Source organism: Papaver somniferum, chromosome 7 (assembly GCF_003573695.1).
Source record: "Papaver somniferum cultivar HN1 chromosome 7, ASM357369v1, whole genome shotgun sequence".
NCBI classification, from domain to species: Eukaryota; Viridiplantae; Streptophyta; class Magnoliopsida; order Ranunculales; family Papaveraceae; genus Papaver; species Papaver somniferum.
Genome location: NC_039364.1, coordinates 81,839,661 through 81,911,749, shown reverse-complemented (window position 1 = coordinate 81,911,749; position 72,089 = coordinate 81,839,661). Strand labels below are relative to the sequence as shown.

Below are 72,089 nucleotides of genomic sequence, written 5' to 3'. Positions count from 1 at the left end.
CTTTTCTGGAGAATAACCAGTTTATTAGAACTCTTTCTACGATTGGTTTTTAATCCTGGTGAAGCGTTTCTAGAGACTTTTCTGTCCATAGAGTCAGATCGCTACAAACATAGACTTGTAAGGTCTTAAACGTGTTTTCCTGCTCTGATACCAATTGAAAAAGCGGAGGTCTAACAACAACACCCAATATTTTGCTTAGCAATCTGTATGGACAAACTCCAATATACTTTTATGAGAATCAACTAGACAGTTAGACTCAATCAATGAAAAGTATATCAAAGAGTTTATATCTCAATCTTTCAATTTGATCTTTACTCAAGCAAATAGAAATCTGCGAGTCTTTATCAAAGAGAGATAACTTGGATGGTACCAAAGACCAATATCCAAGTGTCAATCAATTTAAATCAACAACCAAAAGGTCGAATATTCTAATTGATTAAACTTAACTCACAACCTGTATTATTTCAATTATAAAGATAAAACAATATAATGCGGAAAATGAAATAACACAGACACCAGAAATTTTGTTAACAAGGAAACCGCAAATGTAGTTTAACCCCGAGACCTAGTCCAGATTGAACACACATTGTATTAAGCCGCTACAAACACTAGCCTACTCCAAATTAACTTCGGTCTGGACTGTAGTTGAACCCAAACCAATCTCATACTGATCCAAGGTACAATTATGCTCCCACGCCTCTGATCCCAACAGGATGTTGCGCACTTGATTCCCTTAGCTGATCTCACCCACAACTAAGAGTTTTTACGACCCAAAGTCTAAGACTTTAATAAACAAATCTGTATCATACTGAAAAGTCTACGGTAATAGATAAATCCGTCTCCCACGAATATACCTATGAGTTTTATTCCGTCTTTTGGTAAATCAAGGTGAACAGGAACCAATCAATAATACCATACTTATATTCTCGAAGAACAACTTAGTATTATTAATCACCTCACAATAATCTTAATCGACACAGCGAAAAAAGATATTGTGGAATCACAAACGATGAGACGAAGATGTTTGTGACTTCTTTTCTATCTTGCCTATCAGAGATTTAAAATCTCGAGCCAATTATTACAATCGTACTCATAACCATAGAAACAACAAGATCATATCACACAACTACAAGAAAAGTAGTATCGGTCTGGCTTCATAATCCCAGTGAAGTCTTTAAGTCGTTAACCTGGTTTAGAAGAAGAAACCAAAGGTTAAAGGAGAATCGACTCTAGATTAGCACAACTAGTATCACACAGAATGTGTGGGGATTAGGTTTCCCAGTTGCTAGAGTTCTCCCTTATATACACTTTCAAATCAGGGTTTGCAATCAATGTAGCTTAGTAACAAAGCATTCAATATTCACCGTTAGATGAAAACCTGATTAGATTCAAGCTAATATTTATCAACCGTTAGATCAAAAACTTAGCTTGTCACACACAAATGAAATGTCCAATTTTGGGTTTATGAACCGTACCAATTCTTCAAAAAGTCAACCAACTGGTTAGCCATATGATTACTTTCATATCAACCATATTTTTCTTTACCATAACTAGTTCAAATGACTCAAATGAACTAGTTAGAGAGTTGTTCAATTGCTTAGATCTTATGTAATTACACAAGACACAATCGAAGCAAAAACGGTTTGATTCACTCGGATCGGTTCAATGACTTTATAGCCACGGTTTGCAAAAGCATTCCTTAGTTTAAATAAATATGAGTTCAAGAACAACCGGTTTTAGATATAACCTACTCAAGTTCGCGGACTGGGTTCGCGGACTTAAGCTCATGGAAGGAGTTCACAAACTCCAACAGAAATTCTCAGGTCGAGAACTTCCGCCAGTTCGCGGACTTAGTTCGCGGACTTGGCTCACGCCACTTCCAGTTCGCGGACTTAGTTCGCAAACTTTGGTTCAAGAAATAAGGACTTATACATATATATGTTTCCACAACAATGCTTATATCCTACCAATGGTTATGTAATCTAAACTCTCATTTCAATCATTGAAACATTCTCATAGGACGAATATAGCCGTTATTCACAGACCATTTTTCGTCAGAGCAATTTTCAAAGTGATTGAAACATAACATGACTTTCGTCACTAGGTAAAGATGAATTCGGCTAAAGCGAAAGCTTACCAACACATATTTCTATAAATAGATAGGCGAGATAAACTCGGCTCGAAATAGCAAATGTGTATAATGAAAGTCTATATATCAAAACGACTTTTGTATCTAAAGTAGGAGATATAATAGATAGACTTTTGAGTGACAGATAAGTTCAAGTCTCCACATACCTTTTAGTCGATGAAGATCCACCAGTTCCTTGAGTAGTCCTTCGTCTTGTATGATGATTTCCATGGAGTTCTTGAGCTCAACTACACTTTATATCCTAGTCAGAGACCTTTAGCTATGTAGGCTATAAATCAAGACTTATAGTTTTGATCACTAACATTGACAAACATGCTTGATATAGCAACGCATGCGAGTTCGACCGAGCAATGCTCTAACACTATTTATATCTGAATTCTCTAATCTCAAGTCGGTGAAGATAAGGATTGCTTTTCGTGCCGTGCGGAGCAATTCTCCCGTCTCTTCAGGAATAGGGATAAACTAGGTTGAGTTTATCTCATTATTCCACCGCCTTTACTCTCTTCTGCGGTGAGAAATAAGCTGGGTATTCCTCACATCTGTCGTAGACCGCCAGATCAAAACCCTAATTGATATCCCTCCATTTGTGTGAAGCTGAGTCAGCCTTTGTGATGATGTGTTGAGAGGGAAATATTCTCTTTTTCCGAGTTAGCCAAGATAGAGAGATATTCTCTGATTTGTGAGAATGACTAGGATGAGTCACGTGAAAAGGCATGGAATTCCTCAGGAATCGTGTGCAGAGTGTGAGAGGAGCTGAAAAATAGGCTTGAGCACTAGGTAAGGCGTGTGCCTATCATGTGAATCTCTCCGAGATTTTTGAGGAGAGATTTGAATCTCTCCGAGATTTTCCAGACGGAACAAAATCTCTCCGTGATTTTTCTCTCTCCGACATTTTGCAGAGAGATTGAATCTCTTCGAGATTTTGCGAAAGATTTGAATCTCTTTGAGATTTTGCAGACGGATCAAATTCTCTCCGAAGATTTTCTTAACGGATCAAAATATCTCTATGGTCAGCTGGGACTCGTTCCGAGAGAGAAAAGGGCTTTGTACGCCCAATTAATGCCTCTGCGAGACTTTGGATCACTTGTCTTTGACCAACGTATCTTGAAGAGATGTGATAGGAATCAACTGTGTGTCCATATGATGGGCCAACAAGACCAGTGTATCCGGAAAGGATGTTCTAGGAGTCTGTCGAAAGGGCCCGGAGGCAGAATAACCAGCGTATATCGCGGGGATGTCCTAGGAGTTATTCACAAACCTCAGTAAGTCGATTCAGAGCCTAGAGAATACATGACCAGTGTATCTCGCGATGATGTACTAGGAATCAGTCCTTGATCTCAAATAGGGTGAGTCGTTCTTACAAGAGATATGCAAATCTCCGCTCTGGGTCATAAGTCCGTGGGGTACGTCTTTACGCATCTACAGAGCCTACATGACCATCAGTATCTCGTCGAGGATGTATAATAGGAATTATGGCATCACAATCAGCTGCGTCTCGCGAAGACATGCTGGAATTGTGGCTGTTCTGGTTCATAAGTCTGCCGGGGACGTTTTACGCTCTACAGAACCTACGTGACCAGCAGTATCTCGTCGAGGATGTGCGCTAGGAGTCACGACATCATGACCAACAGTGTCTCGCGGGGACGTATACTAAAAATCGTGGCTAAGGATGCCTTGAGGGCCAAGGGATTGAATCTCTCCCGTGAGAGTTGAATTTTGTCTATGGTCTTGAAATGCCACTTTTCCCCTTATCCAAATTTCACCATCTACAGTTACCTTCGAATATGATCTGAAGATTATCCCAAGCTTCCTTTGAAGTTTTGCATGTTGATACATGATGTTGTAGATCACGGCTTACAACATTTATAATAGCATTCAAACCATCTGAATTCTGCTTTGCAAAAACCTTTTCTTCGCTTATATAATCCACTAAGCGTTTAAACTCAGTTTCCAAATTTTCTACTTTCGGGCGATTATAACCATCGACGACTAATATCCAAGTACTAAAGTCTCGTGATTGAAGAAAATATCTCATAGCAGATTTCCACCATAGATAGTTTGTTCCGTCAAATCTTGGCAGTACGTTAACTGAAATTGATTCATGTGAAATCGAGTTCATTTCTTATAGGTTGGATCGCACCAAACACAGATTGTTAGATCTCTTCATGTTTGCCTGCTCTGATACCAATTGAAAAGACGAGGGTACCCAAATACACCACAATCTTTAAATTATCCACCCTGTAAGTCCTCTTACCGAAAGTGATTGTTTATGGACAAAGTCGAGATAATACGACAAATCGGTATTCACACTTTGTGTGATCGTCTATGGATACGAGATCGAGACAATACAACAATCAAAGTGTGATTACACTATAGGATCACTATCAAGTAAAGCGGAGTTAACGTTTGTGTATTTTACTTCTAATTATAATAAACAATTATAATTGCGGAAATAGAAAAGTAAAAGACACAACAATATTTTGCTAACGAGGAAACCGCAAATGCAAAAAAAAAGGGACCTAGTCCAGAATTGAATACTCTCAGAATTAAGCCGACATACAAAATCTAAACCAACTTGGTATAGTTGAGACCAAGCAATTAACCCTAGTTCACTTAGTTTCTTAAGAATCCCTGCGCTTCCGACATTCAATAAGTGCACACACTAGAACAATTCCTTTGGGTCATATTCCAAACAGTAAAGGAACAACAAATCTGTTTGATAACAACTCTATTGATTCTTTCCAGTTAAAGATATCTCAAGTCATATGCAAAGGCTCTTCCGTCTAATAAATTCCTTTGCCTGGTTAGATCAATCCAATCTCTATTACCTAAGTAATAAGATTCGGATTTGTAACAATCAAAATAGATCTCAAGAGAACTATTCGGTGTGACCGATCTCACACAACTAATCAATCGAATAATTGATAGGTACCTAAAATATATGTTTTGAGTATCAATATCTTATGCTTTTCTTAGTTATTTCTCTTGTATTTTTGTATATTACGCTTCGTTTGCGTTTTGTAGGTACTTTGGAGTCATGCAACGTGAAAGAAAGCAAACATGCGCTTAATTCATTGCTCGTAGACAATGAGCATTGGCTGAACTAAAGCATTGAAGCATTGTATAAAAGTCTCAAAAACAACAAATTACTGGAGCACCAGGCTACAGCTCGTTAAAAACCACCAGCTTTTCTTTATACCTATCAAACAAAGAACTAGGTCGAGTCCAGCGTTCAGTTTTATCCCAAATCCTAGTTGAACAAGATGACGATGTTGCTCCACCACGCTGGCAAGACTAGGCTCGATGGCTAGTCACCAAGGTAAAAAGCTCCAACTGAAATAGAAAAGGAGGACGAGTGGAGTAAGTCTGTTGTGTTCCTGAGTTAGATTTTGGTTACATTTCAGTCGAAAAACAACACCTGCTGCTACTGTCGGTGATTTAATGCCTATGACTGAGGATTAAATGAAGTTTTAGAAGCCAGTATGGAAGCAGAAACTTGGGTCTGTGATACATTCAAGCTTACAACAGATTTAAGAGAGATTTGGGTTGAGTTTCGAACCCCAGAAATCAGTAAAAAAAGGTGTTCCTGCCATTGATCTTTATGGCTGAATGGGTGTGATTAATAGATGTTTCTGAGTCTATGTGATTGAATGTGATAGTCTTATTCGAAGTTGCAGGGAAGGAGTTGATTTGTGGTTCTCAAAATGCAACCAGTCCATAACCATCATCAGCTCGTAAGACGCCTATAAACTGTTTGAGAAAATCCCTGAACCGCAGGTCATGTCTCCCTTGCTGTGTGCCACAGCAATCCAGGTTCTCGTGGCTGATTGCAAGAACTAAGAGAGGTATTTTAAGTCAAGAAGGAACTGAAGATTGGATAAGCGTGTTTATGCCTGAAATTCAGCCGGAAAATAGTTATTGCTGGACAGACTTCATATGGGTTTAGAAGCTAGTACAATTACGGTTCTCTGGTGCTAATTTGTGGACAGTGTGGGATGTTTTCCAAGGGTTAAACAAGTTGAGGTAAGTTAGGATACAATAAATCTGTCCGAAAATTCAAATTCTGCCTTGGGCTTGTGTAATGCGAGCCATGGTTCAAATACTTTGAATGAGAAGTCAACTTGTGATGAAGACCGTAAGGATTATGATGACTTACTTGGAGCAGATTTTGATTCTGATGACAAAGATTTGGAAGTTATAGAAGAAACTGATGAAGAATGGATCATAAAGAGTTTGAATGAGAATTGTGATACTTGTGATGTAGGAGAATCAATGGACTTTTTCAGAAATGTCGAGGATCGCGTAATGCGTGAAATTATGCGAGGTTTGTCTATCCCTTTACATAAATCTTTACCTAACGATGATCCTCCCAAACTAGAAGTAGTTTCTCATAGAGTTGGTAATCCATCTTTTAGGAAAATACCTCATTTGGGGCTGGAATTATGTGCTTCTAAAGTTCTTTTCGAATTTCTTGCTTCCAAGTATCCACCATATGTGTTTGAGTCTAACACCATGCAGGTTTGCCGAGAGGAACGAATGGAAGTGCCTTCCACTTATGTTTTGTATACACTTCCGGGTGTAGAAAAGACTAAGTGTGGGGGTGACTCTCGTGGGATGATAATTCTATTTTACCCATAATATGCTAACATTCTTGTGAAGCTTTTGCTATATATGCAGATTTTTCTGTGGGTGGATCCCCAAATTTTCAGATTGTTGATATATGGGGAGTCTATTTTGAATGTTTCTCGTATGCGTCAATCAGGTGAACAATTCCAATTCTTACTTCCTTGTCTTTTTCAAGTATTCCTCTTATTCTTTTTGCAATGGTTTGAAACATTGAGGAGAATGTTTGATTTAAGTGTGGGGGTAGGGTATAATAAGAAAAAAATTGACGTAGACACAAAACTCTAACTTTTAGAGATTTTTGAACAATTTAGATTAAACACTAGCCTTTCTAAGTAGATGGAATTTTTTCTTGACGATGAGGTATATATTAGCTGAGTCGGGATTAAATGCCAACTAAATAGCTAGTTTAGTGTTTATCCTCTATTGTTCAGAAATAACTATGAGTTGGAGTATCAGTTTACGTAATTTGTAGAGTTTGAAACCTTTAGTAAAAAAAAAATAGAAAAACAAAAAAAAATTGCATGATAAACTTCAAAATCTAGAAACGTGTGCCTTCAGGATGACATTAAACAATATACGTGGATGGAATCATCTTGATTGCAGGAGTTGAGGAACCCATTAACTAAAAGGACAGAGCTCAGGTGTTAGAAATTATATGATAGTTGTTACCATATCTCGGAATCGTTCACCTTATCATTTTCTGTTTTTATTTTTGCAAACTTTTTGTTTCTCTAAGTGATTTGGTGGGTCACTAACATCGAATTGTTATTACTGCTAGGATGAAATAGAGTGATTGAGTTACTAAAAAAAAAAAGTGACCAGACCAATTAGACCAACCGGAATATATAAAAAAAAAGAATACAAAAAAAAAAAAAAAAAAAAGATTGACACTTGGATAGCAATATGTGTGTGTTCTCCCTGTCTCCGTCGCCTAAACAAGCGTGGAACGCAGGATCCACGAGAATTACCATGTAATCTGCTGACAAGAAACATGCACTTGGATCCAAAAGATCTAATCATGTTGTCAATTCGGAAAAAAAAAAAGAAAAAAAAAAGAAAAAAAAAAGGGAAAAAAAGTTATTATTATTATTGTTCAATTAATAAATCGACCACTGGTTCCCTTGTATATGCCAGCTGAGTTGATCTAGAATTAGGAATATCGACCACTGGTTCCCTTGTATGTGCCAGCAGAGTTGATATTAGAATTCAGATCAGTATCTCATCCATTAGGATTCATAGGTTCATCTTGGCAATGACCTTCAAACAGATATGGGAAACACCGTTCGCTCTAGTCAACATCGCAACCATCTATCTCTATATCCATCTTCTTAATCTATTCATGTGTGATTGTGGTTAGTTAGATTCCGAGTATTGTGGTTTGTTCAACTTTCTGAGTAGAGCTTTGTTTACTTATATATGAATTGGATTTGCATCAGGGTACCTCCTTCATGTAGTCATTGTGGATTCGTTCATAGATTCTACACAGGTAGTTGGGATTTGAAGTAAAAAGTTTTGTAGGTACACCTCTTGTAAACCTTCACGAGACTATAACTCGTCCACTAGGGACACCTAGGGGTTGAAAGGCTTGTTATTTATGCTAAAAGTGACCGTAATCTCGACGAGAAGGAGTTGTTGTATTTTAGTTTTGTTTTATTTTCTCGAGGACTAGCAAAGATTAAGTGTCGCGGAATTTGATAGGTGCCTAAAATATATGTTTTGAGTATCAATATCTTATGTTTTTCTTAGTTATTTCTCTTATATTTTTATATATTACGCTTCGTTTGCGTTTTGTAGGTACTTTGGAGTCATGCAACGTGAAAGAAAGCAAACATACGCTTAATTCATTGCCCGTGGACAATGAGCATTGGCTGAACTGAAGAATGGAAGCATTGTGTCCTCAAAGTCTCAAAAACAACAAATTACTGGAGCACCAGGCTACAGCTCGTTAAAGGCCACCAGCTTTTCTTTATACCTAGCAAACAGAGAACTAGGTCGAGTCCAGCGTTCAGTTTTATCCCAAATCCTAGCTGAACGAGATGACGATGTTGCTCCACCACGCTGGCAAGACTAGGCTCGATGGCTAATCACCAAGGTAAAAAGCTCCAATTGAAATAGAAAAGGAGGACGAGTGGAGTAAGTCTGTTGTGTTCCTGAGTTAGATTTTGGTTACATTTCAGTCAAAAAACAACACCTGCTGCTACTGTCGGTGATTTAATGCCTATGACTGAGGATTAAATGAAGTTTTAGAAGCCAGTATGGAAGCAGAAACTTGGGTCTGTGATACATTCAAGCTTACAACAGATTTAAGAGAGATTTGGGTTGAGTTTCGAACCCCAGAAATCAGTAAAGAAAGGTGTTCCTGCCATTGGTCTTTATGGCTAAAATGGGTGTGATTAATAGATGTTTCTGAGTCTATGTGATTGAATGTGATAGTCTTATTCGAAGTTGCAGGGAAGGAGTTGATTTGTGGTTCTCAAAATGCAACCAGTCCATAACCATCATCAGCTCGTAAGACGCCTAAGAACTGTTTGAGAAAATCACTGAACCGCAGGTCATGTCTCCCTTGCTGTGTGCCACAGCAATCCAGGTTCTCGTGGCTGATTGCAAGAACTAAGAGAGGTATTTTAAGTCAAGAAGGAACTGAAGATTGGATAAGCGTGTTTATGCCTGAAATTCAGCCGGAAAAGAGTTATTGCTGGACAGACTTCATATGGGTTTAGAAGCTAGTACAATTACGGTTCTCTGGTGCTAATTTGTGGACAGTGTGGGATGTTTGCCAAGGGTTAAACAAGTTGAGGTAAGTTAGGATACAAGAAATCTGTCCGAAAATTCAAATTCTGCCTTGGGCTTGTGTAATTGCGAGCCATGGTTCAAATACTGTGTACGAGAAGGGCAGTTGGCAATGGCTAGGACTTACTTTGGAGTTGAGATAGGCATGAAAACAGTGGCCGACAAGATAGGAAAGTTAGGTCCTTGCCTAATGCGATTTTGCAGGATCTGGAAGAAGAAATTGGAGCTATAAAAAGAAGACTTATAAGCTACAGGCAGAGCTAATCCCATACCCTCTACAACAGCTGTCGCAACCCTAGTTTCAGCGAGCTTTTGCTCGCTGAACAACCATCACCATCTGCATAATCATCTTCATCCCCACCTGCATACCACCACCAGCTCATACATATAAAGCAGCTGCAGTTCACCTTCCATCCACCAGTTTGCATTCATCATCAATTCCACCTGCATCTCACAGCATACCCACCTGCATACACCACTAACCCTAGCTGCTGTTCATACCACCAGTTCCATCTGCATCTCACCTCTTCACATCAAGGTAGCAGACTAGAAGGCAACTACACAGCAGCAGTTCGAGTCACCACTACCACTCCGTTTACCATCCTGTTGGCGATTTCCCACCACTGCCGGTTCTTCTTTGAGCAACGGCAGTCCATCTTCGCATCCACCACTTCACCTGTTGTTTGATTTGCTTATTTTAGTTTTGTTTCTCTTATTTCACCATGAACTTCAGTAGCTAAGCATCCTGATTAGGGACGATTTCAATGTCCGAAACATGAACTCCAATTGATATTTAAAGTGCCTGTTTTCTCGCAATCTATTTTGTTATTTTTTATTCTCCACCGTGCTAATAGTGATTATATGAATTATTTCTCAATCATTTAAGTTGCAAATTGAATGGTTGTTTGATATTTTTATTGCTAGTTAAGACCTCTTCGACCCGTAATTGTCTAGAGAGTCTTAATACAAGTAGTAATATGTGGTTATTGACGATGGGTTTTTTTTTTAAGTAATCATATGTATTGAATGACACTAGTAGATGAATCGAGCCTTTGTATTTGTCACTAGGAATAACCTATCTCAAAGAACTTAAAGCATTTGTTTAAGTCACACCTAGAGAGCGTACTTCTAGGAAACTTGGCAAGTAGAATCCGGTAGTCGAGCGCTTCCGTGTCCGGTGAACTTAGGAGATATAACGGAATAGTTGAGCGTACTAATTATTCTAGGGTTATTAGTAATGAGTATTTTGCAGAAACATAGCTATATTGATAAGATTCAAGTTTCGTGACTGAGAAAGAGTCCTTGATCATTCTCATACTCATATTTGCATTAATATTCAGAAATTGAATTGACAACTTTAAACTCAATTCTCCCTTAGGAACGAACCTACTTATCCATATACTACTAGTTAGTTTAAAGAGAAGTAAGGAATTTATTTTTGCGAGTTCGACACCTCGTCAATAATCTGATTCTAGTTGGATCCCATCTGATCAAGGTTTGTGCTACACAAAGATATGAGAAACCAATAAGAAATCTTCTTCGTCTTCAAATATTTTTTAATCTTCAATTAAACCTGCACAACACCACTTGAATCTCTTGTGATCAATCACGCGCAGAACGGAGTCTGTTAACAATGGATTATCACAAGATGTCTTTAGATCTATAAACAGTTCTAAAGATCACGTCGACACTTCGATCTAGTTTGAGTGAATCTTATATCAGAAGAGAAGATTCTCAAGAATAAACAAACTAGGTGCAATCAAATTTCAACAACCGTTAGTCAATCAAATCATTCAAAAACTAATAAACTGCAATTATCTAGTTTCCCACCAACGGTACTCGTAGAGCTTCTTGATCCCACAGAAGTCTTTAAACGAGCGGTCGTAAGAGATTTGCCTAATTAGGGTGCTTTCCTCTCCGGATAGACGACTCCACCAGAAACAACAAAAAGATGAAGTTTTCCTGGCTCTTAGGATAGTTTGATAGAAATGCAAACTTAGGTATTTATAGACCAAGGGTGTTTGGACACCAAGGAATTTCCAAAACCGAAAGTATTCTCAAGATATGCAATAAATGCCCATTCGGTTCTCATAATTCCAGGAAATGCTTTGTCCAATATTTTCCGAAATCTCTCAATAGAAAATCTCCAATTAGTAAATGCATATTACTAATTTTTATTCTCTAGAGATACGCATTTAATTGTTGGTAGTTAAAGCATATAAAACTAACAACCTTAATTAAAAGATTCTTAATTTATTTCGGACTGATATCTCCTTGAGTAATTAAGGAATATCCTTGAACAATAAAATATCAGAGTTATTGTTCGTGTTCAAAGTATGTTGACATCTCTTCTTTGTAAATCCTCTTTCATATTTACAATCTTGGAATCGATTGTACCACACTTCCAAACAAGATTAGAATTGGTTCATCTGTATTCCAAGACAACTATGTGATTGATCAAATATCAAATCACATTCATGGGTTCAATTGGTTCTACCAATCACTAGGATCGGTTATACCTTAATCTGGAGCACTTGTGATCGGTCACACAAGTTACCAGGACCGGTTACATCAGTTACCAGGATCAGTTACTTCAATTACAAGGACCGGTTACCATGTACTCATGGTATTGCTTGTGATCGGTCACACCAGTCACTAGGATCGGTTACACCAATTACCAGGATCGGTTACACCAATTACTAGGACCGGTTACACCAATTACACAACTCTTTCATGATCGGTCACACCAATTACAAATATCGATCATACCATCTCAGGTGATTACTTAGGATCGGTTACACTAATTAATCAAAACTAGTCATACCAAATCATAAGTCAGGCATTGTGATTAGTTATACCAAGATGCATAACAAGTTATGATCGGTTCTACCATCTCACACATATTGGTAATCCAAAGATTTGCAATGAATAACAATACCAATAAGCCTAGCGATTTCCCTTTCGATTCATAAAACAAGTTCATGAATGTACTTTCTTTAAACAAATGTAAAACATTGTTTCCTAGGATGAAATCTTCACCTTTACCCATCCACATAATCACAATAGCATTTATAAGATTATGTCGATGTCATATCTACGAAGTTCAAAAGATAACCGTTATACTTCGTAGTTTAATTCCTTAATACTATGATCATATGATCATGTCTCACTACTAGAGTAAAATATTCATTCACAGCTTCGCAGTTATGTTTTCAATATAACCTGACTTGAAAGATACGTTAGGAATGAAATAGTTCAAGTCAATATTACTAACCTCAAGAGGAAGGATGATGATGTCGTTGTAGCTCGTTACTTCTTCACGTTCTTCAGGTCTTCGATTAATACTTGTATGCCTCATATTCCTATACTTTCTAGTCTAACCTATACAAAGTTGTTTTTAGTACATAGTCAAGCAAATCTTAGATGAGTTTTGATTCACTAAAATATGACAACCAAACTTTTCATACCAACGCTTTGTGGGTTCAACCGAGCTATGCTCTAACATACCAACTTAATGATCCTTGAACAATATGTATATACAGTTTATCTTTCTTGTACAATTAGTAGTTTAGATCAAATATCCGTGAACCTTATTGTATACAAGAACTCTTGGATGATCTCAAAAATCAATATCCAAGAACAACCTAGTATGTATCGGAACAGTACACGAACTGAATACAGTTTTAAAAACCGCCTAGGTTAAATATCGAATCACTTGTTGTTACTTTAATTATATCAACATAAATATAATGCGGAAGTAAAAAGTAAAAGCTAGACACAAAGAAATTTTGTTAACAAGGAAATCGCGATAGCATAAAAACCCCGGGACCTTGTCCATATTTGAACACAAGTTGTTACACCAAACTCCTAGCATAACACTATTAGAGCATTGCTTGGTCGAACTCACAAGTGTTGCTATCTCAAGCTTGTTTTCAAATTTAGTTGATCAAAACTATATCTTGATTTCTAGTCTACTTAAATCAAGTTTCAGATTTAGGATTAGAAGTCTGTAGTTGAGTATCAGAAACCACCGAACACCCTTGAAGATTGAAGATTGGAGATCAAACGAAGACATCAACGAGGAATTCATCAACAAAGGTATGTAGTTACTGATTTTCTTTGGATTCTTGTTCAATTCTACCTTTCTAATCTATTGAAACAAATGCTCACTCTATGGAACAATTCCTATGATGGTAAATGTGCATTTATGTATATATACTCGATGTTATTTGAGACATGACTTTAGTGATAATAACCTTTATCCATGGAAAGTTTCTTATGTTGCAGCGAATGATATTACGAATTCAACGAGCCAAGAATCACTCAATTCCGAGTTATAACAAAGAAGTCATGAGTGATTTATTAAAGAAACAATTATAAGTGTTGTTGTTACTATGGCAGTCGTGACTACAAGTCTATCTTAGTCAAGTTTTTGATGTTTCCTCATCTAGGAAAGATGGCTATTCGTTCGAACACAATTGATTACCATATTAAAGTGTTTGCGATGTTTTAGAATTCCTTCCTAAGTTAAATTGTAATTTATTTGCCAAAATACAATTTATGATAAAGTAATTATTTATCTAATTATTTATGCAAGAGTTGTAACTTAGGAAAGACTCTCAAATAAGGGGAGTCTTGAAAAGGGAAAATAGCTCAAACTTGCTTTGGATTCAAGCTACCTTGTTCACTATAAATAAAAGGTTCGTGAATGCTACACTTTTCATCTCTTGGAAAATTTGTGTAAGCTTCGTAAGGTTGTTTTCCACATCTTCTGTTCTTCGTGAACAAGAGTGAGATAAATAAAGCTTTGCTTTGGGGATCACAAAGCCGAGTTGGTAATAATCGTCGTGATAGTTGCGCAACTTGTAATCTAGGTTATTTATAACTCTCATCTATTCTAAGGTTCTTCTTTTCTGATATAAAATCATTCAAGAGTTGTTGATCATAAACTCTAGGTTTTGATAGATTTCAGTTCGCGATCATATACTGACACTTGTTAGTCGAAATCAGAACTAGAAAGAAAACTTCGATTAAGGTATCTCATAAAATCCTTAATAAGTTTTAACAAGATATCTCTAGATTTATTCAAGTTGTTCTTGTTGTAGAATTTAGGTTTCTCTTCCAGTTTTGAGGATTATAATAATCCCTAATCTATAAGTTTTGATATCTCTACTTTTATAATCACAGTTTTGATATCTCTACTTTTATCTGGTAGTTGTTCGAAACAAACACAAGATTGCCAAAACCTTAGTTCACACCTAAAGGGAAATCAAAACCGGTGTTTTGTGGATTCAAAACCCAAAAAGTCTTCACTAGGTTGAAACAACTCTTAGGCTTTAAAGGACGTCAGCTTTGGGAATCAAGTACGTAGAAACTTGCGAGCTTCAAGAGACGTAAGGAGCGTGGTTGTAGCTGGATCACTATGACGATAGGTTCGGTATCAACTACATTCCAGTCCGAAGTTATTGGTAGTAGGCTAGTGTCTGTAGCGGCTTAATACAGAGCGGTGTTCAAATTGGACTAGGTCCGGGGTTTTTCTGCAGGTGCAGTTTTCCTCGTTAACAAAATTTCTTTGTATCTTTTTTTACTTTTATTTTCCACATTATTTTTTGTTTGATATAATTAAAATAAACTCAAGTAATTGGATAATCAACCTCAAGAGTTTTTAGTTAAAACTGTAGTGAAGCTACAAGACTCGTTCATAGAGTTCGTATCTTGAAATATAGACTACAAGATTTGCTTTTGTTGGAATTCGGTTCACGTACTGTTACGGTACTAGGTTATCTTGGATATTGATTTTTTGAGATCGTCCAAGAGTTCTTGTACACAATCAGGTTCACGTATCTTTTTGATTGTACAAGAATAGTAAACCGTATACACATATTGTCGAAGGATCATTAAGTTGGTTTACTTCCAATTGTTTAGATTTTTGTCTCATAGGTCTGAACGAAAAATTTGGTGGTGTATTTTGGTACCCCCTGCGTTTTCAAACACCAATTCTCTTTAGGAATTCCTCTTGTAAATCTTCTAGCAGAACACCAATTCTCTTTAGAAGCTACTCTCGAAAATCTTCTAGCAGAACACCAATTCTATTCAGAAGCTACACTCGGAAATCTTCTAGCAGAATACCAATTCTCTTTAGAAGCTATACTTGAAAAAAAATCCTCTAGCAGAACGTTAGTTCTCTTTAGAAGATGCAAAAACACCGTTAATACTTTTTGATATTTTGCTTTCACAAAACACCGGTTTGATTTCCCTTTAGATGTGAATCGAGGTTTTGGAAATCTTGTGTTTGTCTTGAATAATTACCAGGTAAGTAATATAAAAACAAACTTGTAGATTGGTGATTATTATACTCTTCAAAACTGGAAGAGAAACCTAATTATTCTACAACAAGAACAACTAGAATAAATCTAGAGATATCTTGTTAAAACTTCTTAAGGAATTTGTGAGACACTTTAATTGAAGTTTTCTTTCTAGTCCAGATTTCGACCAACTAGTGTCGGTATACGATCGTGAACTGAAATCTGTCAAACATATGGCTTATGATCAACAATCCTTAAATGGTCTTATATCAGAACAGAAGGACCTTAAAATAGATAAGAATTATTGATTAACCTAGATTACAATTTGCGTAACTATCAAAGAGATTATTACCAACTTGACTTTGGGATCCCCAAGGAAAAGACCTTTTTGTCTCACTCTTGTTCACGAAGAACAGAAGTAGTGGAAAACAACCTTATGAAGTTTACACCAATTTTCCAAGGGATGAATTGTGTAGCTTACATGAACCCTTTATTTATGGTGAACAGTTGCTTGAAATCTAAACAAGTTCGTGAGTTATTTTCTTTTACAAAGACTCCTTTTATTTTGAAAGTCTTTCCTAAGTTAGAACTCTTGCATAAATAAATAATTAAATAAATACTTACTTTAGCATAAATTATATTTTTGTAAAATAAATTACAACTTACCTTGGGAAGGAGTTTAAAACATCACACACACTTTAAGATTGAGTCTGACTGTCTAGTTGATTCTCTTAAAAGTATATTGGAGTTAGTCCATACAGATTGCTAAGCGAAATATTGGGTGTGGTTGTTAGACCCCCGCTTTTTCAATTGGTATCAGAGCAGGCAAACACGTTTTAAGACCTCAAAAGTATGTGTTTGTAGAAATCTGACCCTGTGGATAATATTGATGTCTCTGATAACGCAAAACCAGTTCAGAAATGTTCTGATTCGGCTCAAAGTATTGAGACTTCCGAGAAATCTCTCACACCTTTCCCTCTGTCAGAGATAAATGTCAACTGGGAAAAACTCCTAGATGAACAACTGGATGATCTTTCAGATGAAAGTGATTCAGATGAGGGACCAAGTGTTGATGAGGAAGTCTCACAATATAACATACTCTTTGACGATGTCATAAAGAACAAAGGGTCAACAACTTGTTTGGCTGAATATCTAACTCCTCTTTGTCATGAAAAAAAGAAACTGAAAAATCTCTTTAAAGGATATGATTGTGTCTATACACTTTTACAATCCATCCTTAAAGATCGTGATGAATAAGTGCATTCAAAAGATACTGAATGTGAAAATCTTCAAAAGAATTTCTGTGTATTGAAGGAAAAACTTGCAGAATCTGAGGCAAGGTATGACTCTCAACAGAAATGCTTTAATGACAGAGAAAGTCTTTTTCTTTCCAAAGAAAAACAATTGGAAGATGATCTAGCCACAACTGTAAACAAGGTAAAATCACTGGAAGAGAATCTGAAAATATTCGATGTTAGATCCACAAAATTATCTTCTATGCTAACATCGTGATACACGTGGTCTGGGCTATAAAGGAATAGACGCTCCAAGCACTAGTAAGATCAAGTTTGTCTGTGCTAAAGACAATTCTCTATGTGAAAAATCACATACTGCAGCTGATGTCTCTATGAAGAAAGACTGCCAATCTTCAAAAACAGGTCATAGGAGAGCAGTCAAAAACCCCTCCTTCAATTGTTACTATTGTGGAAACAAAGGTCACGTTGAAAGGAAATGTCGTTTTCGGATGAGAAATGAAAAACTTCATAACATTCTTGTATGGATGTCTAAAGAAGTAATCAAACTTGTTTCTCTCCATGATGAAAACATTCTAGTCTCAAACCGAAAAGAGTACTGTGATAAGTTCTCTCCTGGTTGTATGTATGACATAAATTATGTCTACAATCGTAAAGGGAAGAATGTCATATGGACGACTAATTCTTTTGATGTCCCAATAAAGAGAAAAAAGCATCAAAGGAAGAAGAATGTTTCAAACTCCTTTCCTATTGGCAAAGAAAACACTGGATCCAGGATGTCTGCTCCTGATTATATTCACATCAACAATCAGGCTTCAGACCTAAGAACCAGTATAAATGAACTCAAGCGAAAAATCAAAAAACTAAGGAAGGCAGCATCTTCAGGTACGTTCTGTCCTCTGTGTGATATTTCTCTTGAGACTAATCCTGTTAGCCTTTATGATGATTCTTATAAGAGGAAGAAGGAGAATGTTGATGAGCTATATGCTCAGACTACAACTTGACCATCCTTCTCTGTGCATTCTCTTCGAAACCATGAGGATGCACATAGGTCTCAAGAAGCGGTTCTTCTTGACAAATTGGTTATTTAGTATTTTTTTCAATCCTTATTGAATCTTTCTCCCACTATCTCCTCTTGAGGAAATATGTTTGATCTTTAAAAACTCGTAAGAAAACATGCTTTGTTGTGTAGCTGAAGTGTCAATCTCCAGTTTTTCTTTTGACAATTAAATTGTTGTCCTTCAACAATAATCTTATGTTCTTTTGAATTGAGATTCTTTTTGTCAAGACTGATTCCATTAAAGCTTCCTTATTTTTAAGACTCCATTGCTTTGTTGTTTTTTTTGAACTTGGTTCATAACCCTGAGCGTTTGTACTCCTGGCCCATGACCAATCGTAAATGAGTAACCCTAGGGTTTCCTTATGTGTATCTCATACATATAAATATATATATCATGAAGTTCTTCGTTGATATATACTCGTTCGGTAACGTCAATAGTCTCTGAGAGATAATGGTGCATACTATGGATGGATGCAAAGAGGAAGTCAATAATGAAGAAATCAACATTGTTGAGTTTTATGAGAACCTTGTTCTCATAAATTGCTATCATGCAATTGATCATGAAGACAATCAACCAATTCAGATGTCACAACAGCTGGTTGGAAATCTCCTTCAAGATTTTAGGATTATGCGTGATCAATTTGCAATTGTTGTAAAGAATCTTGAGTTTCTGAAGATCAAACTGAAGGAAGCAAATGAGGAACTTGTCTGTGTTCGATCTCTAATCGCACGTCTTGGCTAATAGTTCTTTTCATTGTGCCTCGGAAATCTTCTTATGCGAATTTTATTCTTGTGTTTTTAGGAAGAATAATTAGAGTTTGGAATAGCCATTATTGTGATTACACGCCATTATTGTGATTACACATAGCTATGTCCAACGTTTTTCATCTTCAATGTTTTTAGATTTATTTGTTTAAATTCTAAAGTTTGTTTGGAAGATGTTTTTTTTTTTTGCAGTATTAATCTTTATGGTTTTATATATTGCAATTTGTTATGGGATATGTATGTTTGTGTCTGTGAACTATGATTGTCCTATACATTGTCAAAAATTATCTTTTTCGTATGTCGATATGCATGTATTGATAAAAGATCGATGAACTTTTGACAAAAAAAATTGAACCTATTATGCCATTATGCAAATAATTGATGGAAGATATGATGAATTTTTGTTTACAAAGATTATGTCACTAGAACACCGTTTCCACGGTGGGGAGGGCCGACCGAAGAAAAACGGAACACCGCTGCATTGGAACTGTTAAGAAAGTGTCATTTGATTTCCGGATATCTCGTACTAATGAATTGGCACGAATCTTTTGGTGTTGGTGGTGCTAGTGGTGGCATAGTAGACAACTTGCACCGTAATGGAATATTATTTCATACTAATTTATTTTTTTGAAGCATGTCATACTAATTAAATTCGAAGTAGTAAAATTATGAATGTGCCTGCATCGGTGATGTAAAATCATCTCAGATAGAATTTTTGGGGGAAAAAATAGTCGAGCAAGTAAAAGAGAAAAAAAAGAAAAAAGAAAAAAAAGAACACAACTGTGCTGGACCTGGGTTTAATTCACGTTATATACTAGTGATACCACCACCGCACACCTAGATATTTGACACAAAACACACACCTTCAATTAACGCGTGTCAAAGCCAAAGGTAGTGGTGGTAATTTTGTTTTCAACTACCAAACATTCACAAACGCAACAAATCGATTCTCATTCTCTAGGTCTCCGCCTCTCGCCGCCTCCTCCCCTCTTCTTCCTTCACCATTGCTCTAGCAACAACAACTGATTGTCTTTATCTATTTTTCTATTTTCTACTAAGAACTTCACAATTCACATGCATCACAACTAAAAACAACATATATGGCTGATGTTTCATTTTGTTAAAAAATAGTTTGTTTATAGTTTAGTGCAGGTTTTGATTTTTGATAATTTAGCTGGTGATTGTAATGAGTTTTTCGAATGGGTCAATTTAATTATATGGAGTTCGTAGTTTAGTAAGTATCACATCTAAGAATTTACATTTTGTGTCTTTGTTTCTGCTTTTTATGTTTATGTTTACAGTGGTGGTGGCGATGGTTGGTGGTGAGAGAATAAATGATTTTGCCGGTGAAGGAATGACAGAGAGAGTGGTGGTGTTGTATTGATGATGCTGAATCAATGGAACAAGTCTATCACAATTGAACCAATCTGGAAAGTAAGCAATTCATTCCACCCAATTTTCAAATTTACAGTTTAGATGATGATGAGATCAACCCAAAACTATGAAATCCAAATTCGAAATGTAGAGAAGGAATAATCTTAATCTGCCATGAAGATGAAGATGAATAAAGAAGAGATTTGGTGGTTTGTTGAATCGAGAATCGGAAGAGATTAAGAACGAAAAAATTGAAACTGAAACTTTTTTTTTTTTTTTTTTTTTTTAATTCATTTTATTCTTGAAGAATCAACAGACTCGTACATAACACCGTTTGATTGTGGGGGGTGGGGGGGGGGGGGTGGAAAATAATTGGGGGGCTGGAAATAATTGGGGCCCCTAGCTACATGAGAAAAATGTCAGAAATAGTAATTGAGGGTTATTTCTTATCCCATTTTTTTAAATGGCTAAACTACTCCAAATCATTAGTGGTAATTGAGTTGATTAGTTGTTAATTAGTTTAGTTAGATTAAAATCAGATTTAGGGATAAAAATTTGATAAAAGAAAAATCGTGTTTTTGTGTTATGGAGAAGAATGAGGTGAGTTTTTGGGGGAAAATTTAGGATTATTTGAAATGAGTGATTCTAGTGGAGGAAGTGATGTTGGTGAAGGTTTAAACAACATACATGATTGTGTTGATGGTGAGATTGTCTCAACTAATCCTATGGATTGGATGTTTGATGAAGAGATGTTAATAGAGGAAGCTTTGATAAATGATGCAAATGAAGATCCTATTGCTCAAAATGAAGGAACCAATCCTCCATATGAAGAACCCGAAGTTCAAAACAATCAGGTAAATTTCCTATACTCTTCAAATTGCATGAATGGTGCTCCAAGTGGTCGATTCATGGACACCATGCAACTACTCAGAGTGAGGGTCGTTAGGTCGAGAGGGTAATAAACCAACGATCCTGATGGGTCGTCAATGATTTGTCACAACAGTTGACGACTCCAACCTGCAACTTTTACAAGTTATGAAAAATCGTCAACCAAGTGTGATAGCATTGACGACTCCAGCTAGTTAGGTCATCTAGAGTCGTTAACTTAATATGTTTAGAACCCGACGACTCTAAAAAAAAAGTTCAAGGTTCGTTGGAAAAAAAAACAAACTAAAACAACCCTTAGAAATAATTGGCGACTCTGATTATTCATTGACGATTCTCAAAGTAAAATTGACAATTCAATTGCTTTCTATTGACGACCCTTACATTTTTGTTGTCAGAGGAGTTGTATATGAAGGCTATTGAGTCGTTAATTTCGTAAATTGGTTGTCAACATAGGATCGTTAACACATTATTAATTAATTGACGACCCTTTCATTTTTTCAAACAGAGAGGTGGTTTAACATAAACACAGAGTCGTTGATGGTTAAAAAGGGTTGTTGAAAGAATTGTTTTCACCTACGCCTAATGGTTAACGACATATCATGAATGAAACATGCAGTTCAAGAATCGTTAAGAAAAAAAACTTCGTAACCAACGACTCAAAACTAGGGCAAAATTATTGGTAGGATCGTTTTCACTTCCACCCTAATGGTTAATGATTTTTCATAAATTCCACATGCAAATCAAAAATCGTTAAGCAACAAAACTTCGATGTGAACGACCTTTTTTTTGAAACTGCAATTATAAATCGGATGCAATAAAAATTTTCTCCACAGTCGTTAATGGATAAAATGGGGACGATAGGGAGAGGGAGGGAGGAGAAGAAGAAGAGTTTTGGGTTGGAATGAAAATTGGGGGCCTATCTTAAGTGTTAATATGATTTTAGGGTTAGTTTTTAGAGAAGGGTAAAATGGTATTTTCACCATCATTTTGGAAGCCCCCTAACTCTTCTGGTGTGGGTATAAATTTGGTGAGGCCCCCAATTATTTTCCAGGACCCCCAATTAAGCGCTGGTACATAACAACTTTAATTGGTACCCTTCTAAATTGAAATAATTTAGGTTTAATGATTTTGTTGAAAATCTTGAAGAACTGATTTGATTATGGAGTCAAGTTTTCTCTGAGGTTTGATTTGGGGACGAAGGAAAAAGTGGTTGGAGTTTCTGTGTGATTTGGGGACGAAGAAGAAAGAAGAAGAAGAACGAATGATCAACGGAAAAATGTGCAGGAGAAAAAAAAGGACGGAGGGGTTACTTAGTCATTTAACCGGAAATGGGAGAAAATTTTAGGACGGGAGAAAATCCAATCTTTTTTATGAAATTTAACCTTTTTTTTAGGTTTCATTTGACAAAAAAGTGGCCAAAAGGGACTTCCTCCCTACGGGCTCGTCGGTCAGTCGGCCCAACTATATGTTGTTATGCAAATAGTGATAAAAATAGAATGAATCTTTGTCTATTCCGCAATATTAATCTTACCTGATCCATATTTTATGTAAATATTGTGTGGCTCCGTAAGTTCTTTATGTGAGCATCTCCAACTAGATTAATCATGAATTATTTTGTGGTTAATTTGGTTGAGTATTCCGATTAAATTAATCATGGGTTTTCTTGTGGTTAGTTTAGTTGAGATTTTTGTATACAAAATCATTTCCTTTGTGATTTTTGGTGTCCAAAGAAATCCTTCTTTTCTCGTAAAAAGTAAGATCGCTCTTGTTGTTATTTCGGGAATGACATTTTATGGGGGAGAGTTCTTTTTGAACTTGCACTTAATTTCCATATCTTTGTGGGGAGTGCGACTTTGGAATATTATAGGGGTTATCTTGTATCTTTATAAACTCCTTGATGAATGCATTTAGCTTCGGATTCATGATTGCATCTAAAGAACAAGTTGATATCTTTGCTTTCTTTTGGTCAAGAAATGTCTCTTTCGGAAATTTCATTAGGATCCCGTTCTTGTCTCTTTCTTTTGGTTTTCATGTTGAGATGAAAGTATTGACTAAGGAGGAGTGATACATATCACCATAGTATTGTTGTCGAAGTTGTGATACAATTGAACTTTGATGCTGTGTGATAATACTATGACACTGTTGTTTGTTGGTGAAAACTGTTTCTGCTGGTTTTGGTAATTTTGGGTGTGTGGATGAGAAACGAATCTAAACCCTAAACAATGCACTGCACGAGAGTACTTTTTGATTCGAGAGATCAATTTGTACAATCCTGGCCTAAACCAAGAAATGGTCGTTCCAGGCTTGCTTCGGTCACAAAGTGAAGGAGAAGGGTTGGTCTTAGGGAGGGAAGCGAAGAGAGTGTCGAGACCAGAATGGTTAATTCTAAAGATGTGGATTGTTTTATGACTTGTATCAGAAAGTGGAACTGGCTTGCAGAGTGAAAAACTACCAGTTCTTGGTGATTTCTGGACACTATGTTGTTGCCGACCAAAACTTGTTGTTTGGTGAAAATAGGTGAAGCCTATTTATACAAGTCATATTGAAATGTACCCTGGTCTCGTAGGAAGTGGAAACGATTGAGTGGTGGAAGGATAGAGTAACGTGTAACCGTCAGTCATTATGCTTCCATGATGAAGGAAGTGAATTCGTTTACACCGTTACTTTTTACCACCACTAATTGTCCTGCTTCATGACACTTTCTTGTAACATGCACATTGCACGCCGCACGCTGTAAACCTCCAGACCAATACCCTGATGAGTATCCCCCAGTTTGTGACATATTTGACGTCTCGAGTGTTTTTGTGGAAAACATGTAGCATTTTTCTATTTGTGGCAAGTTCAAATCAAGAGGTTTGTCGTAGGATAATAACATGCGATGCTATTAAGCTCGTCTTGGCCGGTCACCTAAAACTTGCCACGAGTCTGTTAGTTCGGTGGCGAACTTCGATGGTTGAGATCGCATCTCATGAGGAAGGGTGGTCGTTGATTATGGCTACCTTGCATTGGCGCCTGATAATGGCGCAGTGGTGATTTGGTGTACGCCAGTGGTAATGTGACATGGTTGGCGTGGCTCGTGCATGCCGGTGGCACGGTGGTGTAAGTGGCGCCTGACGTAGCCATGGCCACTATATGTAGGCAGTTTGGTCGCCTGAAGCTTGCCACAAGTCTGTCAGTTCAGTGGCGAACTTGGATGGCTGAGATTGCATCTCATGAGGAAGGATGGCCATTGATCATGGCCGCATCTTGTTATATAGCAAAGTGGCGCTATTAGCATAGTGACGTCTGGCATAGCCATAGCATGGCGGTATGCCAGTGGCGTAGCTGTGGCAGCTGTTTTGGAATATTGGTGTTAGACCCAAATATGGCTCTGGCAACATTGACCATGTTGCTAAGTTAATCTTGAGGTCTCGGGAGAGTCACTAGACCCAGTTGGCATGACATCTTTTAGCTAAATTAGGGTTTGGCGTATCGCAACTCTATTTAGCACGTACGGCATGACTGTGGCATAATGACGTGGCTGGCATAATTATCACATGCCAGTGGCACGAAGTAGCGCCTGACGTATCCATGGCCGCTAGAATTTGGCACATCGGTGTTAGACCCAAATATGGCGTGGCAACATTGGCCCTGTTGCCACATTAATCCCAACGCTCTGGGAAACGTCACTTGGCTTGGTTGGTGTAACAACTTTTCCTAAATTAGGGTTTGGCATGTCGAAACCCTAATTAGTGTGTGTGGCATGCGACCGCGGCATGGCGACACTTTTTGTGCAAACGGTGCCATAGATATGCCAAAGGAACTATGGCAAGGCCGTAGTGTGGAAAAGGCCACAGGAGTAAGGATTGTTGTGGGTGGCTATGATATGACACCATTCCTAAGGCTTCTTGGGCCCACACGGCTCGTGGCATGTTGTGGGTCCTAAGTGACATAATTTGTGTTGCGAAAATTAGGGTTTTGGTTAATGAAGGGTCGTGCTTCTGACTAGAAAACCCTAATTTGAGCTTATCATGGCGTTGGCCCCGAACAGGAGGTAGATTATCACGTAGGGCGCTATTTATGGCGCGTTGGCGCGTTTGGCGTGTTTTGGCAGGTTTGGCATGCCGTTAGCACGTTGACTCGGTAAGTGGCATGTTTGGCACGTGCACTTGGCATGCCTGTTTGGCGTGTGCGATTGGTATATTTGGCATGCCGTTAGCATGTTGGCGCGTTTTTGGGAAGCCAACATGGTATGGCGACATCTTGACACCTCTTTTAGAGATGTGGCACGTTTAGAGCAACCTGATTGGTCGAAAAAGGGAAAGTCGGCCAAACATGGTGGCCACACTTCCCGCGTGAGCGTGGGGATTTAGAGCGACCTGATTGGTCGATGGAAACTGGGGCTGGCAGGTATGGGCCCAGCCACAACTGGTGTGAGCATGGCGGTTTTAGAGTGACCTGATTGGTCAAGGGGAATAAGGGCGGTTTAGGAAGGGGTGTGGCCTATGGCGAGTGGCGCCAGCTGGCCTAAGGCGTGGCCACACCTCCCTTTGATGCTGCGGCTCCCTGTTTCCTGAAGCTGGGCAAGATTTTGCACCTTCTAATCCATGGCGGATTAATTACCTAGTTTTCCTAAGCTTAAATTTCGTAAAGGAAGGTCTGATATACTTCGCAAGGCGCAAAATCCTAAATTTTGCAAATTAGTCAGGGTAATCGATTGAATTCTATGTGTTGACACAGAGTTCTTTTAAGTTCATTGCCAGAGAGAAGCATGCTTTCTGATTGAATACCTTATGCAAAGACCTTACCCTTGATATTTGGAAATTCGTGCTACTTTGCTGCGAGTGAACACAAATTGTCATGCCATACCAACATTAAGGGTTCAGCCGAGGAACATAGCGTAGAAAGCATTCAAAGAAACTTATATTAAGTGAATATAGGCAAGGCGCCGAAATTTACAGAACATTTGGGATGGTTGCTACATGCGCCAGTCTGGATAAATTTTGTGTAAATATATTGAATGGCTCAATAAATATGCCAGTGGAGAGGTTAACACTCATGGCTCTGTTTCCTTGCAGAGTGACGTCACATCAGATGCAAGGTTTTACAATTTAACCCTAAGCTAAAAACCACCATCAACAAATAACACGTGATGTTATTAGGCACGTCTTGGCTGATCGCCTAAAACTTGCCACAAGTCCGTCAGTTCGGTGGCGAACTTGGATGGATGAGATTGCATCTCATGAGAAAGGATGGCCATTGATTATGGCCATATCTTGTTGTATAGTGGCGCCAATGGCATAGTGTCCCCTGGCGTAGCCGTGGCGTGGCGGCATGCCAGTGGCATAACAGTGACAACTGTTGTGGCATATTGGTGTTAGACCCAAATATGACTTCGGTAACATTGGTCATGTTACTAAGTTAATCTTAAGGACTTAGGAGAGTTACTGAACTCAGTTGGCATGGCAACTTTTGGCTAAATTAGGGTTTGGCGTATCACAATCCTATTTAGCACGTATGGCATGATTGGTGGCGTGGATGGCATAGTAAGAACATGCCAGTGGCACGAAGTAGCGTCTGGCGTAGACATGGCCGCTAGTCTTTGGCACATTGGCGTGGCAACATTGGCCCTGTTGCCACATCAATCCCAATGCTCTGGGAAACATTACTTGGCTTGGTTTGCGTAACAACTTTGCTTAAATTATGGTTTGGTGTGCCAAAACCATAATTAGCGCAAACGCGCGTGCGCCATGTGGCATGTGGCCATTGCACATCGATGTTTTGTGCAAATGGTGTCATAGCCACGCCAAAGGAACCATAGCCAGACCATCATGTGGAAATGACCACATGAGCAAGATTCCCACGGGTGGCCATGTCATGGCGCCATTACTAGGGTTTCCTGGGTCCTGTACGGTTCGTGGCATGTTGTGGGGCCCGAAGTGGCATGGTTTGCACCACGACTGGAAATTAGGGTTTTGACCATGTAAGGTCATGTTTCTGGTTAGGTTAACCATATTGAAGTCTGTTATGGCGTTGGCCACGAACAGAAGGTGGGTTGGCATGTTCGTGCACTATTTTAAGTTGCCACGTTCGACATGTTTTTGTGATAAAGTAGCACGTCGGCACGTTCGGTATGCACGTTTTGCATGCCAATTTGGTATTGGCGCGACTTTGCTTCTATTTTTAATACTGTGGCAGGTTTAGAGCAACCTAATTGGTCAAACAAGAGAGGGCCGGACAGACACGAGTGACCACACTTCTGATGTGAGTGTTGCAGGTTTGGAACGACCTGATTGGTCGAAAAGAGAGGGCCGGACAAGTATGGGCGTCGCTACACTTCTAGTGTGAGTGTAGCGGCTTTGGAGCGACCTGATTGGTCAATGGGAAATGGGGCCGGCAAGTATGGGCCCAACCACAACTTATGTGCGTGTGGCGAGTTTAAGGCGACCTGATTGGTCGATGGGGAATAGGGCCGGCAAGCAAGGTGTGGACACACTTCCAGTGCGCTGTGGCGGATTTAAAGCGACCTGATTGGTTGATGGAAAGGGGGGTCGGCAAGCAACATGGGGCCGGCCTCTTTCTAAATGCGTATGACGCATTTAAAGCGACCTGATTGGTCGATGAAAAGGGGGCCGACAAGCAAGGACGTGGCCACACTTCCAGTGCGCCGTGGCGGATTTAATTGCCTAGTTTGGCTAAGCATAGTTTCAACCAACGGGGTCTAATATACTGCGCAGGGCGCGAAACCCTAATTTTTGCAAATCAGGTTAATATTTGAATCTTATGAATTATCACAAAATTGATTGGATTCTGTGTGTTGACACAGAGTTCTTTAAGTTTATTACCAGAGAGTAGTATGCTTTCAGATTGAATAATTTTATGCAAGGACCTTAACCTCGATACTTGGAAATTCGTGTTACTCTGCTGCGAGTGAACATAAATTGTCATGCCATATCAATATTAAGGGTTCAGCCGGGGAACATATCACATAAAGCATTCAAAGAAACTTATATTAATTGAATAATATAGGCAGGGTGTCGAAATTTACAGAATATCTGGGATTGTTTCTACATGCACCATTCTGGACAAATTTCATATATATTGAGTTGCTCAATAAATGTGCCCGTGAAGAGGTTGGACACTCATCACTTTCATATGACTCCGTTTCTTTGCAGAGTGACGACACATTAAATGCGGGAAATTTACAAGTTTAACCCTGAACTAAAAACCACCATCAACATTAAGTCCCCTGCTTAGCACGTAACAGTGGCATTGTTGCGTGGTAAGCATGAGATGGTGACAGACAAGGATACAAAATCGAAAGGGCAAGACATGAGAATATTACCAGGAAAATTCGATTGACCTTTGGCAAGAGGCATGAGCAGTCTGCAATCTTTAGGCTGGCGCGCTTCTGTCTTGGCCACAAAGTACTAGTGCCATGTAGTGTTGGTGCAACGAGCCTTGAATACAAAGACGAGTGTTGAGGTGGTGGAGCCGTCAGTACTATAATGTATTGAGGCAATATGCATGACAACACAATAGTGAGTGTTGAGGAATTTGTACGTCTCAACACTAAAATGAGGATGTGTTGAGGCAGTATGCCTGACAACAGAGTAGTGAGTGTTGAGGAATTTGCATGTCTCAACACTAGGAGGAAGGATGTGTTAAGGCAGTATGCCTTGCAACACAGAGGTGGGTGTTGAGGAATTTGAACGTCTCAACACCAAAAGAAAAAAATGTGTTGAGGCAGTTTTCCTGGCGACACAATGGTGAGTGTTGAGGAATTTGACGTCTCAACACCAAGAAGAAAAATGTGTTGAGGCAGTTTGCCTGGCAACGCAGTGATGAGTATTGAGGAGTTTGAACGTCTCAACATCAAAAGGAAAAATGTGTTGAGGCAGTTTGCCTGGCAACACAGTGGTGAGTGTTGAGAAGTTTGAACTTCTCAACACCAAGAGGAAAATGTGTTGAGGCAGTTTGCCTGGAAACACAATGGTGAGTGTTGAGGAATTTGCACGTCTCAACACTAAGAGAAAGGATATGTTGAGGCTGCATGCCTGGCAACACAGTGGCGAGTGTTGAGGAATTTGCACGTCTCAACACTAAGATAAAGGATGTGTTGAGGCAGCATGCCTGGCAACACAGAGGTGAGTGTTGAGGAATTTGCACGTCTCAACACTAAGGGGAAGGATGTGTTGAGGCAGCATGCCTGGCAACACAGTGGTGAGTGTTGAGGAATTTGCACGTCTCAACACTAAGAGGAAGGATGTGTTGAGGCAGCATGCCTGGCAACACAGCGGTGAGTGTTGAGGAATTTGCACGTCTCAACACTAATAGAAAGGATGACGTGTTGAGGCAGTATGCCTGGTAACACAACAGTGGTGTTGAGGAATTTGCACGTCTCAACACTAGGATATTTAAAATTTATTGAATATGCCTAATAGATATACAACATTTAGTTTAAGGATAGTTACTTAGGTCTGTCTCTGCTAGGCATGTCCTTCACGTATGATTGGGCTTTGGGTATTTTAGGCTCCACCATGAGTGAGCATCATCAGGCGTTAGTGATGACATCAAGATGATGACGGGTTGATAGACGAACAAAAGTCCCCATGTATTTGATGGGATGAAAGAAAAGGTGGCCACAACTATGAACCTTGGTTGGATGCGATCACGATCCTTGACATGGAGGAGTGTGGTGGCTACGGGCACGAACCTTGGAAAGAAGGAGTGTAGAAGTGGCTTCGTCTCCTGGAGAGGACTTTGAAGCTTATGGAGCAGAACGCTGAAGCTTCGGCTTCAGATCTGGGAGAAGAGATTCGGTTTCGAATCCTGGAGCAGCTTATGGAGAGAACGCTGAAACGGAGCGGCTGCTGGAGTGAACGTTGAAGTGGAGCCACTTCTGGAGAGATCGTTGAAGTAAAGCGACATCTGGAGAGAATGTTGAAGCGGCTCATGGGGAGAAACGTCGAAGCGGCTTCTGGAGAGAACTCCAGTAAGGGCGCCATTAACCTTTGACTTCGAAAAACGAGTTGATACGATATGACGTATAGGAAGACGACACACAAATAGTGCTGGTCGGCAAGTCATGTTTTCCTCATGGGAAAGAATACGCTTCTTCTGTTTGATTTTCCCTTGCAACTCCCAGAGTCTTGATGGTTACAATGTTGAAGTCGGAGGTTGCGTCAATCAGCGTGCTGTCAAGCTCGACATCCTTCAAGTGAACGGTGGTTAGAAGTCCCCAGTTCCATCTATCAATCGTGCTTTCCAAGAGATGTTGGGGTTTGGGAGCGCGTTCCCTGGCTGGAAACAACTTCTTTCCTGATACAGTGCGGTTGAGGGTTGCAAATATGTCTTGACGCTGCGCCTTGGAGAAATGCAGAATCTCACATAAATGTTTCATCATAGACTGCACGATTTTGTGTACGGAGTCCCCAGAAATCATGCGGCTCATGATGGGAAGAGGGTCTCTGTGAACTAAAGAGTGCTGCTGATTTTTCTTTGCCTCGATTTTGGAGAAGTCGTTCCTGATCTTCACGTGTGATGAAATTGGATTGCTGATTCCTTTCTACTGGGCGTTCATGAGCAACGCGAGCCTCTTCATATATAAAGGCGAGTCCTGCTGAAATGCTTGCTCCGGATGTTAAGAGTATTCCTTGTCAGCTCCATCTAGGGTTGACGTGACTCTTGTGGTAGCTGCTCTGTCAGTGTCTTGAGGAAAATAGGCATGTCTTTCTGAGTTGTAGCCATGTCTGTCTGAGCCTTACAAGAACCTTTTGTCTTTCCATCAAATCAACAGTGGTAAGAGGAGGTTGGCTTCCTCTGGATCCTCCAGTCTCTCATCCCGGCGGTGGAGTGGTGGCGGCTTTGGTGACAACTGTGGGTGTCACGCTTGAAGAAATATTAGGGGTGGCGGCAGCGGCTCTGGCTCTGGTGATCGGAGGTGTAACGCCTGAGGGAACGTTTCCTGCATCGCTGGTGTTGATCATACTGACAGGTGGTACATTGATGTCACTGGAAGGAACGTTGATACCAAGGATGTTCTCAGCGCTGGTGGCATCAGGGTTTGTTGTTGAACCGGACCTGAGTTCTACCATCTTTAAATTGGGATTGAAAAAATGAAATTGAAAATTGATATTGTAACCGAGAGATTAATCTCCCACTGTGGTCACCAATTGTTTGTGGGTGAAAACTGTTTCTGCTGGTTTTGGTAATTTTAGGTGTGTGGATGAGAAACGAATCTAAACCCTAAACAATGCACTGCACGTGAATACTTTTTGATTCGAGAGATCAATCTGTACAATCCTGGCCTAAACCAAGAAATGGCTGTTTGAGGCTTGCTTCGGTCACAAAGTGAAGGAGAAGGGTTGGTCTTAGGGAGGGAAGCGAAGAGAGTGTTGAGATCAGAATGGTTAATTCTAAAGATGTGGCTTGTTTTATGACTTGTATCAGAAAGTGGAACTGGCTTGCAGAGTGAAAAACTATCAGTTCTTGGTGATTTCTGGATACTATGTTGTTGCCGACCAAAACTTGTTGTTTGGTGAAAATAGGTAAAGCCTATTTATACAAGTCATATTGAAACGTAGACTGGTCTCGTAGGAAGTGGAAACGATTGAGTGGTGGAAGGATAGAGTAACGTGTAACCGTCAGTCATTATGCTTCCATGATGAAGGAAGTGAATTCGTTTACACCGTTACTTTTTACCACCACTAATTGTCTTGCTTCATGACACTTTCTTGTAACAGGCGCATTGCATGCCGCACGCTGTAAACCGCCAGACCAATACCCTGATGAGTATCCCCCAATTTGTGACATATTTGACATCTCGAGTGTTTTTGTGTAAAACATGTAGCATTTTGCTATGTGTGGCAAGTTAAAATTAAGAGGTTTGTCGTAGGATAATAACATGCGATGCTATTAAGCTCGTCTTGGCCGGTCACCTAAAACTTGCCACGAGTCTGTTAGTTCGGTGGCGAACTTCGATGGTTGAGATCGCATCTCATGAGGAAGGGTGGTCGTTGATTATGGCTACCTTGCATTGGCGCCTGATAATGGCGCAGTGGTGATTTGGTGTACGCCAGTGGTAATGTGACATGGTTGGCGTGGCTCGTGCATGCCGGTGGCACGGTGGTGTAAGTGGCGCCTGACGTAGCCATGGCCACTAGATGTAGGCAGTTTGGTCGCCTGAAGCTTGCCACAAGTCTGTCAGTTCAGTGGCGAACTTGGATGGCTGAGATTGCATCTCATGAGGAAGAATGGCTGTTGATCATGGCCACATCTTGTTATATAGCAAAGTGACGCTATTATCATAGTGACGTCTGGCGTAGCCATGGCATGGCGACATATGCCAGTGGCGTAGCTGTGGCAGCTGTTTTGGCATATTGGTGTTAGACCCAAATATGGCTCCGGCAACATTGGCCATGTTGTTAAGTTAATCTTGAGATCTCAGGAGAGTCACTGGACCCAGTTGGCATGGCAACTTTTAGCTAAATTAGGGTTTGGCGTATCGCAACTCTATTTAGCACGTGCAGCATGACTGTGGCATGGTGGCGTGGCTGGCATAATTAGCACATGCCAGTGGAACGAACTAGACTTTGGCACATCGGTGTTAGACCCAAATGTGGCGTGGCAACATTGTCCATGTTGCCACATTAATCCCAATGCTCTGTGAAACGTCACTTGGCTTGGTTGGTCTAGCAACTTTGCCTAAATTAGGGTTTGGCATGTCGAAACCCTAATTGGTGCGTGTGGCATGCGGTCGCGGCATGGCGGCACTTTTTGTGCAAACGATGCCATAGCTATGTCAAAGGAACTATGGAAAGGCCGTAGTGTGGAAATGGCCACAGGAGCAAGGATTGCTGTGGGTGGCTATGATATGACACCATTCCTAGGGCCTCCTGGGCCCCACGCGGCTCGTGGCATGTTGTGGGGCCAAAGTGGCATAATTTGTGTTGCGAAAATTAGGGTTTTGGTTAATGTAGGGTCATGCTTCTAACTAGAAAACCATAATTTGAGCTTATTATGGCGTTGGCCCCGAAAAGGAGGTAGGTTAGCATGTAGGGCGCTATTTATAGTGGTTTGGCGTGTTTTGGAAGGTTTGGCATGCCGTTAGCACGTTGACGCGGTAAGTGGCATGTTTGGCACGTGCACTTGGCATGCCCGTTTGGCGTGTGTGATTGGCATGTTTGGCATGTCGTTAGCATGTTGGCGTGGTTTTGGAAGCCAACATGGTATGGCAACATCTTGACACCTCTTTTAGAGCTGTGGAAGGTTTAGAGCAACCTGATTGCTCGAAAAAGGGAAGGCCGGCCAAACATGGTGTGGTGACACTTCCCGCTTGAGCGTGGCGGCTTTAGAGCGACCTGATTGGTCGATGGAAACTGGGGCCGGCAGGTATGGCCCAGCCACAACTGGTGTGAGCGTTGTGGAATAGGGCCGGTTTAGGAAGGTCGTGGCCACACTTCCAGTACGTCGTGGAGGATTTAAAGCGACCTGATTAGTTGATGGAAAGGGTGGCCGGCAAGCAACAGGGGGCCGACCTCATTCTAAATGCGTGTGGCGCATTTAGAGCGACCTGATTGGTCGATGGAAAGGGGGCCGGAAAGCAAGGGTGTGGCCACACTTCCACTGCGCCGTGGCGGATTTAATTTCCTAGTTTGGCTAAGCATAGTTTCGACCAACGGGGTCTAATATACTGCGCAGGGCGCGAAACCCTAATTTTTGCAAATCAGGTTAATATTTGAATCTTGTGAATTATCAAAAATTGATTGGATTCTGTATGTTGACACAGAGTTATTTAAGTTTATTACCAGAGAGCAGTATGCTTTCAGATTGAATAATTTTATGTAAGGACCTTAACCTTGATACTTGGAAATTCGTGCTACTCTGCTGCGAGTGAACATAAATTGTCTTGCCATATCAATATTAAGGGTTCAGCCGGGGAACATAGCACATAAAGCATTCAAAGAAACTTATATTAATTGAATAATATAGGCAGGCTGTCGAAATTTACAGAGTATCTAGGATTGTTGCTACATACACCATTGTGGATAAATTTCATATATATATATATATATATATATATTGAGTTGCTCAATAAATGTGCCCGTGAAGAGGTTGGACACTCATCACTTTCATATGGCTCTGTTTCTTTGCAGAGTGACGGCACATTAAATGCCGGAAATTTACAAGTTTAGCCCTGAACTAAAAACCACCATCAACAACTGTATAACAATGATTGAGAGCTTTTGTTTTCTCATTGTTATGGCTCTGGATTTTCAACAACGATGATGCTGAACTTACAACCTTTGGAATCATTGGAGTGATTGGAAGTGACGAAGATTTCGAGTAATGTTGAAGAACCAAGGAGATCATGCATGTTTAAGAGAAGCTGCAAAGTTTATTTATTTTGTAATCTATATGTATTGATTGTTTTGTCACTAAAATTGACAAAGGGGGAGATTGTTAGAGCATTGCTCGGTCAAACTCGCAAGCGTTGCTATCTCAAGCTTGTTTGTCAAATTTAGTTGTCAAAACTATATGTCTTGATTTCTAGTCTACTTATAGCTAAAGTCTCGGACTAGGATAGTTGAGCTCCAGACTCCACCGCGATCATCATATGAAGACGAAGAACTACTCAAGGAACCAGTGGAACTTCATCGACTAAAAGGTATGTGGAGACTTGAACTTATCTATCACTCAAAAGTTTATCTACTCTATCTCCTACTCTTGAGACAATAGTCGTATAAGTATATAGATTTCAATTATACACATTTGCCATTTCGAGCCGAGTTTAACTTGCCTATTTATTTCTCGAAATATGTGTTGGTAAGCTTTAGATTTAATTAAGTTCATATTTACTCGTGACGAAAGTCATGATGACATTTCAATATCTTGAAAATCGCTTTGATGAAAAATAGTTTGTGAATAACAACTATATAACATCCTCTAAGAATGTTTCAATGATTGAAGTGTAGAGTTGAGATTATGTAACTATCTTTGGATATAAGCATATATAGTGTGTTCACACATTAATGTATAAATCCATGAATCGGGAACCAAGTGTATGCATATGTGTGTGTACGAAATTGGTGAAGGAGATAGGTTAAGTATGCGTACCCAGTACGCATACTGGCGGAAGTTCACGTCCGTGAATATCTGCTGAGTTTGGGAATTGAAAAACTCTTAACCAGTCAACTTAAATATGTGTAACCGTACGCATACTGACGGAAGTTTTCTACCCGAGAATTTATGCTGAGGTCTGAGGTTGGAAACCAAAACCAACTCAAATCTGGTTGCTTAGGTATGCATACCCGTACGCATACTAAAGCTGGTTACTTTACCAAATCGGTCAGTTCATTAACTTAAACAGTTAAATTATAAGGAATGCAATCTTTGCAAACCATGGCTATAATGTTCATGAATCGATTCAAGTGAATCAAAACGATTTTGTTTCAATTGTATCTTCCAAAAGATCTAAGCTATTGAACAACTCTTTAACTAGTTCATTTGAGTCATTTGAACTAGTTGTGGTAAAGAAGAATATGGTTGATATGAAAGTGCTCATATGGCTAACCATTTGGTTAACTGTTTTGAACCAACTAAGTGTACATGTTTAGGTATGGTTACTCAAACCTAAATGAAATACATTTCATTTGTGTATAACAAGCTAAGATTCGATCTAACAGTTGAAAGGTATTAACTTGAATCTAATCAGGTTTTCATATAACGGTGGATATTGAATGCTTTGTTACTAAGCTAACATTGATTGCAAACCCTGATTTGAAAACTATATAAAGGAGAACTCTAGCAAATGGGAAACCTAATCCCCACACCTCCTATGTGATACTAGTTGTGTTTGCTAGAGTCGATTCTCCTTTAACCTTAGGTTTCTTCTCGAGACTGATAGACACATTTTTGTGTCTAATTTGTATCGATTCTATAATTGATAGTGCTCATTTTTGTACTTAATACGGTGTTTTATGTGTGTAGGTATTTTTGGCCAATAATCATTTTTGGAAAAATCGGCTCGAAAAGTTTGTAAAAGCGCCCGGAGGACACATGTTATTCGGACTCTCACTATGGATAAGGGGTATCCAAATTACTAAAGGGCACCCTCAGGACACCCTCAATGCAGCTTCTATTCGCACCCCTGCTCTGGATAGGGGGCGCCTCTTCTTCACAATTCAAATGAAGCTTTTTGGCGGGAAACTATTGCAGCAGCGAAGTAGATTTGGAGATCAAGTTTTGAGCGGTTTATAAGGAGATTCAATGGCTTATTTTCGTTGGACTGGACCTGTGATAGCATAACAGGGTCACTGTGATTGATTGGACCCAACCAATTGGGCTAGATAGGCCGGGAGAAGCAAACAAAGGAGGTGAAGTTTATCGGAGCTGTTATCGTCTTTTGGGTGAGATTATATCGGAGTTTGACGTGGAGATGGATTGGGATTATCTTGATTCATCGAAACAGGGTTGGTAATCCCTTTAGATTCGAAAATAGAGGAGGAAATCATCGAGTTGGCTAAAACAGGGAGTTTCATGTATTCTCATATATTTTGGTTTATGTATGGAAGTACCAGAGGATTTTACGTTATGAATTGAGTCCTTATTCAGTCTAAAGGAAGTACTTGAGAGTTTGGAGAACCAATTTAACGCGTATATAAGCTTGGAAGGGAAAGAAATCCCGAGACTTGAGGTGGAGAAAAAGATAAGAATAACCGAAGATTTCTTGAGATTCAATCGACCTGTGGGTTATAAAAGGAGTTCGGATAGGTCATAGAAGGGTTACGTACACTTTGGGGAAAGCTTGGGGCGATGGAAGAAGCCACAGAACCAGAGTAGAGAGTTGCAGGCGAGTTGCAGAAAGCACAGTTAAGGAAGAAGAAGATATAACCGTCACCTTTTCTTTCAAAACTGTAACCATTTTCCAACAATTACTTCTGTTACGCTTTTCTCTGTAACAGTATTCTCTGTAACAGTGAGTTGTAACAATTATATCAGTGACAAACCAGCTGCTTTATTAGTTCCCTCTTGTTTTTCACCCTTTTGAGCTATGAACACCTATTTTGAGCACGTGAATAACATGAGGAGCTAAACCCCATTGCTGAGGCGATAAAGGAAGCTATTTTTCCAACAAGAAGTGGTATATTCTATTTCATCTATTTATTGCAATTATTATTATGATTATTTTCCTTGATCTATAATTGAATATGATTTTTACTTGAGTGATTGTGATCTATTTTGATGAAGTATGCTTAGTTTATAGATTTTTGATGCTTCATACTTGATATTTACAATTATTGCTTTTGAAAATCTACTTGTTGCAATATTCTAGAATCAAATTGAACGAGAAAATTGCATAAATATAAAGATTGGATTAAATCACTTTGAACTTGGAAAATAGTGGAATCTTAGCCTCAGTTGTCTTTTAATATTGATATCAACTTTGTCCGTGTTTGCTATAATTATTAGTGAGTTTTCTATTTTAGTTTTAGAATTTAAATCTATATTTTATCCTTCGAAAGTCTGAGAATCAAACCACTTTTACCACTATCTATAAAATACATCAATTTTTGGCGCCGCCGACGCGGATTTGCTTTTAGGGTTTTAGACTTATTTTTCTTTTATTTTATTAGGTTTTTATTATTTTTGTTCTTTTTTACGTTTTTGGGTATTTATGTTTTGTCTACAGGTTTTGGATCATAAAGAAATTTGAGCCAAGGAGTTTGGTGATTTCGTAAAGACTGGATCTTAAAGCATAAAGACTTGGAGCGAAAGATTAAAGCGAAAAGAAAGGAAAAGAAGACAGTTTCTTTTAGTTATTTTATTTCTTAGGGTTTTGTTTATTTTTCGTTATTATTAAAATAATAAAAAAAACTGTATTAGGTTTTATTATTTTGTAATTTTTCTTTTTTTTTGGACACTTTGGACTTTAAAATTTGGGACATTATTTTTAAACCCTACGGAAGGGTAGTTTAAATATAAATTGTGTGCAGAGAAGGACGGCGATTACGATATCGCCTCGGCCCCTCGGGTTCGTACATGACATAGGAGTTGTGGCCCGAGTCGACTTCAGCGGTTCTTCGCCCGTCTGGTACGGGAGGTAAGTTTTTCGAAACACCCGCGAATCCCCTGTCAGCGGGTTTACTGTATTCCTTCGTTTGCATATATGCTGAGGACTTGAAAACGGCTGCATTAATTTCCTATTAAAGGGCAAGGACTGGCCATACAAGATAAGGGTTTCGGATTTCATCACCGTTCTCTTCTTGCCCGCCTTAGAAAAACGAAACCAAACGCTAACCTAAGCCTAAAATTTTGACTAGAACGAGACCTATAGGGTAACGAGCTTAATAGGAAAGTCGTTCGAAAAATATTGGTTACTCTTTTGAGCATACTTCGAAGTTCATGATGGTTTCTGTGAGTTGAATGCATGAATGTGCCGCCTTATAATACCGGTGAGTCCTTTGGGTATCAAAGCTCCACCGAGCTTCCCTCGCCTCTATTCAGCTTACTTTGACTCGGATTGATTCCAGAGGGGTTTGCTCAGATTGTAACGAGTTCCTTTTCGAAAGAATAGAAGCTGGTCTAGAAACAATCTAAGTGGAGCCATCATGCTTTTTGTTTGCTAAAAATTAATAGGTTTGATTTGGTTGAGTCAGCCTTGTTTTGTGATTTCACAGAATTCCCTACCTTATTCTTTTGCATGCCTGAACGTAAAAGAGATTCCCTAGGTAGAGTTTTTAAAGAGAAACCTAGTAGTTCTAAGCGTCTCGATTACCTCAATTTAGAAAGCCCGATTCTTGAAGATTCCGTTTTTGAACGTCTGTTTGAGGAGAAAATCCCCGATATTCCAATAGTGTCATAAATGGCAACTTTGAAAGCTTTGTTGAACCCTACTAGGACTACTCGTCCCTCGTGTATCAGGTTATCTGAAACTGAAGCAAATTATGAACTTAAGCCTGGAACCTTACAGTTGCTCCCAATATTTTTAGGGAAAGAAAATGAAAACCCCTATTTCCATGTTAGGGACTTTGAGGAAATTTGTAGTACCCTAAAAATTAGAAACCTTGATGATGATGCTTTGAAACTCAGGTTATTCCCCTTTTCCTTGAAAGATAAAGCCAAGTCGTGGCTATATAGTTTGGCTTACGGATCAATTGAAACATATGAACAACTTACATCTTCCCTTTTGAACAAATTTTTCCCTAGGCACAAAACATAGTCTATTAGGACGCAAATCTGCACATTTTCTCAACAAGAGGGAGAATCCTTGTATAGGTATTTGGAAAGGTTCAATGATCTATTAGACCAATGTCCTCATCATGGTTTAGAAAAGGTTAGGTTAGTTCAGATCCTTTATGAGGGTTTAGATTATCCCACTACAACCACAGTAGAATTTATGTGTACAGGTGGGTTTGAAAACCAAAAAGTTGATGATGCGATGACATATTTGCATGAAATCGCCGAAAAGACCCAACAATGGGAAAGTAATAGGGGACCCCAGAAAACAATTCTTCTAGGCAGAGGAAACATTAATAGGGTAGAAGGAAACTTTGAATCAGATGCCAAAATTGCTGCTATAGAGAAAAGGTTAGAAGCTTTAGAAGTGGGTCACACTAGTGGTAGATTAGAGCCTTTTTAGGAAGGCTAGAATAGTGAAGAGCAAGCCAATGCTCTCTATAATAACACTAGATTCGATAACCGTCAGAAGTTTGACCCATATTCAGAAACCTATAATCTTGGTTGGAGAAACCATCCGAACCTTTCGTGGTCTAAGGGCCAGAGTCAAGGTCAGTTTAGTAATTCTAATGCTCCCCCAGGTTTTGGTTCAGATAAGAACTCTTCAGGTCAGTTTCAGAACTCTTCAGAGAATAGAATGACGAGCTTAGAGGAATCTCTTAGTATATTAAGAAAGAGCCAGGATATGTTAGCACAGAGCCAGGACATGTTAGTAAAGAGCCAAGTTAGTTTTCAACAGGAAACCAAGCAGAACTTTCAAACTAATGCTCAGACTCTTGCTAAGTTAGAACTTCAAGTCGGCCAAATAGCTAAGACCTTAAGTGAGAGAGATAACGGAAGGTTCCCTAGTCAGACTAATCCCAATCCTAGAGGAGTTCATGAAGTAGGTGCAAAACCATCGAATCAATTGAATGTTGTTAGAACCCTTAGGAGTGGCAGAGTAGTAGACAATCAGGTAACCATGCCCGATAGTGAACGTACTGTAGTTCACCCCCAATCTCATTCCTCAGGATCTCATCCCTCAGGACCACTAGCTGAGGGGACTGATAAAATTTCCGATGATGCCAACTCGGTTCCTGAGAGGTCTGATTCTGTGCCTAGAGCCCCATTTCCCCAGCTATTAGTACCAACAAAGAAGGAATCGAACTTTAATGACATATTGGAGGTTTTTAAGCAAGTTACCATAAACCTTCCTTTATTAGATGCAATTAGGAAATTCCTGCTTATGCCAAGTTCCTCAAGGATATGTGTACGCGAAAGCGAAAACTTAGCGTCCATAAGAAAGCTTTCTTAGCTAGTCACGTAAGTTCAATCATTCAGAACACCACAACTCCAAAGTACAAAGACCCAGGTTCCCCTACCATTGCTTGTACAATAGGTAAACACCGGGTAGAAAAAGCTTTACTTGACTTAGGAGCCAGTGTGAACTTACTGCCGTACCATGTGTACTTACAACTAGGACTTGGTGAAATGAAACCTACTCAGATGACACTGCAGTTAGCTGATAGGTCTGTTAAAATTCCTCGACGTGTTATTGAGGATGTTCTCATTGAGGTCGACAAGTTTATTTATCCAGTAGATTTCGTGGTCTTAGATACCCAACCTGTCCCTGACCCAAAGAACCAGATACCTATGATTTTAGGTCGCCCATTTTTATCTACGTCTAATGCAATCATTAACTGTCGAAATGGTGTGATGAATTTATATTTTGGTAATATGACTATGGAGATGAACATTTTTAATGTCAGTAAGCTACCTTATGAGCTAGATGACACGTGTGTCGAAGAGGTGAACATGATAGAAGCCTTAGTTTAGGAGTCATTACCAAACATCTTGTCTGAAGACTCATTAGAAAATTGTCTATCCCATCTCGGTTTAGACTTTGACGACGATAGCACTATTAAACAGTTGAATGCTCTATTAGATTCCACCCCTGTGTTAGACACTGATAGATGGAAAGCTAGGTCAGAACCATTACCAGTTTCTGAGAATACCCTAATTCTTTCTTTAGAAGAGCCTCATAAGTTGGACCTTAAACCACTACCAGATACCCTGAAGTATGTGTTTTTAGGACCATATGAGACTTTACCTGTGATAGTAGCTTCCGATTTGGATAGTGATCAGGAAAGTAGGCTAGTAAAATTTCTTCAAGACAATAAGGAAGCCTTAGGGTGGACTATAGCAGACATTAAGGGTATAAGTCCTACCGTTTGTATGCATCAGATTCATTTAGAAGAAGACTCCAGACCTTCTAGGAAGATGCAAAGTCGGCTGAACCCTAACATGAAAGAGGTAGTTCGAAAAGAGGTGCTTAAGTTGTTAGATACGGGTATTATCTACCCAATTTCAGACAGTAAGTGGGTCAACCCCGTTCAGGTTGTTCCCAAGAAATCAGGTATCACTGTAGTCCAGAATGATAACAATGAGTTAATCCCAACCTGAGTGACCACGGGATGGCGTGTATGTATTGACCATTGAAAATTGAACAAGGTCACAAGGAAGGATCACTTTCCCCTTCCTTTTATTGACCAAATGCTAGAGAGATTAGCTGGATATAGTTATTATTGCTTTATAGATGGCTTTTCCGGATATAATCAGATCGGTATTTCCCCAGAAGACCAAGAGAAAACCACTTTTACATGTCCCTTTGGTACCTTTGCGTATAGACGTATTCCTTTTGGGATTTGTAATTCCCCTGCGACCTTTCAGCGTTGTATGATGAGCATATTTTCTGATATGGTAGAACGGTTTTTAGAGGTCTTTATGGATGATTTTTCAGTGTTTGGTTCATCTTTTGATGAGTGCTTGCATCATTTGACATTAGTGTTGACTAGGTGTAAGGAAAAGAATTTAGTGCTTAATTGGGAAAAATGTCATTTCATGGTTAAAATCAGGAATTGTGTTAGGGCACATTGTTTCTTCAAAGGGTATAGAGGTAGATAAAGCCAAAGTTGACCTTATTAAGACTTTACAGGTCCCAAAAACCGTAAAAGACATTAGGTCATTCTTAGGACATGCAGGTTTTTACCGTCGATTCATTAAGGATTTTAGCTTGATTTCTAGACCTCTTTGCAATTTACTTGCAAAAGACGTTAAGTTTGTCTTTGATGATGCTTGTTTAGAAGCTTTCGAGAAGCTTAAGAATTTACTCACTACCGCTCCCATAGTCCAGGCACCTAACTGGAATCTACCCTTTGAGATTATGTGTGATGCTTCATATTATGTTATAGGCGTCGTATTAGGTCAGCGTGTTGACAAATTACTTCATGTGATTTACTATGCTATCAAAACTCTGAATGATGCCCAGTTGAACTATACAACTATCGAGAAGGAACTGTTAGACATCGTGTTTGCCTTGGATAAGTTTAGATCCTACCTATTAGGTTCTAAGATCGTAATCTATACTGATCATGCTGCTTTGAAATACCTTTTGTCTAAGAAGGATACCAAACCTAGATTGATTAGGTGGATCCTATTGTTACAAGAATTTTCTCTAGACATTAGAGACAAAAAGGGTGTTGAAAATGTAGTAGCAGACCACTTATCTAGGCTAGTTGTTAGTTCCCCTAGTGATTCCCTTCCTATAAGGGATAGCTTTCCTGATGAACAATTGTTCTCTGTTTCCCAATCACCTTGGTATGCAAATATAATGAATTATCTTTTTACTGGTCGAACCCCTCAACATTGGGGTAGACAAGATCGTTCTAGGTTTTTAGCCGAGGTTAAGCATTTCTTTTGGGACGATCCTTATTTGTTTAAGTATTGTCCAGACCAGATTATTAGGAGATGTGTACCTGAGAGTGACCAGTCCAGTATTCTTTCCTTTTGTCATGAACATCCTTGTGGGGGTCATTTTAGTGCTAAGAAGACTTCTGCTAAGATATTGCAGTGTGGCTTTTACTGGCCTTCGTTGTTTAAGGACTCCCATAGTCACTGTGTGTCTTGTGATCGTTTCCAGAGGTTAGGGACCATTTCCTGTAGAAATATGATGCCTTTGAACCCTATTTTAGTGATTGAGGTCTTTGATGTGTGGGTTATTGATTTTATGGGTCCATTTCCTAATTCTTTGGGTTATCTTTACATACTTGTCGCTGTAGACTATGTGTCTAAGTGGGTTGAGGCGGTTCCATGTAAAACAAATGACCATAGGGTCGTAATTAAGTTTTTGAAAGAGAATATACTTACACGTTTTGGTACACCGCGAGCTATAATTAGTGATGGGGGTTCACACTTTTGTAATAGACCGTTTGCTATGTTAATAAAACAATATGGTATTACCCACAAAGTAGCTACCCTGTATCACCCACAAACTAGTGGCCAGGTAGAGGTTTCCAATAGGGAAATTAAGCGTATTTTAGATAAAACAGTTAATCCCAATAAGAAAGACTGGTCGTCGAGGCTTACTGATGCCTTATGGGCTTACCGTACTGCGTTTAAGACACCCATTGGAATATCACCCTAATGTTTAGTATTTGGCAATGCATGTCACTTGCCTGTTGAGTTAGAGCATAGAGCCTATTGGGCTATTAAGCAGCTAAACTTTTCACTTGACAAGGCAGGAGCTCACAGAAAGCTCCAGCTCAATGAGTTGGACGAGATTCGTAGAGATGCATACGATAGTGCTAAGGAGTATAAGAACAAAATGAGACTTGTGCATGATAAGAATATTTTACGGAAGTTGTTTTCTCCAGGTCAAAAAGTTCTTCTGTATGACACTCGTTTGCATCTATTCCCAGGGAAACTGCGCTCTCGGTGGACCGGTCCTTTTGTGGTCCGTACTGTTTTTCCTCATGGCGCGGTTGAGATTGAGACATCAGATGGTAGTAGTTCTTCAAAGGTTAACGGTCAGAGATTAAAGCCCTTTTTAGAGCCTTTTCCTACAGGTGATGTTGAGGAGGTCCCTCTGGAGGACCCTGTTTACCCTTGATTGACCATCGAGGCGATTTGTATGTTGTATACTATTTTTGTCAGTTTTTGGTTTCACTTCACCCAGGTACTATCTTTCCGAACTCTCTCTTTACTATTTCCTCATGTTACTTATATTTTTGGTACTGTTCTTTCATTCGAAACATTGAGGATAATGTTAGATTTAAGTTTGGGGGTGGGGCAGAAACTTTTTGTTTTAATAAATAAACTCCAGAGCCTAGAAATTTATGCATATTAAGGATAGCACTAACCAACCTAAGTGGATGGAAGCATTTTGGTTGTAGGAGTTGAGGAACCAATATGATTAGATGGAAACATCTAGAAGAGTCTATTCATAAAAGCACAGAGCTCAGGTGTTAGAAAAAAAAAACATGGTAGTTTCGTCATATCTCGTGATGGAAACATCGAAAGAATCCTAATCACTTCTTTTTTTTTGTTTTTATCATTGTTAGGGTGAAATAGAGTGACTGAGATACGACAAAAAAAAGTTGAAAAAAAAAGAGTTGAGTTGAAAAAAATAAATAAAAAATGATGAGACCAGACCAACCGGAATAAATACAATAAAGTCGACCACTCGTACCCTTGTATATGCCAGCTGAGTTGACCTAGAGTTGGGATTATCAACCACCGGTTCCCTTGTATATGCCAGTATGTTTATATTAGTCCAGACCAGTATCTCAGTCCATTAGGATAGGTTCACCTTAGTCAACATCATCTACGTTTTTCTCTACATCCATCTTCTTAATCTATCCATGTGATTGGTTGACTCCGGTTATGATGTCCAGAAACTATCTGAGTAGAGCTCTGTCACTTTATATGAATTTTAGTATGCTTGAGTGCAAACTCGTGTACAACAATTGGAATTTCGTATCAGGGTACTTCCTCCTGTAGTCAATAAGTATGCCAACCAAGGAGATTCTTTAGTGCTTTCCAAGGTTCTGCGTAGATAGTTAGGGTCTGGAGTATAAAGGTTTTGTGGGTATACCTCTGGTAAGCCCTCCTGAGACTATAACTCGGCCACTAGGACCACCTAGGAGTTTAAAGGCTTATTGCATACGCTAAATGCAATCGACGATGCGTGCGTCAGTGAGTTAGGATTTTATTTTTCAATTTTATCTTTGATCGAGGACTAGCAAATAATAAGTTTGGGGGTATTTGATAGACACATTTTTGTGTCTAATTTGTATCGATTCTATAATTGATAATGCTCATTTTTGTACTTATTACGGTGTTTTATGTGTGTGTAGGTATTTTTGTCCAATAATCATTTTTGGAAAAATCGGCTCGAAAAGTTGGTAAAAGCGCCCGGAGGACACATGCTATTCGGACTCTCACTATGGATAAGGGGTATCCAAATTACTAAGGGAACCCTCAGGACACCCTCAAGGCATCTTCTATTCGCACCCCTGCTCTGGATAGGGGGAACCTCTTCTTCACAATTCAAATGAAACTTTTTGGCGGGAAACTATTGCAGCAGCGAAGCAGATTTGGAGATCGAGTTTTGAGCGATTTATAAGGAGACTAAATGGCTTATTTTCGTTGGACTGGACCTGTGATAGCATAACAGGGTCGTTGTGATTGATTGGACCCAACCAATTGGGCTAGATAGGCCGGGAGAAGCAAACAAAGGAGGTGAAGTTTATCGGAGCTGTTATCGTCTTTTGGGTGAGATTATATCGGAGTTTGACGTGGAGATGGATTGGGATTATCTTGATTCATCGAAACAGGGTTGGTAATCCCTTTAGATTCGAAAATAGAGGAGGAAATCATCGAGTTGGCTAAAACAGGGAGTTTCATGTATTCTCATATATTTTGGTTTATGTATGGAAGTACCAGAGGATTTTACGTTATGAATTGAGTCCTTATTCAGTCTAAAGGAAGTACTTGAGAGTTTGGAGAACCAATTTAACGCGTATATAAGCTTGGAAGGGAAAGAAATCCCGAGACTTGAGGTGGAGAAAAAGATAAGAATAACCGAAGATTTCTTGAGATTCAATCGACCTGTGGGTTATAAAAGGAGTTCGGATAGGTCATAGAAGGGTTACGTACACTTTGGGGAAAGCTTGGGGCGATGGAAGAAGCCACAGAACCAGAGTAGAGAAGTGCAGGCGAGTTGCAGAAACCACAGTCGAGGAAGAAGAAGACAGAACCGTCACATTTTCTTTCAAAATTGTAACAATTTTCCAACAATTACTTCTGTTACGCTTTTCTCTGTAACAGTATTCTCTGTAACAGTGAGTTGTAACAATTATATCAGTGACAAACCCGCTGCTTTATTAGTTCTCTCTTGTTTTTCACCCTTTTGAGCTATGAACACCTATTTTGAGCACGTGAAGAACATGAGGAGCTAAACCTCATTGCTGAGGCGATAGAGGAAGCTATTTTTCCAACAATAAGTGGTATATTCTATTTCATCTATTTATTGCAATTATTATTATGATTATTTGCCTTGAGCTATAATTGAATATGATTTTTACTTGAGTGATTGTGATCTATTTTGATGAAGTATGCATAGTTTATAGACTTTTGATGCTTCATACTTGATATTTACAATTATTGCTTTTGAAAATATACTTGTTGCAATATTCTAGAATCAAATTGAACGAGAAAATTGCATAAATATAAAGATTGGATTAAATCACTTTGAACTTCGAAAATAGTGGAATCTTAGCCTCAGTTGTCTTTTAATATTGATATCAACTTTGTCCGTGTTTGCTATAATTATTAGTGAGTTTTCTATTTTAGTTTTAGAATTTAAGTCTATATTTTATCCTTCGCAAGTCTGAGAATCAAACCACTTTTACCACTATCTATAAAATACATCAATTTTTGGTGCCGCCGACGCGGATTTGCTTTTAGGGTTTTAGACTTATTTTTCTTTTATTTTGTTAGGTTTTTATTATTTTTTTTCTTTTTTACGTTTTTGGGTATTTATCTTTTGTCTACAGGTTTTGGATCATAAAGAAATTTAAGCCAAGGAGTTTGGTGATTTCGTAAAGACTGGATCTTAAAGCATAAAGACTTGGAGCGAAAGATTAAAGCAAAAAGAACGGAAAAGAAGACAGTTTCTTTTAGTTATTTTATTTTTTAGGGTTTTGTTTATTTTTCCTTATTATTAAAATAATAAAAAAAAACTGTATTAGGTTTTATTATTTTGTAATTTTTCTTTTCTTTTTGGACACTTTGGACTTTAAAATTTGGGACATTATTTTTAAACCCTACGGAAGGGTAGTTTAAATATAAATTGTGTGCAGAGAAGGACGGCGATTACGATATCGCCTCGGCCCCTCGGGTTCGTACATGACATAAGAGTTGTGGCCCGAGTCGACTTCAGCGGTTCTTCGCCCGTCTGGTACGGGAGGTAAGTTTTTCGAAACACCCGCGAATCCCCTGTCAGCGGGTTTACTGTATTCCTTCGTTTGCATATATGTTGAGGACTTGAAAACGGCTGCTTTAATTTCCTAGTAAAGGGCAAGGACTAGCCATACAAGATAAGGGTTCGGATTTCATCACCGTTCTCTTCTTTCCCGCCTTAGGAAAACGAAACCAAACGCTAACCTAAGACTAAAATTTTGACTAGAACGAGACCTATAGGGTAACAAGCTTAATAGGAAAGTCGTTCGAAAAATATTGGTTACTCTTTTGAGCATACTTCGAAGTTCATGATGGTTTCTATGAGTTGAATGCGTGACTGTGCCTCCTTATAATACCGGTGAGTCCTTTGGGTATCAAAGCTCCACCGAGCTTCCCTCGCCTCTATTCAGCTTACTTTGACTCGGATTGATTCCAGAGGGGTTTGCTCAGATTGTAACGAGTTCCTTTCCGAAAGAATAAAAGCTGGTCTAGAAACAATCTAAGTGGAGCCATCATTGCTTTTTGTTTGCTAAAAGTTAATAGGTTTGATTTGGTTGAGTCATCCTTGTTTTGTGATTGCATAGAATTCCCTCCCTTATTCATTTGCATGCCTGAACGTAAAAGAGATGCCCTAGGTAGAGTTTTTAAAGAGAAACCTAGTAGTTCTAAGCGTCTCGATTACCTCAATTTAGAAAGCCCGATTCTTGAAGATTCCGTTTTTGAACGTCCGTTTGAGGAGAAAATCCCCGATATTCCAATAGTGTCATAAATGGAAACTTTGAAAGCTTTGTTGAACCCTACTAGGACTACTCGTCCCTCGTGTATCAGGTTATCTGAAACTGAAGCAAATTATGAACTTAAGCCTGGAACCTTACAGTTGCTCCCAATATTTTTAGGGAAAGAAAATGAAAACCCCTATTTCCATGTTAGGGACTTTGAGGAAATTTGTAGTACCCTAAAAATTAGAAACCTTGATGATGATGCTTTGAAACTCAGGTTATTCCCCTTTTCCTTGAAAGATAAAGCCAAGTCGTGGCTATATAGTTTGGCGTACGGATCAATTGAAACATATGAACAACTTACATCTGCCCTTTTGAACAAATTTTTCCCTAGGCACAAAACATCGTCTATTAGGACGCAAATCTGCACATTTTCTCAACAAGAGGGAGAATCCTTGTATAGGTATTTGGAAAGGTTCAATGATCTAATAGACCAATGTATTCATCATGGTTTAGAAAAGGTTAGGTTAGTTCAGATCTTTTATGAGGGTTTAGATTATCCCACTACAACCACAATAGAATTTATGTGTACAGGTGGGTTTGAAAACCAAACAGTTGATGATGCGATGATATATTTGCATGAAATCGTCGAAAAGACCCAACAATGGGAAAGTAATAGGGGACCCCAGAAAATAATTCTTCTAGGCAGAGGAAACATTAATAGGGTAGAAGGAAACTTTGAATCAGATGCCAAAATTGCTGCTATAGCGAAAAGGTTAGAAGCTTTAGAAGTGGGTCACACTAGTGGTAGATTAGAGCCTTTTTAGGAAGGCTAGAATAATGAAGAGCAAGCCAATGCTCTCTATAATAACACTAGATTCGATAACCGTCAGAAGTTTGACCCATATTCAGAAACCTATAATCTTGGTTGGAGAAACCATCCGAACCTTTTGTGGTCTAAGGGCCAGAGTCAAGGTCAGTTTAGTAATTCTAATGCTCCCCCAGGTTTTGGTTCAGATAAGAACTCTTCAGGTCAGTTTCAGAACTCTTCAGAGAATATAATGACGAGCTTAGAGGAATCTCTTAGTATATTAAGAAAGAGACAGTATATGTTAGCACAGAGCCAGGACATGTTTGTAAAGATCCAAGTTAGTTTTCAACAGGAAACCAAGCAGAACTTTCAAACTAATGCTCAGACTCTTGCTAAGTTAGAACTTCAAGTCGGCCAAATAGCTAAGACCTTAAGTGAGAGAGATAACGGAAGGTTCCCTAGTCAGACTAATCCCAATCCTAGAGGAGTTCATGAAGTAGGTGCAAAACCATCGAATCAATTGAATGTTGTTAGAACACTTAGGAGTGGCAGAGTAGTAGACAATCAGGTAATCATGCCCGATAGTGAACGTACTGTAGTTCACCCCTCAAGATCTCATTCCTCAGGATCTCATCCCTCAGGACCACTAGTTGAAGGGACTGATAAAATTTCCGATGATGCCAACTCGGTTCCTGAGAGGTCTGATTTTGTGCCTAGAGCCCCATTTCCCCAGCTATTAGTACCAACAAAGAAGGAATCGAACTTTAATAACATATAAGAGGTTTTTAAGCAAGTTACCATAAACCTTCCTTTATTAGATGCAATTAGGCAAATTCCTGCTTATGCCAAGTTCCTCAAGGATATGTGTACGCGAAAGCGAAAACTTAGCGTCCATAAGAAAGCTTTCTTAGCTAGTCATGTAAGTTCAATCATTCAGAACACCACAACTCCAAAGTACAAAGACCCAGGTTCCCCTACCATTGCTTGTACAATAGGTAAACACCGGGTAGAAAAAGCTTTACTTGACTTAGGAGCCAGTGTGAACTTACTGCCGTACCATGTGTACTTACAACTAGGACTTGGTGAAATGAAACCTACGTCTAATGCAATCATTAACTATCGAAATGGTGTGATGAATTTATCTTTTGGTAATATGACTATGGAGATGAACATTTTTAATGTCAGTAAGCTACCTTATGAGCTAGATGACACGTGTGTCGAAGAGGTGAACATGATAAAAGCCTTAGTTCAGGAGTCATTACCAAACATCTTGTCTGAAGACCCATTAGAAAATTGTCTATCCCATCTCGGTTTAGACTTTGACGACGATAGCACTATTAAACAGTTGAATGCTCTATTAGATTCCACCCCTGTGTTAGACACTGATAGATGGAAAGCTAGGTTCGAACCATTACCAGTTTCTGAGAATACCCTAATTCTTTCTTTAGAAGAGCCTCATAAGTTGGACCTTAAACCACTACCAGATACCCTGAAGTATGTGTTTTTAGGACCATATGAGACTTTACCTGTGATAGTAGCTTCCGATTTGGATAGTGATCAGGAAAGTAGTCTAGTAAAAGTTCTTCAAGACAATAAGGAAGCTTTAGGGTGGACTATAGCAGACATTAAGGGTATAAGTCCTACCGTTTGTATGAATCAGATTCATTTAGAAGAAGACTCCAAACCTTCTAGGAAGATGCAACGTCGGATGAACCCTAACATGAAAGAGGTAGTTCGAAAAGAGGTGCTTAAGTTGTTAGATGCGGGTATTATCTACCCAATTTCAGATAGTAAGTGGGTCAGCCCCGTTCAGGTTGTTACCAAGAAATCAGGTATCACTGTAGTCCAGAATGATAACAATGAGTTAATCCCAACCCGAGTGACCGCGGGATGGCGTGTATGTATTGACTATAGAAAATTGAACAAGGTCACAAGGAAGGATCACTTTCCCCTTCCTTTTATCGACCAAATGCTAGAGAGATTAGCTGGATATAGTTATTATTGCTTTATAGATGGCTTTTCCGGATATAATCAGATCGGTATTGCCCCAGAAGACCAAGATAAAACCACTTTTACCTGTCCCTTTGGTACCTTTGCGTATAGACGTATGCCTTTTGGGCTTTGTAATTCCCCTGCGACCTTTCAGCGTTGTATGATGAGCATATTTTCTGATATGGTAGAACGGTTTTTAGAGGTCTTTATGGATGATTTTTCAGTGTTTGGTTCATCTTTTGATGAGTGCTTGCATCATTTGACATTAGTGTTGAATAGGTGTAAGGAAAAGAATTTAGTTCTTAATTGGGAAAAATGTCATTTCATGGTTAAATCAGGAATTGTGTTAGGGCACATTGTTTCTTCAAAGGGTATAGAGGTAGATAAAGCCAAAGTTGACCTTATTAAGACTTTACAGGTCCCAAACACCGTAAAAGACATTAGGTCATTCTTAGGACATGCAGGTTTTTACCGTCGATTCATTAAGGATTTTAGCTTGATTTCTAGACCTCTTTGCAATTTACTTGCAAAAGACGTTAAGTTTGTCTTTGATGATGCTTGTTTAGAAGCTTTCGAGAAGCTTAAGACTTTACTCACTACCGCTCACATAGTCCAGGCACCTAACTGGAACCTACCCTTTGATATTATGTGTGATGCTTCAGATTATGCTATAGGCATCGTGTTAGGTCAGCGTGTTGACAAATTACTTCATGTGATTTACTATGTTAGAAAAACTCTGAATGATGCCCAGTTGAACTATACAACTACCGAGAAGGAACTGTTAGACATCGTGTTTTCCTTGGATAAGTTTAGATCCTACCTATTAGGTTCTAAGATCGTAATCTATACTGATCATGCTGCTTTGAAATACCTTTTGTCTAAGAAGGATACCAAACCTAGATTGATTAGGTGGATCCTATTGTTACAAGAATTTTCTCCAGACATTAGAGACAAAAAGGGTGTTGAAAATGTAGTAGCAGACCACTTATCTAGGCTAGTTGTTAGTTCCCCTAGTGATTCCCTTCCTATAAGGGATAGCTTTCCTGATGAACAATTGTTTTCTGTTTCCCAATCACCTTGGTATGCAAATATAATGAATTATCTTTTTACTGGTCGAACCCCTCAACATTGGGGTAGACAAGATCGTTTTAGGTTTTTAGCCGAGGTTAAGCATTTCTTTTGGGACGATCCTTATTTGTTTAAGTATTGTCCAGACCAGATTATTAGGAGATGTGTATCTGAGAGTGACCAGTCCAGTATTCTTTCCTTTTGTCATGAACATGCTTGTGGGGGTCATTTTAGTGCTAAGAATACTTCTGCTAAGATATTGCAGTGTGGCTTTTACTGGCCTTCGTTGTTTAAGGACTCCCATAGTCACTGTGTGTCTTGTGATCGTTGCCAGAGGTTAGGGACCATTTCCCGTAGAAATATGATGTCTTTGAACCCTATTTTAGTGATTGAGGTCTTTGATGTGTGGGGAATTGATTTTATGGGTCCATTTCCTAATTCTTTGGGTTATCTTTACATACTTGTCACTGTAGACTACGTGTCTAAGTGGGTTGAGGCGGTTCCATGTAAAAACAAATGACCATTGGGTCGTAATTAAGTTTTTGAAAGAGAATATACTTACACGTTTTGGTACACCGCGAGCTATAATTAGTGATGGGGGTTCACACTTTTGTAATAGACCGTTTGCTCTGTTAATGAAACAACATGGTATTACCCACAAAGTAGCTACCCTGTATTACCCACAAACTAGTGGTCAGGTAGAGGATTCCAATAGGGAAATTAAGCGTATTTTAGAGAAAACAGTTAATCCCAATAAGAAAGACTGGTCGTCGAGGCTTACTGATGCCTTATGGGCTTACCGTACTGCGTTTAAGACACCCATTGGAATATCACCCTACTGTTTAGTATTTGGCAAGGCATGTCACTTGCCTGTTGAGTTAGAGCATAGAGCCTATTGGGCTATTAAGCAGCTAAACTTTTCACTTGACAAGGAAGGAGCTCACAGAAAGCTCCAGCTCAATGAGTTGGACGAGATTCGTAGAGATGCATACGATAGTGCTAAGGAGTATAAGAAGAAAATGAAACTTGTGCATGATAAGAATATTTTAGTGATCGGGAAGTACATTACTCGCTTCTGAGATTTCACATTGGAGTGTCACGAGGATATCCCAGAGGAACGCTTAGTGGAGATTTGTATTAGAGGAATTGACACAGTTTTTCGCTTAAACCTAACAAATTTCAAATTTCAAACCTTTGTGGAGGTCGAAGAGGCTGCAGCCCGGATATCGGATTGTGCTGATGCTATGCATTCAGGAGGAAGCAGAAATATGTGGCAACAACACTCTGTCAATGCTGCATCCGCACCGGTTTTCAATGATCAAGCAAGTGAAAAGTGGTAGAGCGGAGCCGCTTTTGGTTCTTACCGCGGACAATCTGGAAGAATAGGAGGAACAACAGATGGAGGGAGGTATAATCCACCACCTCCATTACCATGCAGTAAAGAACAAATCATAGGGCTCTTGGAACAATGGATATCAAACAAGGAATAAACCCTACCTCCAGTATCTGCGGAACCCACTGCAGCGGAAAAGACGCATGAGCGATACTGCCATTATCATAGAAGAATACACCACCCAATCGTGGAATGTTATTCCCTCCGGTATATTGTGCAAAAAAAACGAGCTAGAGGTTTGAAAATAGGAGACCAAAGCATTAAGAACGATCCACTCCCTCAACATCAGGTTATGATGATTTCACACGACCCGGCTGATGGAGAAACTTGGAGTCCTTGGGAGGATGAAGAAGGAGAAGAAGCGTGCGAAGCCTCTGATGCGGCAGTCTTCCAGGATACGAATGGAATTGCCAGTAAGTTTTCCCAGACTGTCTTGGCCCAACAAATTTTCGACTCTCTAGGGTTTAGTGAGAACCAAATCCGCGAAGCATCCAAAGCTATAACTGCAATTGCTTCCGGAAAAGCATACAACCCGATACCTAAAGAAGCCATTGTCTTCACGGATGAAGACATATGCTACCCAGGAGAGCACCTCCGACCCTTATACCTAACGACTTTCATCAACAAACAACCTCTCAAGCGATCTTTTATATATGGAGGAGCTTCACTTAATATGATTTCATTACATACATTGGAAACCCCGGGGAAATCATAGGCAGCAATTAGGATGCGAGCGACGACTGTGAGAGGGTTTGGAGGACAGACTCAAACGTCAATTGGGATAGTACACATGATGATGAAGATCAGACCTATTAAAGCACTCACCCCCTTTTATGTTCTCGAAGATGACACTACGTTCCCCGTATTGCTCGGAAGAGGATGGCTCCTGAATCACAAGGTGGTGGCATCAACATATCATCAGTGCGTCAAAACTAACATTAGAGGAAAGCAGTTTCGGATCCCAGCCACGAGTAACCCATTCGGACCAGAAGAGGCCTATATGGATGACGCGGTCTTTTACAAAGAGCCTGTCTTTAATCAAGAAGAGCAGATGGAGCATCTGATGACACTTCCGAAATGGGAAGAGTTTCAGCCTGAAGAGAAAAAGGAAAAGCTAAGTTAGTGTTTTTCCCATCACGAATGGGACCTGCCTCAGGAAGTAAGAGAGCGCCAACCGAAACCAAGAATAGTCATTTCAAACGCTTCTCGCGACCTGAAGGAGGACATGTTTACCGCTTATAGAAATTATCCGGGGAAGTCTCTCAGCGCCAACATGATTGTGTTGTGTCATCAATTGACGAAGAAATGGTGGAGACAACCCCAATAGCGGAAGAGTCACAAGATGAAGCGGAAGTATTGGTTTCAGAATAAGAAATAATGAAATATTTACCCGAAGAAAAGATAAAAGTGGACCCAACACTTGATGGGTTAGAAGAGGTGAACCTCGGTTCGACAGAGAACCCCCGATGCGTACGCATCAGCAAACATCTGCAAGAAGAAGAGAAAAGGAGGATGATATAGATGCTCCGTGAATATCAAGATGTTTTTGCATTCACATATGATGAAATGACTGGCTTGGATAGCAATCTAGTCGCGCATAACCTCAGCGTCTCGCTCGAGTACAAACCAGTTAAACAACGAAGTCGTAACTTTCCTGAAATGATAGAACTGGCTATCAAGGAAGAGGTGAAAAAGTTGTTGAAAGCTAAATTCATCAAGACAATCCAACACCATGTATGGTTGGCTAATTTCGTACCAGTAGCAAAAAAGAATGGAAAAGTCCGGTGATGTGTTGATTACAGAGATCTAAATCGCGCGTTCCCTAAAGATGATTTCCCAGTGCCGAATATAGACGTGATGGTGAATAACACGTTCGAATATGGTATGTTTTCTTTCATGGATGGGTTTAGCGGATACAACCAAGTAAGGATGGCCGCGGAGGACGCTCATAAGACAGCTTTCCACACGTTGTATGGAAATTTTTACTCTGTTGTAATGCCATTCGGATTGAAGAATGCGGGCGCGACTTATCAGCGGGTGATGGGAGCCATTTTCCACGATATGATGCATCCAATAATGGAGGTATACATAGATGACGTCGTGGTAAAATCAAGAGCACGAGAAGACCATCTGGATCACTTAAGGCGCGTTTTTAACAGATGCAGGAAGTATCACTTAAAGATGAATCCTCTCAAATGCACTTTCGGAGTTACCTCCGGAAAAATATTGGGATTTGTAGTTACAAACAAAGGGATACAGATCGACCCGGACAAGGTAGAAACAATAACCACTATGAGGTCGCCTGCAAATGTGAAAGAATTGTAAACTTTTATAGGAAGGGTATCTTATGTCCGGAGATTCATCCCCGGATTGGCACAATTACTGTCCGCGTTCTCACCCTTATTAAAGAAGAACAAACGGTATGAATGGGGAGATGACAAAGAGCGAGCCTTCCAGAAGCTTAAAGAATGCCTAATCAACGCACGAGTCTTACGACCACCTGTCAAAGGTGAGCCCCTCTATCTGTACACAACATTTACTAACATGGTCATCGGAGCATTATTGGCTCAAGACCTTGGCAACGATCAGTTGTGTTTGATCCATTATATCAGCAGAGGTTTTAGAGATGCAGAATTCAGGTATTCAAAAGCGGAACAAGCATGCTTAGTACTCATATATTTTCGAACATCCGGAGGAGCCTTATCACGTTGTGTAGGGAAGATAGAGGCACAAGAATTGTTGAACCGCATCCACGAAGAATCTTGCGGACAGACATAGGGAATTCCATTATATCGCCGTTTATAGAGGATGGGTGTATACTGGCGGAACATGGCAGTTCAAACGACGGTAATACAGGATAAATGCGAATATTTTCAAGCGCCTCCACAACAAACAGAAGTATGCAGTGCAAAAGTATAGGATTGGAGACAACCTTATATAGACTTCATTCAGCACGAGCGCCTACCGCAAAACAGACAAGATGCACTTAAGGTTCAGAGGAAAGCCGGACGCTTCTTTATGAGAGAAGGAATTCTCTACATAAAAAGTTATGGAGATAAGATATTGCGCTGTCTGTCGCAAGAAGAAGCGGAGGTAGTGATGGCGATAACTCATAATGGAAAGCATCAAGGTATGAGGAAACTTTTCCTACAATTGTATGAAGGAGGGTTTTACTAGCCCACAATGGAATTCGACACAGCCGAGCATGTGAAGAAATGTCAGCAATGTCAAAGCCATGGACCGCTAATCCGCTCCCCGCATACTTTGCTACATAGCGTTGTCACCCCTGGCCCTTCCATAGCTTGGGACTCGACATCATCAGTCTGATCAGTCCAACCTCATCCGGACGATATAAATATATTATTACTGCAACCGAGTACTCCTCTAAATGGGTAGAAGCCATTCCGCTCCGAGATTATTTAGGAGATACAATCGCAACATTTATCAAAGAACATATTATATGTCGATTTGACGTACCAATGATCATCCGCTCAGACAATGGAACTTCCTTTGTTAACCAGACAGTCAAGGAACTGTTAGATCAGTACAACATTAAGTTTCATACGTCGATTGTCTATTACCCCCAGGGGAATGGACAGGCAGAAGCTACTAATAAAACATTGTTGAGAATATTAAGCCCATAGTACATGATCACCATAGAAGTTGGCATGAGCAGCTGCCCCTCGCTCTTTGGACATACCGCATCTCAAAAATAAGTTCAACTGGAGCCTCCCCTTATTCCTTAGTTTATGGGGAAGATGCAATACTACCAGCAGAGATCGATATTCCCTCTGCATGCGTAGCCATGGCCAGTCTCACCACCCCGGACGAGATTAACCGTTTTGCTCATCTGGATACTCAGGAGGAATGACGAGCTAAAGCTGAGTCATTCTTGGACAAGTATAGACAAAGGACAATGAGATACTATAATCAGAAGGTAAGAGAACAAACTTTCTACATCAACGATATTGTCATGAACATCGCTCCGCACATACAACGAGATGCTAAGGATGGAAAGTTTGTCGCAAATTGGTAAGACCCCTACATGATCAGTGAAGCTGCGGAGAGTGCATACTATTACCTCAAGCGGATGAATGGATCCCGGATCAACACCCCTTTCAATGGTAAATGGTTAAAAGCCTACTATGCATGATAAACTAAATGTACGCCGAGTGGCTGATCATCAATAATAAATACTTTTGTCTTAAATAATGCGTCGAGATAAATAGCCCCGAGTCTGGCTAGGTTATATGCACGACCAATGAAGTGCACCAATAGCCCCGAGTCTGGTTAGGTTTCGTGCATGACCAATGAAGTGCACCAATAGCCCCGAGTATGGCTAGGTTCTGTGTACGACCAATGAAGTGCACCAATAGCCTCGAGTCTGGCTAGGTTCCGTGCATGACCAATGAAGTGCACCAATAGCCCCGAGTCTGGCTAGGTTCTGTGTACGACCAATGAAGTGCACCAATAGCCCCGAGTCTGTCTAGGTTCTGTGCATGACCAATGAAGTGCACCAATAGCCCCGAGTCTGGCTAGGTTCCATGCATGACTAATGAAGTACATCAATACCCCCCCAAGACTAGGTTCCTTGCATGACCAATGAAGTGCATCAATAATCTCAGAGCCGGAAAAGCTCCGCGCATGACTAGTGAAACATACTAAGATTCCCGAGGAGAACCATAGACATAATACATCAGATAAGTATCGATCTTGACTAGTCTGAGTGATGATACATTTAAAAAAAAATGGAACAGATGAAATGCAAATATATAATGGGTATAACCCCAATGTTATGAGCACTAACGTAAAGTACACTAAAACAGTCTAAGGTAACATAATTGATATACTCATTCATAGACATCCGGAGTAATACATGAAGCGGATACAACAAAAAAATTTATGGATAAAATCCATTAAGTCAAAGAACCAAAGATAGAGTTGAGTTTACACGCCTTAGTCTACCGCGTGAAACAGCTAAGTCGTTCTCTTTACGCTCCATCCGGATACGAGCCTCAGAAAATACTTCAAATGCTTCATTCGAAGCCATGACATTCTCCACTGAAGGGTCGACCCGACAAGCACTCAACCGATCCATATATAAATCCATTGCATGAAGATACTGCGTTTGGCCAATCTCAAATAAATCCTCACACTCGCGAGCAAGTCGAGTATTTCCGATAATAGTGGCTCGTAACAATTTAATTTTTTGTTTTTTAAGAAACAAACATAAAGCACTGACTGATTCTTCCATAATTACTAATAATTTTTGTCCAAGAACATCTAGTCTATATAAAAAAAATGATGAGAGGGAGAACTTTTTCAAGATGATTCAGTTATAAGCATACGATAACGTGTAACCTCTTGTTCTACATTTTCCATCATCATGAGCGCTTCTTCACATTGAATAGTAGCCATAAATAGAGCGACTTGCGTATCCCCTAGTACTTGTCCTACTTCATGCATAATCCTCTCGTATGCATGGGTTTGACGAGCCATGTTAAAAGTCTCATTTTGCTCCTCGAAAGCTTTGCACGCATTATCTTGAACAACTAGCCTATGAGTCTGCAAAGCCTTTACTTCATTTCTTAAGATTATCAGAAGGATGCACTAGAGCGGATATCACACTTAAAGTTAATGCATACCCGCGCAAGCGACGACCCGTCTGTTGGGAAACGTGTGCGCGACAGTCTGTTATAGCCTGATCAATATCGATCATCATAAGGGCTGATTCTTGAAATAGCCGATCGGCTTCATAACTAGCGGAGACAGCATCATCTAGTGCACGCTGAATTCTGAAAGATACCAACCCGGATGCTTGTGCCTCCCGAGCCGTTAAATACACTTTGTATCGCTTATCAAACTGCGCACGCGTTTTAGCACGACTTGTTGTCCTTATATCCCTAAGCAATTCTATTTCATCCCTCAAAAGTAATAAGCGGTCTAACTCAGATTCTCTTTTATAAGGGTTACTAACGTCGGTACAGAGGCTAGAGACTGTACGTATCCATGCAAAAGGCGATCCATCTAGAGAATTCTAATATAAAAGAATGAACAAAGTACAAGAAATGAAAATGCTATGTCAATGCACAAACTTTATTTATATAGAAAGTATACATATCAAAGCATTCATTACTCCATAACTACTACCCACCAAAAACAAAAAATAAATAAAGAATAAAATAAAATAATTAAAGGCAGCGCATGAAGCGCCCTGTGAACTTCAGCAAGAGCCATTTCAATAGATCTCACACTATGTTCCGCATCTACACATTGGAAGTGAGTAACTATACGTTGCTCGCGGCAATACCCACGATATTCAAGAAGAGTCACATCAGGCAACCCACACTCACTTTGAATCTTTATCACAAGATGATCTGCAACTGCCAACTGTTCATGCCAACATGAATTTTCGATCTCAAATGTATCACGCGCAAGACACATCACCCTTAAAAGGCGATTTAAATACCCTACCTCCAGAACCAACCTCACACGATTAGCCATGAAACAAAAGATAAAAAACTTAAGAAACATTTATTATGATAAACTAAGATGATTCTCATATATATAAACAAATAACACAACACCCAAGATAGCATTTATGAATCCTAAAAAAAAAAAGATGATGACGATGATGATGATGGTAGTAATCCCCTCATGAACGATCATCTATAAGCGAGCAGAAATATGCAGTGTCTTGATTCAAGTCTTGCATCATCAAAATCACTTCACTATACTGAGTAGTAGAGTCAGTATAAACCTTGCGCACCTCCTCAAGCACTTGATGGATCTTGTGCATAACATCACTAGAAGCACAAACTTCTCGAGCTTATGCTCCTCATAAGCTTTGCGAGCTTTATCCAAAGCAATTAGTCGATGAGTTTGTAGCACCCCCACTTCGTCCTTTGACACCATCAAGCGAGCTAGCTCCGCCTTCTTATCGGTAGGATGAACGAGAGCGGATACAACACAAAGAGTTAAAACACATCCGTGAAGATTAGGACCCGCTTGTTGAGTGATGAATGCATGACAGTCATCTATTGCCTGCTCAATATCAGTCGTCATAATCATTGACTCTTGGAATAACCGCTCAACCATGTTCCGAGCAGCAATAGTATCATCCAGCGCGCGCTGCACCGCTAGAGTCAATCGTCCGGACGCCTGCATCCTTTGAATATGTTTCACACTGCTCATCAAACTATGTGCGCGTATCTACTCTGCTCGCTATCCTGATTTCTCGAAGCATTTCCACCCCAGCCTTCACTAGCAGCAAGCGATCTAGCTCGTGATTCTTCTCATAAGGAATGACCAGTTGAAGACCGAAGAAGACGTTGTTTCTACTGAGCACTATGAGAGAGTCGAAGAAAGATACATTTGGTTGCTTTGTTAGTCCGCTTTCAATCTGGCACAAGATCTTTCTAGCACTGGTTTAACTCATCACACGTAATTAGTCCAGCTGTGTAGCAGATGTCCCTCTCATCTTTATCTCTCTCCTAATCTTATCCAGCTGTAAAGCAGGGGACGCATCTTACAATGTTTATCTAGCTGTGTAGCGGATATATCTTTATCTAGCAGTATTGCGGATGTGTCTCCCCTTTTCTTCAGTCAGCTTTAGAGCTGACACCTTTAATTTCTCTGGCATTCTAGTTACTTGGAGATAGGTTGAGAATATGTATGTCCTCATAACTCTTTGGATACTTGTGACCAATTAGAAGTCATGGTTTTGTGGGTACACCTCTGGTAAACCCTCCCGAGATTAACTCGGTTTTATTTTTTTGTTTTGCTCGAGGACTAACAAATAATAAGTTTTGGTTATTGATAGACACATTTTTGTGTCTAAGTTGTCCTCAATTTTCTATATTGTTAGCACTCAATTTTGTATTAATTTTTGTATTTTATGTGTTTGTAGGCATTTTTGGGAAACAAACATTTTTGGAAAAATCGGCTCGAAAAGTTGTCTACAGCACCCCCTTGAGGACATTTGCTATGCGGACTCTCACTTTGGTTAAGGGGCACCTCAATTACTAAGGGACACCCCAATTACTATTTACACCCCAGGGGAACCAACTGCTATTCACATCCCATCTCTGTTAGGGGGAGGTCGTCCCCTTCATTTGAGTTTTCAGTTTGACGGGAAACTATGTGCATCAATGGTAGAATTTAGGGTTCGCGTTTTGGGCAGAATTGAAGGAGACTCAATGGCTGAAATTTCATGGGAAGGCCTGTTTAGGCTTAACAGGCATGGTATGATCGATGTTTTGAGTTATAATTGGATGGAGATTCATATTGAAGAAGTCAGGGAGTTGCGTATTTTTCTTTTAAAAACCCGATTATCCCTGTTTTGATTTGGAGTAGTTTTAAGGAGAGTCAACGGTTGAAGTTGATTGGGTTTGTTCCTCTGAGTGTAATAGACGTCGTACAGTCGTTCGGTTCAGCTAGATTTGACTGGAGAATTTGTTAGAAGTAAAACAGGGCAGTCATACACGGTGGCTTTATTCTCGGGATTTTGGTGATATTTTTGGGTAGCTGGCATGTGGATAGGCAGTGTTTTGCTCCGACTGATATGAGAATCAACGAGTATGGCGTGTGTAAGCCTCCAATATACGCATGCATTGAAGAAAAAGGAATAAAAATATAATCCGGAGATGGCAGAGTTAATGAGGATTACTCGGATTAATGATCGAAGATTTTTGATGTTGTCCAGTATATATGGGCTGCTGGGATGTTGTAGAGGGGGGATTAAGAGTTTGGGAGAGGAATAGAGCACCACGGAGTCGAAAAAAATCAAGCTGCAGAAACTCCATTTCTGCTGCTGCAAAGCTGAAGAACACGAAGAATAGGCTTACCAGGACAGTCGTTTTCCAACTGTGACAACGACACTTAGCCGTGGGTCATATAGCTACAGTGGTTGCGACATATAGTGACAGTCGTAGAAGCTACAACGTCAGTAACAGTTTATTATTGTATCTGTAACAATTATAACTGTTACAAAGGCCCTGTTTTATACATTTTCTCCTTGTAAACACCTTTTTGAGCAATGAAAAATTCCTTTGAGTGTGTTTTCACCATGCGGAGCTAGAACCCATCACTGGAACAACGGAGGAAGCAACTTTTCATGATTGTGGTTAATGAATTAGTTCTTTTATTGACTTTTTGCATAGATTTAATTGCTTTATGATTTCTATTAATTACTTGTTATTTTGTTAGATGCCGCATGCTTAGTTATAATTACTTCAGGTGCGTCATGCTTTTAACTTACAAATAATATTTTACGAAATCTATTTTTGGTAAAGAACTAGAGTCACAATTTCTTTTGTTTGAGCTATATTGTCTAGAGTTAATGACTGAACCGCAACAATATGAAAAGTAGTGGAATCCCGAGTCCCGGTCTCTCTTCATCCTGTGAAAAATTTTGTATATATATTTTCCTTATTTTCTTTATTAAGTCTTAAAACAAATTCTCAACAAATCTGAGTGAACGAATCATCTTACTACAACATTATTGAAAAAATTACATCAGCAAGCGGGAATGACACGCCGCGGGACATCAATACTTCCGTAGGAATAAGCTCATTCTTAATAGTGTCCCGGGGACTGTTCTCAAATACATCATGACACAACCAGAAGAGAAGGAAGGCCGCCAATTACGCTCGATCTGTTTCCCCTTCACGAGGAGGAACGCCTTCACGCGGGCCAGAAAACAAAGGAGCCTAATATTTGATCCAACAAGAGAAAGAGGCTCGGCGTTGACCGGACTTTGATTTCTGGCCGCTTTTTACCTCTTTCACATTATCGGACTCTTCAGCAGCAGATGGCTTTGGATGAGCAGCGTTTATGGCCGATGCTATGAGCTTTAAAGAAGATGGAACATTAACTGGAGAATTGTGAGTGGCGGACGCAGCAACCTTGCCCTTTCCTTTACCTACGAGCCTTCTATTTCACTCGGAGCCTCAACTTTGACCTCCCCTGGCAGCTGGAATGTTATAGAGATTGCCTTGGCTGCAATCAAGTGATCACGAAGGGTTCTGTCGCTCTTGTTCAAATACTTGTGAAGGCAACAACCTTCGAAACCTGTATCACCATGGACAGGTAGGCCGATAAGCGCCACTACGTCTTCTAGGATGGGGGTCGCTTCACCCCCAAGAAAACAAAAACGTGTGGGGATCGATCCCCCAGCGTGCACATAAACAGATCAAGCTATCGTGATCTCGCCGGACGTATCTAAACTTTGAAGCCTCTAAAGAAGCCTCTATACCTAAAGAACGGATGATACTCTTATTATCCAGATTAGAACAAATATGATCTACCCATGGATCCCAGGCAGCGTGAGATTCAGCGGACGAACAAAGGTTGGTTGAAGGAAAGACATAATCTCCCATATGAACTTCCAAACGGGGCATATCCTTGAAGGAAGGGATTGGAGGCGACTCCGCTTGAGGAAGGATAAGCCATCTCTCAGATGCGGACGGGGGAAACAGATGAGGATTCAGCATGCGTGAAACCCTAGTATCATCAGCCGGGAAAAGAGTAGTATTATCATCCGCCGTGGGCGGCCGTAGTTGATCTTTAAGCCGGGTACTACCCCTTATTTCTTCCAGAGTATACGTCTCTGACCTCAGGGGCGCGTCATGGTTAGGCGATTCATTAGACATGGTGTAAAAGGGGAAGAAAGAGAAAGGGACGCAGTGAAAAAGTGATGATTGAGGAGCGACGTCTCCTCTATTTATAGGGAGGTAAAATAAGGAACGGTTACTGGATAGGCCAGTAACTGTGGTATCCAAGAGTCGTGAACTTAAACCCCCCATAACTCACCAGTTGTAACCGTCGCATCAATGTGTGGCTGTTGACACGGTCTTTGACCGGTCAAACAATCAGGGGACTAATGTTGATATATGAAAATAACAATCCTAAAATAGATAGCCCCCTAACCTATCAAGGGTCCTTTTTAGGGAGGAGAGACTAGGGGACTAGGCTTAACCCACAAGGATGGGGTAGTTCTAGTCCATCCAAGACCATGTTAGGTTGGTTGGGCTTTAGCCCAAGGATAAAGCCTCTTAGGGTTTGGTATTACCTTAAGGAAAGGGAAATGGTAATTTAGTAATATGTTAATCTTATGCCACTTAGTCATAAGATGGTCATTCTAAAAGGGGAAAGAGGGCACACTTATTGAGATATCATTAATCCACCATTACCTCTCCTAAACCTTTATACGCCTTGGGAGTACTTTCTGTGATTAGGGCTAGTTCCTCCTTCCCACGTTTTACCCTATCAACAACGGTCCATAAGGGTTTGAGATATCGGGATAACCTTTTCCAAGTTGTTCGTTTTGGATAGGAAAAAAGGAACAAAAACACAATAAGGAAAAAAGTGTATTCCTCTCGTCTCTAAATTTTTTGTGTTTTTCTATTTACAAACTTTTTTAAGGAAACAATCAGAAAGGTAATTTTAATTATACCCTATTAGTGTATAAAAAAACTTTAAATTTATAATAGTTATAAACATGACTATCAAATTATTTACATTTCTTATAAAAAAAAGGGACTAACTATACCGAATATTAAAAATGATTATTTTCATTTAAAAAAATGTTACTTATATAAAGAAAAATGTATCACTTATCCATAGAGAGAATAAGTATAATTTAGAAGTACAACTTCATTTTTATTTTAAAAAATAACTATTTTATTCTCCAAGAGAAAATTAAACCAATTCCAGGATTAGAAAAAAGTAAAAAAAAGACACAAAATTAGACGATGATAACAAATTTAAATGCAAAAGGATAATATTATCTATGTTTCTAGAAAAAGATACAGTAGAATAGTATCTCTTTATATAAGAATATTCTTCGGACTAAGAAAAAGTATTCTTATATGGAGGATTCTTATATGGAGGTCTACCTTGGAAATATCAAAAGATAATGGTTATACATGTACTTAGGAGAAATACATACATATCCAAGTCAAGTACAAAGAGGTATGTAAATAAAATAAATGCCAACTAAATTTTGTTTAATTTCATATATATGGATATATGAAGTTTGTTATGTAAGACAATCTACACAAAACTCAATCACGACATGGAAAATTGACAAACGAAATCATATGACGACGGAAAATATTTGTATGAGTTATGTAAAAAAACTAACCAGATCCACTTAGAAGTAAAAGAATCTTGCAAAATGGTTACAAGAATTTCTTTGCCTAAAACTTTGATGTATGACAACACATATATTATTTATATTATAATGCTATTTATTTTTATATGGAGGTAAGTTCCTTAAGACCGGGCCGAAAAATATATGACTTATTCCAATATGGAGTTTATTCTTAAATATAACTGGCCCAATCCGGGACCAGAAATTTTTATGTTTCTATGGAAGTTATTTCTATATGGAGTATTCTTATATAGAGGTTCTACTGTATTATCAATCTTTTCAGTTTAGCCTACAAAATCAACAAAATAGAAAAAACAATAATAATCCTTTTACGGAAATGAAGGGAGTATTAATGTATTCAACACTTATGATGGACATAACTTTGAAAAGATACATACATTTTATTTTTTATTTCTTATATTAGAGTATGATCCGAGCCGTAATGGCCTTGGCTTGGGGTTGCTGTAACTGTTACCGAATGTTATGTTAGGCTGGTAAGAGTGTCATTAAATGATTGTAGAAGTGTTATGCTAGGATAATAAGAGTACCACTAGATGATTACAAAAGTTTAGAATGTTACTTGTTGTACACCTCCTTTGTTATTATAGGTATTTCTTTCATTTTGCTTAATAAGACTGTAGATATAGAGTTGCAAAACGATATAACCCAACCCTTAACCACATGAGAATTCAAATATACAAAGTTAAGATATCATAATTACCTCATCAAACTCAAGAGATCAAAAATGATTACCCTCTTAAATATTAAGAGAGTTTCAAACACTAAGATCATGACCAAATTATGGCCAAAGCAACTATAATAATATATCGTGAACTAACTTAGTATTTCCTACGCCATCTGATATTTCACAGAAAGATGATTCCATGGTAACAATTTTAAAAGAGCTCAAATAACATATATAGCTAAAACTAATCACTCATTAATGAAAGTAGTCACTTATCTTTTTTTATCTAAAATTTGGTTTTCACCTCACATGGTCAATATTATCATCTAGAATTGTAATATCAACTTAATCGAACTCAGGTATATAATATATAAGGGAGGAAAAAGTTGAGGAATGTATAGAAACTACAGATAAGTACCCGGCTGCAAAAAATTAACGCAAATATGTCCATTAATATGTGATACAATGGGTGCTATGGAGCACCAGTGCAACATACATTCTGAAAATTAATCCCGCACATGTTAATCCAACACTAATATGTCGTAGATTTCCATATGCAGCAAGTAACATAGTTAGTAGCACGTCCGTGTAAAACCCAATGTTAAAAAATCCTCCCTAACTTCCAATATGTATAATGTGCAAGTACAACCGAAACATCCATGTTGAAGAATTTCAGCTTCCGGAGTCTATAAATGACTATTGCTGGGTATCCATTAGAATATGTAACTTAGAGTCTTTTAAGTGCTCAGACAATGAGGAATGTAATATTAATGGCTTGAAAAGTAAGAAGTGCATCATTAGCAGTGAGTATCAGCATACCAACAAGTTTAAGAAGACCATAATAAATTCATAAATAGAAATTTAACCTCATAATAATACTAATTTCTGAATGAAAAACATTGTAGCAACTTTTCAAAATGGGCAACGGACATGAAGTCCAAGTGCGTAGAATTCTTTGAATGTGGCTTGACTTTGAATATGTCATAGAGGTTCTAGATGGTATAATACGTGAAGTGATCATCAGTTTAACATGCATTTCGTAAGAAAATTACATCAATTAACATGAAATCGCATATGTTCCAGAGTCAATAATGTACAGAGAATCGCCATTATTAATCCTTTTCCACGCATACCACGTACCTGATAAATTTGCAATCACATAAAGTAAGGCATCATTAACTAAACTCTATCGAAGCCACCAACTACCCAACTCTTCAACTCGTGACAAGAATCTTGGTAGATGTCGAAAAACATTTCCACTCATGAGTTCAAGTAAGAAGAGAAACAACAATACAACCTGCTCCCATGTAGACACGGCTTCATAAAAATCAAACTTATATGTACACTTTTCATCCTCCTCCACATGTACAGAAAGAGACACGTGGAAGGCATGCGAAGCGAGACATCAAAACATGATAGCAAGCAGAATGCCATCGGTCAGCAGATCTGACGGTCAGGGGCAGAGGACCACAGAGGTATGATGGCTCAGATGAGCACCAGATAATACCCCTTGGGTATAACAAACCCAATCCCGAGGAGGATCCCAGATCAACGGCCGAGAGGAGGTTTGGCTGACACGGATGTGACCAGACAAAGAGACACTTGTCTGACACGAGCAGACATCCATCTACCCGCATTAAATACCAAAGAGATATACACGTGTCGATCAGCTCGTGGAAGAAGCAAGGACAACCCTTCGTATTCAAGCTCAGGCCGCGGCATGCGCCGAAGACCTCTGCGTAAAAGGCACAAAGCACAATAAGATAAGATTACAACGGAATCTCAGAGATGGGACCCGCATTCCTTCCCTATAAATACCCCTCTCCACTAAGAGAGAAGGGGCAGACCATTTTGGAGAGCAACTAGAGGAGATCATAGGAAGAGTAAGTGATCCCCCTACTTACGCAGACCTGTGTATACTCAAAAGTCGTTCGACTATCTTTGTAACCATTCAGTACATAGTAAAACACCAAGCCCCGTGGATGTAGGCCTTAGTGCTGAACCACGTAAATCCGTCTCATTTACATTTCAACACTTTACATTCAGCGTTAAACTTCATATGCTTTATGTTTACACTTGATTCTTGATTTATTTCTTTATACGAACATTATTTATGATCATATCTGACTAGACAATGACAAGCCCGAAGGCTTTGAGTCAATGAATCGATATAATCATGCCGATACACACACAATGTACGATTCTAGAATTAGGACGTATGCGAATATTGTTTGCGAACACATGGTTGGCTTCGTAATTTTTGTGTTCACAATTTGGCTCTAGAAACAGGGACTTTGTCCGGTAAAAGATTTATCTTATCCTGTGATTTCATCTTAAAACATGGATTATGGTTGTACCCTATTCTGGGTTCAGCGTGCTTTCAAAACCTTTGTTTTATTTTTTTGGGTTCATCATTTTCATTTCAAAGCAGACAAACCCGCGGCTATCTATCACAGATTTGCACGTGAGGTGTTTTCTCAACTAAGATTTAATAATCCAGATTCGTGAGTCCTCGTGACGATCTGCCTTTTCAAGAGTTCTTTTTCAAAAGTAGTCTGATTCATGATCGTTTATTAAGAGGATTTGTATTTCAAAAACTAGACCATGAAGTCTTTACATTTCTCTTCTATTAGGGCCCTTGGGCAACTCATTTCCTTCTATTCCAATAGTCTTGCGGGTACGAATGGCGCTAACCCGATCCTCGTGGATATCTTTGGTTCTCCTTATTTATTCCCCTATGCAGGAAAGGATTAAAATGGAGAAGATACTAGAGGCAGGAAAAAAAAGCCTCATCAAAGGAGACACCGAGGGTTACCTCGGTCATGACCCGAAGCAAGCAGAAAGGAGACAAAGCTAAAACAACTACTCAGAGGCAGGATGCTGCGGAAATCACTTCACCTATGAACACTAACTCCATTGCAGCCGCGGCTCTCAAAGCAGCAGCCACGAAGACTGTTGCGGCCCTCCAGGCTACAGAAGCTAACAAGACTTGGTTCAAGCCAAATCCATCAACAAAAAGAAGGGGTAGCAGAATCTATGACACATCAGCCCGCACATCCACCAATCTTCGGAATGCCGTCAACCAACGGTCAGAATCAAACCATACCAGTGGTTTTAGTACCACGGGTGGAAGCTCAACCGAGGGGACCAAACTTGGAGATACCAACGATTGAAGCTGATCCTCGGCCACCCTTAATACACACTGTAGACGAAGGGGGAACTATGGCCGTAGGGGTACCAGCCGGAACTCCCAATCAGGGATCAAACCAATCCCACCGACTGATGGTAGAGCTCGAAGAATTGAAAAAGAGCCAGCAGGTCTACGCAGATGTAGCTCTTCTGGCCAGGGAGAACCAAGACTTGAAAGATAAGATTGCCCAAAGCACGAAGACTAGCCAACAACTGGACGAAGCAAATTCTAAAGCACCAGAGCCTAATCGAGACCGAAGAATCATCCTAGCAAATGACGCCAGGGGAAGCAGTGCATCCGATCCGGAATATGCCACCGAAGAGTTAGACTATTATGACAGAAGATCGAAGAAAGAAACGCTCAACTGAGCATGAGAACGTGGGATATTACCGCGCAATGGAGGAGCTGCGTGATGAGATGATGGCTGAGATCAAACAGTTAAAAGCCAGACAAGGCGGAGGAAGGCTTGAAGAGGTGATGAAAGAAGCTAACTCCACGCCCCTAACTCATCGCCTGGCAAATACCCCCATTCCGTTAAAGTGCCCTGTCCCAACTTTTGAATGCTACGACGGATCCAGTGATCCCGCGGCACATATCCGGTATTATAACCGTATCTTAGCCCGATGGAGTCAGAACGACGCCGTCCTCTGTAGATATTTCCCATCAAGTCTGAAGGGATCGGCTTTGTCTTGGTTTGACAACCTGCCACCTGATTCCATCAACTCCTACGATCAACTCGCAGAGAAATTTCTGAGGACATACATGTACAACAAAGCTGTCAACACTGGAATGGATAAACTTTTTTCTCTGGCAATTGGCTACAAGGAAACACGAGGGAATACACCAACAGATGGCACAAGATCTGCCAAGCCATAGGGAGTGTGGACCCAGTAGTAAGTATCAACTGCTACAAGTGGGGATTAGACCGAATGAGTCCACTATTTGTTGAGATTCATGGAAGCGTGCCTAAGACAGAAGGAGATCTTCGAATAATTATTGAAAAGTACGCTCGTCTTGAAGAAATCCAGCGTGAGAACCCGATGGCACACACGCAGAGGTCTCACCGTACCAATTCCGCAGAACAAACCAGCGGGGCCAAAAGAAATAGCTCAGTGGAACGGCCTCACGAAGATAGGAAGGAACGAAGAGATGAACGACGAAAAGACGATCGAAAATTCGAAGATCAGGTTTACACGAAGCTCAATGCTAGCTACGCTCGGATCTTGCGAGAGATCAAAGGAAGGGAAAATTTGGAGTGGCCGTGGTCTAAGGGAAAACAGCCCCCAAGAACCGAGAAGTCTAAAGATTACTGTGAGTATCACTGCTTCAATGGACACCAGACCGAGAAATGCAAAAACCTCAAAATAATGATCCAAAAATTGATTGATGCTGGCGAACTCAAACATTACATACGAAAGGAGGTCGCCGAGGATAGATCCAAACGGACCAAGCAAGTCCAACTTCCAGAGGGAAACCGCACAATCAACACCATCTCGTGTTCCGAAGCCGCGGGGCCCTCCCTTACAGCGCAGATAGGAAAGAGGCTACGGAAGCAGTTCGAAGACCACTGCGAATTATATAAGATTGATGGCGTAGAGGTGGACGACACGAAGAGTGGATGGACGCACCTATTATCTTCGATACTGAAGATATCGAAGAAGATATGGAAGATCATAACGATCCCTTGGTCCTCACCTACCAGTGGCTGGATGTAACCTCAAAAAGATCCTCATAGACGGGGGAAGCTCAGTGAACGTTCTATTCTACGACGCATTCAAACGGATGAAGCTCCATGATGAACAGCTAATGACCTCTTATTACACCATCTACGGATTCAATGGAGCACCCACAAAGCCATTGGGAGACATCGTGTTGCAGGTGAACGCCGGACCCATGAAAGTAGAAACACGATTCAGCGTGGTTGACGCCCCATCCCCCTATAACGCCATTATTGGACGAAAGTGGTTACATAAACTCAAGGGAGTGGCTGCAACTTACTACCAATATCTCAGATTCCCTACACCCGAGGGAGTGATGGAAATCAAGGGAGATCGGGTCTCTGCAAAAGAGTGCCAGACCACTCAGGATCGTATCAACAACGAACAAGAAGAGCGAAAAACCCGAAGGATTAAAAATAAAGAAGCTGCGAAAGAAAAGGCCATAGACCTGTTCCTCAAGGAAACCACAGGGAGGGGTTTGACAAAAGATAATGTCCTAAACACAGAGACAGGTACTTCAGCAGCCAACGAAGGACAGAAACATACCAAATAGCAATCAAAGAACGTCCCAGTCCTCGGGGACCCGAAGCCGGTGTTCACACCAGTAGAGCCCGTAAAAGAAATCAACATAGGAACGGAAGAAAACCCGA

At 39.7% G+C, this 72,089-nt stretch overlaps 1 protein-coding gene and 1 pseudogene across 1 annotated transcript; one reads left to right on the top strand and one right to left on the bottom strand.

Moving 5' to 3' along the window:
- The first annotated feature begins 18,634 nt into the window (after positions 1-18,634).
- Positions 18,635-53,639, top strand: LOC113294833. The gene is made up of 6 exons (XM_026543208.1): positions 18,635-18,889; positions 41,653-41,799; positions 42,527-42,713; positions 42,915-43,271; positions 43,518-43,744; positions 53,502-53,639. Exons 1-6 carry the CDS (start codon positions 18,635-18,637, stop codon positions 53,637-53,639), a joined length of 1,311 nt encoding a protein of 436 aa, XP_026398993.1.
- Positions 39,420-39,519, bottom strand: LOC113300715 (annotated as a pseudogene).
- Positions 53,640-72,089: the final 18,450 nt, after the last annotated feature.

Bases quoted from the DNA above. Each gene is read 5' to 3' on its own strand.
- LOC113294833 (XM_026543208.1), top strand. From the start codon at position 18,635: ATGGTGCATACTATGGATGGATGCAAAGAGGAAGTCAATAATGAAGAA. The intron at 41,800-42,526 runs GTTCAGGTTGTT...AAAGACGTTAAG, and splicing joins ACAGTAAGTGGGTCAACCCC to TTTGTCTTTGATGATGCTTG. The intron at 42,714-42,914 runs TCAAAACTCTGA...TATTGTTACAAG, and splicing joins TCATGTGATTTACTATGCTA to AATTTTCTCTAGACATTAGA.